Below are 72,089 nucleotides of genomic sequence, written 5' to 3' on the forward strand. Positions count from 1 at the left end.
TTTTGACACGCGCTACTGCTAAATTTCTGTGTATAAGGTTTTCCCTAGTAGTGGCAGGTTTAGTTGTCGCAAGCTTACTCAAAACAAAAGGTGAATCAAGTGCACAGCTAGATGGCAGTTCCTTACCTCCCCTCGTAGTTGAGGGATAAATTTTTGTTTTCTCGTCTTTCATGTTCTTAATAATGATAAGCAGATATAAATCCCAAGTGACTCAAAGAATAGAGATATGCTCGCCGGCAACGGCACCAGAAAATAGTCTTGATAACCCACAAGTATAGGGGATCACAACAGTTTTCGAGGGTAGAGTATTCAACCCAAATTTATTCATTTGAGACAAAGGGAGCCAAAGAAGATTCTCAAGTATTAGCAACTGAGTTGTCAATTCAACCACACCTGTATAACTTAACATCTGCAGCAAAGTATTTAGTAGCAAAGTAATATGATAGTAGTGGTAACGGTGGTAAAAGTAATATTTTTGGTTTTATAGTGATTGTAACAGTAACAACGAAAAAGTAAATAAGAGAAGAACAATATATGAAAAGCTCGTAGGCATTGCATTGGTGATGGAGAATTATGTCGGATGCGATCAATCATGCAACAGTTATAACATAGGGTGACACAGAACTAGCTCCAGTTCATCAATGTAATGTAGGCATGTATTCCAAATATAGTCATACGTGCTTATGGAAAAGAACTTGCATGACATCTTTTGTCCTACCCTCCCGTCACCCTATGTAGGACAAAAGATGTCATGCATGTTTTTTCCATAAGCACGTATGACTATATTCAGAATACATGCCTACATTACATTGATGAACTGGATCTAGTTCTGTGTCACCCTATGTTATAACTATTGCATGATTGATCGCATCTGACATAATTCTCCATCACCGATGCAATGCGTACGAGCTTTTCATATATTGTTCTTCGCTTATTTACTTTTCCATTGCTACTGTTACAATCACTATAAAACGAAAAACATTACTTTTGCCACCTTTACCTCTACTATCATATTACTTTGCTACTAAATACTTTGCTGCAGACATTAAGTTTCCAAGTGTGGTTAAATTGACAACTCAGCTGCTAACACTTGAGAATATTCTTTGGCTCCCCTTGTGTCGAATCAATAAATTTGGGTTGAATACTCTACCCTCGAAAACTATTGCGATCCCCTATACTTGTGGGATATCAAGATTATTTTCTGGCGCCGTTGCCGGGGAGCATAGCTCTATTCTTTGAGTCACTTGGAATTTATATCTGCTGATCATTATGAAGAACTTGGAAGATCAAAGATCCAAGATTTTTCCCTCAACTACGAGGGGAGGTAAGGAACTGCCATCTACCTTTGTACTTGATTCACCTTCTATTTTGAGTAAACTTGCGACACCTACACATCCCATTGATTCTAATAGGTCGCATATTATTGATGATGCCACTTCTGCTTTGCATGATACTTATGATGAAACTACTTCTATGCTTGATAATACTGTGCCACTAGGTGAATTTCTTGATGAACAACTTTCTAGGGCTAGAGAGAATGAAATTATTGAATCTGATAATATTGATGAAAGTGATGATGAAGATTCTCCCCCTAGATATGAATTTCCCGTTGTGCCTGAGGGTTATGTTATGGATGAAGAAACTGCTAGAAACATTTTAGCTTGCAATGATAGATCTGATCTTACGAAATTATTAGTTAAGCTTAAAGAAAAGTATTTGAATGCTAGAATGAACTATGACCCTGCTTTTGCTACTTCACCTATCTTTATTACTGATAAGGATTATGATTTCTCTGTCGATCCTGAGTTAATTACTTTGGTTGAATCTGATCCTTTTTATGGCTATGAATCTAAAACTGTTGTGGCACATCTTACTAAATTAAATGGTATAGCTACCCTGTTTACTCATGATGAGAAAACTCGCTATTACTTTATCCTTAAGTTGTTTCCGTTCTCATTAAAGGGTGATGCCAAAACTTGGTTTAATTATGTTGATCCTGGTTGTGTGCATAGTCCCCAGGATATGATTTATTACTTCTCTGCTAAATATTTCCCCGCTCATAAGAAACAAGTTGCCTTAAGGGAAATATATAATTTTGTGCAAATTGAAGAAGAGAGTCTCCCACAAGCTTGGGGGAGGCTTCTCTAATTACTTAATGCTTTGCCAGATTATCCTCTCAAGAAAAATGAAATACTTGATATCTTCTATAATGGGTTAACCGATGCTTCTAGAGACTACCTGGATAGTTGGGTTGGTTGTGTTTTCAAGGAAAGAACTGTTGATCAAGCTGAGTTGCTATTGAATAATATGTTGACAAATGAAAATAATTCGACACTTCCTGAACCAACTCCTAAGCCAACTCCGAAGAAAAGGGGTATTCTATTTCTCAGTCCTGAAGATATGCGAAAGGCAAAGAAATCTATGAAAGAAAAAGGTATTAAAGCTGAAGATGTTAAGAATTTACCACCTATTGAACAAATTCATGGTCTTGATAACCCGACACAGGTAGTAAAGGTAAATTCTCTCTATAGGTTTGATGAAGGTGTTATTCCTTGTTATAAGCCTGCTAGCCAATGCTTAGATGATTTTGATAATTTTATTGTTAAACAAGAATACTTCATTGCTTATGTTGGTAGACAATTGAAACGCAATGCTGATATGCTTGAACAGTTGAGTGATTATATATGTAGAGTTAAAGGTGAACTTAAACTTATTAGTAAACATGCTTCTATGGTTACCACTCGAGTAGAACGAGTACTTAAAGCTCAGAATGATTTGCTCAATGAATTAAATAATAAGACGAATGATAATGATGTTAGAGTTATGACTAGTGGTGGTAAAATGACTCAGGAACCTTTGAATCCTGAGGGCCATCCTATGAGAATTGAGCAAGATTCTCAGAGAACTAATGTAGATGCACCTAGTCCTTCTAAAAGGAATAAAAAGAAAAATGATAGGACTTTGCATGCTTCTAGTGAACCTGTTGTTGACACACCTGAGAATCGCAATGATATTTCTATTTCTGATGCTGGAACACAATCTGGTAATGAACATGAACCTAGTGATAATGTTAATGATGATGTTCATGTTGATGCTCAACCTAGCGATGATAATGATGTAGAGATTGGACCTGCTGTTGATCTGGATAAGCCACAATCAAAGGATCAATGTTATGATAAGAGAGACTTTGTTGCTAGGAAGGACGGTAAGGAAAGAGAACCACGGGTTCAGAAACCCATGCCTTTTCCTCCTAAACTATCCAAGAAAAAGGATGATGAGGATTTTGAGCGCTTTGCTGAAATGATTAGACCTATCTTTTTGCGTATGCGTTTGACTGATATGCTTAAAACGAACCCTTATGCTAAAATACATGAAGGATATTGTTACTAATAAAAGAAAGATACCGGAAGCTGAAATTTCCACCATGCATGCTAATTACACTTTCAAGGGTGGAACACCAAAAGAAACTAGGAGATCCATGAGTACCAACTATACCATGCTCCATTAAAAGAAACTATGTTAAAACTGCTTTATGTGATCTTGGAGCCAGTGTTAGTGTTACGCCTCTCTCTATATCGTAGACTTGATTTGAATATGTTGACACCTACTGAAATATCTTTGCAAATGGCTGATAAATAACCTGCTATACCTATCGGTATTTGTGAGGATGTGCCTGTTGTGGTTGCAAATGTTACTATTTTAATGGACTTTGTTATTCTTGATATTCCCGAGGACGACAGTATGTCGATGATTCTTGGTAGAACCTTCTTGAATACTGCAGGGACTGTTATTGATTGCAACAAAGGCAATGTCACTTTTCATGTTAATGGTAATGAGTATACGGTACACTTTCCGAGGAAACAACCTCAAGTCCACAGTATCAATTCTATTGGAAAAATTTCAACGATTACTATTGGAGTTTTTGAATTTCCTCTTCCTACTATCAAGAAGAAATATGATATTCTTAGTGTTAGGGACATGCATATCCCCGTTGAGGTAACCTAGTGTTATTCGAAAATTCTCCGGTTTCATGTTATTCAAAAAGAGTTTGTTAACAAGACTTGATCAACCTTGTTAGTGGATTTCTTTTGATCAGCATGAGATGGATGAAGTTAGAAAGCACAACTCTCTGTACCCTCTTCTTACTTTCTGTTATTTATAGTAAATAAAGCAAAAATAGTATTTTCTATCTATTTTCTGAATTATCTATGCAATAAAAAATACCCTGAAAATAAAAGTTCTCCAAATGCCCTGAAAATGAAATATGATTTTTTCTAGAATGTTTTAGGATTTTAGGCACTAAGAACACAGCAGGCGGAGCAGCCACGTGCCCATGTGGGTGGAGGGCACGCCCACCCCCTGGGCGCACCCTAGCCTCATGGAACCCACATGGGCCCCCTCCACTTATCCTTGCACCCACACACTTCATCTTGCTCTAGAAAAAATCACTAGCCAGCTCAAACCCGAGTTCTAGCTCATCTTGCTACCATTTTCGATCTTCTTGCTCAAAGCTCCATTCACAAAACTACTTTGGGGATTGTTCTTTGGTATGTGACTCCTCCAATGGTCCAATTAGTTTTTGTTCTAGTGCTTTATTTATTGCAAATTTTTGCTGGTTAGGTGACCCTGTTCTTGAGCTTGCATGTCAAATTTATGAGGTCAAAATTAGTTTTAATGCATGATATAACTTCTAGGCACTTGTAGGAGTAGTTGCTATCAATCTGGTTGAGTTTGTTTCACTTTTATTTTAAGTTACTAAAAATTTCAGAAATTTTCAGAAAAATATGAAGAGATTTTTGAGGGGATCATCAAGCCGAAGCTTGAAGAATAAGCAAAGTGAAGAGAACAAGAAGCCCAAGTATAATCTCCCTCGTACTATGGAGGTTCGGCCATGTGAATGGCCTTTTGATGAGTTCTTGATTGAAGCCGGGATTCATGAAGATTTTTATCATTTGGCTGAGAATGCAGGCCTCACCGCCTTCCTCCACGACAAGCGTGAACAGTATCTCTTACTCACCAATATCTTTTGCAAAATTTTCATTTCCATGCTAGGAGATCACCACATTCGGTGGAATTTTATTTATATGATGGCATAAGGAGATGTCACTTTATGATTTTCTTTGGGTCTGTTTGATAGCCTTTGAGGGCAGCATAGAGGAACCACATCGTAATGATGTGGAGGGATTTATTGATATGATTGTTGTAGGGGAAACGAGGAAAGTTTCCGATGCGAGAATCACTATCATACATTTTCCTGTTCTACGTTACTTCGCAATATTTGCTAGTAGATGCTTAATTGGTCGCGGGAACTTTGGAAATCTTAGTGCTCCTGATATTGTTATTTTGCGCCATGCCTTGTTTCATGATACTACTTTCAGTTTAGGTGCTATTGTTGCTAAACGGTTTAATCTGAACCGTACTAAGGGCCCCGTCCTCGGAGGCATCTTTGCCTCGTGCCTTGCTGCACACTTTAACATACCTATCAGGCATTATGAGAAAGAGGAAAAGTTGTTGCATCCTATTGTTCTAGGTTATAAGAGTATGGTAGCACATGAGCTTATTGTTAAGGATAAGAATATGACACTCAAAAATAAATTGATATTTAACAAAAATTATTGTGAGTTTATTACCTTGCCTGCTCCCCCCTTGTTCAATATATTTTCAGGCATGTAGCTTGTTCTGCCAGAGGCCATCACTAGTAGAAAACAGGGCTTTGGTCCAGGCCGGGTCAGGCCATTAGTCCCTGTTCAGTCCAGAACTGGGACCAATGCCCTCATTGGTCTTGGTTCGTGAGCCCAGGTGGCCGGTCGGGCCACGTGGGCCATTGGTCCCGGTTCATCTGGACCTTTTGGTCTCGGTTGGTGGGATGAACCGGGACCAATGGGCCTCGCTCCTGGCCCACAACCATTGGTCCCGGTTCGTGCCTCAAACCGGGACTAAAGATTAGACCTTTAGTCCCGGTTTGAGGCACGAACCGGGACTAATGGGGTTGAGACCTTTAGTCCCGGTTCTTGCCACGAACCGATACTAAAGGTCCCATTTTCAAACTCTACCCCCCCCCCCCCCCCCGCCTGGTGGATCGCCTTTTCAGTTTTTAAAAAATAAAAGAAAATGATGGAAATGTCAAAAAAATAAAAGAAAATAAGTTTCCCATGTGATATGTGGTCTAGTTGTTGGGAAAATTTGCAAATGTGAATTTTGACTTTATTTGCAAAATCTCTCTGAAATTTGTAAAAATGGGCATAACTTTTGCATACTAACTCGGATGAAAAAGTTTTTTATATGAAAAATCATCTACTCGAAAAGTTACATCCGAATTTAACCGTGGGAACCCCGTTAAATATTTTCAAAATCCTCAAAAACCAAATAGAAAAAAAGTTACGGGGCTTTTAAGATCTAGAGTGAAAAAAATCGAAAAAAAATTCAAACTGTGGGCAAACTGTGGTCAAACAATGGTCAAACTAATTATTCTAGAATATTAGTATTACTAAATAATTATTTCTGTTATTTCAATATTGGTCAAATCTGGTCAAACTGTGGTCAAACAATGGTCAAACTAATTATTCAAGAAATATTAGTGTTACTAAATAATTATTGTTTTTGAAAACAATAGTTTCAAAATAAAACTATGAAATGTGTCACTTCATGCTCAAGCAAAATTCCTGAAGGTTAATAGGATTGACATCTTAGTATTGTCAGGAAAACAACAAGTGCAGACTTGGAGCGAGGGAGAATAGAACCCGGAAGTTAAGCGTGCTTAGGCTGGGGGAGTGGGAGGATGGGTGACCGTTCGGGAAGTTAGATGATTTGGAATGATAAGTGGTGATTAGAGGATAAATTGAGAAGTGATGAGGGGTGGTCATTATAGACTAGAGGTTAAAATAATTCAGAAATTTGAAAATCAAAAAAAAATTCAAAAAAAAATCAAGAAAAATCATAAAATTTCCTTTAGTCCCGGTTGGTGTTACCAACCGGGACTAAAGGTGGAGCTCCACGTGGCCGCGCCCTTTAGTCCCGGTTCTGGATTGAACCGGGACTAAAGGGATAGGCATTAGTACCGACACTTTAGTTCCGGTTCCAGAACCGGGACTAAAGGCCCTTATGAACCGGGACTGAAGGCCCTTTTTCTACCAGTGCATTCATGCCTACCGGAGCCAGATGTCAGCTGTAGAGCCGGAGCCACCATCTGATCCTCACCATTAGTCTGTTTATCAGTGGAATCCAGAGGAGATCGCCAACCAGTGGCAGCCTGAGGATCCTCCTCGGTACACCGGAGAGAGCAGTTTGGATCCTTGGACATAGACCAACTTAGGCCAAAAGCCTAAGCTTGGGGAGTACGCATTTCTCACCGACATTACATTCATGTTCACACACTCATGCCAGTTGTCGGTGCTCATACTTTTTCATTGTATCATCCATGCTAGTTTATTTTCATTTTCTCGCTTTCTTCTTGTGTGTTTGCAAAACCTTAAGAAAAACCAAAAAAATTAGTTGTAGCTTTTAGTTAGTTTACTTTCCATGCCTGTAGGAGTAGTAATTAAAAAGAAAACCCAAAAAGATTTCACGTTCTTCTTTTGCTTGTTGGGATCTTTCTCGTGTAAATAGTTTTCTTTTATTTGTTTTATTTGGGGGTCGAGAGGAGAAGACCATAATGAAAATGTTGTGTGGCTCTCTTGTGCATTATTGTTGATCTAACAAAGAGCCCATATTGCCTTGTCTTCTCCCTTGAATTGAATGCTTGCAGATTCCAGCTTAGTCCAATGCACGTGCACTATTATTATTATCCACACGGTTCGGTCGTGCAAGTGAAAGGCAATAATGACGATATATGATGAACTGATTGAGATGTGAAAAGCTGGTATGAACTCGACCTCTCTTGTTTTTGTAAATATGGTTAGTTCATCGTTCCTGATTCAGCCTATTATGAATGAAACATGTTTGCAATGACAATTACATATTATAGTTTCTTATACCATGCTTAATTAGCTAGGAGTTTATAATGGTTTACCTTGCGTGCCAACATGCTATTAAAATGGTTGTGATGTGGTATGATGGGGTGGTACCCTCCTTTGAACGATTCGAGTGGCGCGACTTGGCACATGTTCACGCATGTAGTTGAAACAAAATCAACATAGCATCTACGATATTTATGTTCATGGTGAATTATATCCTACTCATGCTTGCACTCGGTGTTGATTAATTTTAATGCATGTTCATGACTGTTGTCGCTCTCTAGCTGGTCGCTTCCCAGTCTCTTTCTATCCTTCACTTGTACTAAGCGGGAATACTTCAGTTGCATCCAATTCCATAAGCTCCAAAGTTATTCCATATGAGTCCACCATACCATCCTATATATGGTACCTACCTGACATTCCAAGTAAATTTGTATGTGCCAAACTCTAGACCTTCAAATAAACATTCTGTTTTGTATGCTCAAATAGCTCATGTATCAACTAGGGTTGTCTGTATCCTCCATGCTAGGCGGGTTATTCTCAAAAAGAGTGGACTCCGCTCCTCACTTACCAGAAAATCTGGTCACCGGGATGCCCAGTCCCATGTTCAAATGAAATCAAAATAATTGCAAACAAAACTCCCCTAGGATTGTTGTTAGTTGGAGGCACCCGTTGTTTCGGGCAAGCCATGGATTGATGCTTGTTGGTGGTGGGGGAGTATAAACTTTACCATTCTGTTAGGGAACCACCTATAATGTGTGTATCATGGAAGATATCGAGATCTCTCGATTGTTATGTTGACAATGAAAGTATAACACTCAAAATAATATTCATCTCTATTTCAAAACCGAGCTCTGGCACCTCTACAAATCCCTGCTTCCCTCTCCAAAGGGCTTATCCATTTAATTTTATGTTGAGTCATCATCCTCTTATTAAAAAGCACCAGTTGGAGAGCACCGCTGTCATTTGCATGTATTATCATTAGTTTACATTGAATATGACTTGCCTGTATCTCTTTTACCATCAATTACAATGTCTAGTCAGTCCTTGATCTTTAAAGGTGCTCTGCATTTAAGTTTTATGGTCCCAGAAAGGGCTAGCAAGATACCATCTTGTTATATCATACTATGATTGTTTTGAGAAAGTGTTGTCATCTGAGATTTACTATTATTGCTCGCTAGTTGATTATGCCATTGATATGAGTAAACATGAGACCTAAGTGTTATTGTGAACATGGTTAGTTCATAATCTTTGCTGAAAACTTGAATGCCGGCTTTACATATTTACAACAATAAGAGCAAACAGAGTTTGTAAAAGTTTTTCTTTATCACTTTGAGTTTCTCAACTGAATTGCTTGAGGACAAGCAAAGGTTTAATCTTGGGGGAGTTGATACGTCTCCAACGTACCTACTTTTCTAAACACTTTTGCCCTTGTTTTCGACTCTAACTTGCATGATTTGAATGGAACTAACCCGGACTGACGCTGTTTTCAGCAGAATTGCCATGGTGTTAATTTTGTGCAGAAATAGAAGTTCTCGGAATGATATGAAAATCAACGGAGATTATTTTTGGCATATATAAAAAACTGGTGAAAGATCGACGTCAGGGGGACCACACCCTGTCCATTATGGGTGGGGGCGTGCCTACCCCCCTGGGCGCGCCCCCTACCTCGTGGGCCCCCTGACGCTCCACCGACCTCAACTCCAACTCCATATATTCAATTTCTGGGATAAAAAAATCAGAGAGGAGGATTCAGCGCGTTTTACGATACGGAGCCGCCACCAAGCCCTAAACTCTCTCGGGAGGGCTGATCTGGAGTCCATTCAGGGCTCCGGAGAGAGGAAGCCATCACCATCGTCATCATCAACCTTCCTCCATCTCCAATTTAATGATGCTCACCGCCGTGCGTGAGTAATTTCATCGTAGGCTTGCTGGACGGTGATGGGTTGGATGAGATTTATCATGTAATCGAGTTAGTTTTGTCAGGGTTTGATCCCTAGTATCCACAATGTTCTGAGATTGATGTTGCTATGACTTTGCTATGCTTAATGCTCGTCACTAGGGCCCGAGTGCCATGATTTCAGATCTGAACCTATTATGTTTTCATGAATATAAGTGAGTTCTTGATCCTATCTTGCAAGTCTATAGTCACCTATTATGTTTTATGATCCGTTAACCCCAAAGTGACAATAATCGGGATACTTACCGGTGATGACCATAGTTTGAGGAGTTCATGTATTCACTATGTATTAATGCTTTGGTCCGGTACTCTATTAAAGGAGGCCTTAATATCCCTTAGTTTCCAATAGGACCCCGCTGCCACAGGAGGATAGGATAAAAGATGTTATGCAAGTTCTTTTCCATAAGCACTTATGACTATATTCAGAATACATGGCTACATTACATTGATGAACTAGAGCTAGTTCTGTGTCACCCTACGTTATAACTGTTGCATGATTGATCGCATCCGACATAATTCTCCATCACCGATCCAATGCCTACGAGCTTTTCATATATTGTTCTTCGCTTATTTAATTTTCCGTTGCTACTGTTGAAATCACTATAAAACCAAAAATATTACTTTTTCCACCGTTACCACTACTATCATATTACTTTGCTACAAAATACTTTGCTGCAAATATTAAGTTTCCAGGTGTGGTTGAATTGACAACTCAGCTGCTAATACTTGAGAATATTCTTTGGCTCCCCTTGTGTCGAATCAATAAATTTGGGTTGAATACTCTACTATCAAAAACTGTTGCGATCCCCTATACTTGTGCATTATCAGTCGATGCAATTGGAAAGCATCGGGGCAACCAAGACTGCACAACGTCGCGACACCACCTGTGTCATGGGTTACATTCGAATAGTCACACTGGGCCAAGACGACGCCACGACACCTGTGCGCCATCGGCGTAGTTGAAGGGCATCACCAAGCATAGAACTCCAAAGAGCACACCCAAAACATCACACAAGGGGCACAAAGGGTGCTCGAACTGCAGCGGCGAGACAAGACTAAACCATGGCACTACACCGTCGACGAAATCGAAAAGCACCGGGCAACCAAGATTGCACAACGCCGCGACATCACTTGTGTCATGAGGTACATTCGAACGGTCACGCCAGGCGTAGATGACGCCACAACACCTATCTCCCACCGGCGTAGTCGAAGGACATCTCCAAGCATAGAACTCCACATAGCACACCCAAAACATCACAAGAACGGGGGATGAAGACAGCGCCATCAAGATGGAAACGACGGGAAGCGCCGCCGTTGTGTGCTTGCCGACCATGGATTCTCCCCAAACCCGGTCACAACCTCCCCCCAATAGGACGCAGAGCAACCGCCCAAAGCACCGGACAACACTGGAATGGACGGCCCCAGATCCAGGTGAATTCAACCAGTAGCGACACCGGTAGGCACCCTAGACACGAGGCCACCAGTGAGGACCACTGGCGATAACTTGGTATGCTCGAATGTTAGGACTGGGAGTTTGCTGGTGGTAGGGGGGCTAGTTTGGCTCTCTTTATTTTCATTTGGTCCTTTGTTAGTGGTATCCTATAGCCCGAGAACGTTGTGGTTTTTGTTAATAAATACCGGAGGGGTGTGAAGCCCTTCTTTTATTAAAAAAGGACCACTGGCGCGGTGCCCTTGCAGGTAAAGTGACGATTCTTTATTCCAACAGTTATCCCCTTGCTCGAGAGCTAACCCTTCTCGGCCTCCAAGTCACTCGCCCTAGGTGCCGCCTACGGCCAGGATCACCTCGATGCCCGACGCCCGAATCTCGCAATCCTCCACCAGATGAAAGTCGCCGCCACCACTAGACCGTTGATGCTGCGTTGATCCTCTGTCCCAGAGGTGCCACCATCTCCGAGCCACAGCGGATCTTGTGCTGATGGGGCTGGCCGACTTCGTGGCCCTAGCGACCTTGCCAGGCGCTGCCGGTGACCAAACCCCCAATCTCTACGAGCTAGCTAGATGTCCTAGATGCCTCGCCATGTGCCCTGAGTGGCTGAGCGGCCCTAGCGACCTTGTCAGCCACCATTGGAGCCGCAGGCAGATGGGGACGAGGACATCTCATACAGCGGAGGTGTTCCAGGAACGATGCGGAGTTCCAACAAATGGAAGAAGCAGCGACACTCCCCGACAACCTCCTTCGTGGAATCCTCAAGCGCCTCGACCCGCACAAGGCGATGACCCTTCCCTCACTGGCTCTTACTCCTACACCTTGACGTCAGCCACTTCCCTGGCGCTACACCGGTTGAGATCATGGGCATATTCACGGCTGCAACACATCAAAGTATCCTCCTCCGGACGGGTGCAAATGTGACTGCAAGATTGCTATTGAGGCCTCCCCTGGTTTTGCATGCCGGTCCTGAAGGGAGCATATATACTCATTGCTTCTCGTTCCATATTTGTTCATTACGTTTATTTGCTAAGTTGATGCTCATGATTGACTAATTGTTATTCGGATTTCAGAATCATTTGCATCTCTTTGTTATCAATTTTTGCTGCAACCGTTCGGCCTGCATCTCAGTATTTCCTCAGGTTTATTCTTCTTTCTCAATTCTACGGGTTCCCATTGGTTAGTATTTGGTGGTTAACATATGGAATTACATGATGCTTATAATCAATGGATTCATGCCTTGCATGGTTGGAATCTGAATGTGCTTAGCCGGATTGATCATTTGTGTACATACTAGATTGGTCAAACCACACACGGGCATTTATATAGTCGTGAAGCATGTTGCTTTCTTCAAGTGATTACATTAAGAATAGGGAAATAATAATGTATACTACTAAGTGATTCAGAGTTAAGTGACTGGTTCTTAAAGAGAGAGGAGGCATGCTGGCCATATTCTGAGACTGATACAAGGTGGGTAGGTGTAGTTAGGATTATAATATTAATCTGTTTATACATAAAAAATAGATTATAATGTTAATCTGTTGTTGGTGCCCTTTATATAGAAGTGGAACATGTTAATTTGCTTCTGCTGCTACACAAAGAAAAGTGTAGTGGAGTAGCTACTGCTCCGCTCTAGAAACAGAGCACACAGCCAAATAGAATTGCAGTATATAGAGACAGACAGTGAAATAAATGATGGCCGAGACAAAATCCATGTATTGAATAAACTTACCAACTTACCACTGAAAGGATATGGAATAGATCACTGAAATAAACACTGGTACTCGTCGGTGCTATACAAACGGTTTTAACCCCTTTCCGCGATGGCGTTCAGAACCATCACCCAGTGAGTGTGGGCGATAGGGGGGGTCCTTCCCACATGACCGAGAAACCGTTGGGGATATGCCCTCTTGGCACACACGCTCGGCAAAATGAGGTCGTGTGTGACCGGCGAGCGACCAAATACGGTTATACATACAGTAGTGCTAAAAAATACAATTATACAGGAAAAATCGTTTTCGGTCGTAAGTACATCCCACACAGTCAGTCCCCGCTAAACGTTTCCGTTCGTATATACATCCCCCACAGTCACTCCAAGGAAATCGTTTACGCAAGGTGGCATAACGCAAACAGTTTTCAATAGAATGTCGTGTGTGATTGTTCATTGATCTAACACGGTTTATTCCTAGAAACCGTGTGTGTTGCCTGAGATCATCGCCCATGGTGTTTTCTCAGTAACCGTTTGCAATAGGAAAACTCAATTAGCGGGCTAATTTCCCTATTATTAATAATCCATTTACTAATCTAATTGACATTCATATTAAGAACATAATATATTCCATTTCCATATTAAGGAAGCAAGATTTCATAATTTAAATACATCGGAGTACAACATGATATAGCTTTAGCACTCAGCTACCCCATTAGCACAACTGCACCAGCAGTAAGTTTCATATGCAACATCTAGAAGCTTTCGAAATTAGCATCATAGACGATACATAGAGAGATGCATCTCATTTGGAAAACTGCTGAAGAGAAAGGCGAATATTGAGCCTTCATTCATGTTGAAGGTCTTTGCAACTTTAGGCCAGTGCCTGTGGATGACTGACCGTCAATCCTTCGACCTCTTCAGGAACACTTCAATATTGAACCGTCTGTGTTGTATGAAAACTTTCCTCGCCTCCTGACCACAGAGGTGGTTTGAGAGGTAATCATCAGTGAACCCTGAAACCAAGGATGTGCATAAATATCTTCTCTATATTGGAAATGGATCAAAGGAATAAAAAAGGCAAGGTATAATAGTTAGTGCCATCTTGTAAACCTCAGTGCTTCCCATTGTTTCCCTGTAACACATATAAGGTAGATAATCATTAGGTTAAGTAAGGGTTCGCATGCTATCAGTAAAATATGTTGAAGATAAAAAAGCACATTGTAGATTCATCAGGTTAATTCAAGCCACATGGAAAACCCATTTATCCAAACCAAGCAAGATTAAGAACTAGGAAATATAGCACTTGTATGTCTTTCTCATGTATTAAATGCAGCCAAATTTGATTTATTCCTCACATGGTATACAATAACAGAATGCAGCCACAACAATTGAACATCGCATTGCATAATTGAACCAAGCAGTTAACTAAATACCACAACAAATGAACCAAACGTTAACTGAGCACCACATTGCACAATATAACATACACCTAATAGAAGATCAGACAGTTAACCAAAACAAGCATGCTTAGCAACTTGGAAATATAGCAATCGTATTTGTTTCTCATGTATTTAGTACAGCCAAATTCGATTTATTTCTCACATGGTATACAAAAACAGAATGCAGCCACAACAATTGAACATCGCATTGCAGAACTGAACCAAGCAGTTAACTAAACACCACAACAAATGAACCAAACATTAACTGAGGACCACATTACACAATATAACATACTCCTAATAGAAGATCAGATAGTTAAACAAACCAAGCATGCTTAACGACTTGAAAATATTGCACCTTGAAGAATTGAACATCATATTTACATAATTGAACCAAGCCGTTAACTGAACACCACATTGCACGACATATAGAACATATACACTATAGTAGAAGATTGCATGTTAAAAGTAGATAGCACAATTCACTAGAATTTGTTCAGGAAAGGTAGTAGCTAGCAACCTGAACATGCATGGGTCCTTATAGTGAGCTAACAAGACAAGCTACTCCTCATTATTGGAGATATCGATGATGATTGGCTCCTTGGACATGGAAGAGGGCGAGGCCTCCGCATCGTGGGTGCCCTCGTTGTAGTGGTGAGTTGCTTGAGCTGCTCTGGGCACCAACCTGCTAGCTCTCGAGATGAGGTAAGCACGTACATGCTGAGAAAACACCTCGTAGTCTTTGTCGAAATCACCGACGGTGGCCTCGAGAAAACGCCATGAACTGTCATTTAAAGCAGCCAACCGCATCGTGGTGTCGGCGCGTGAGGCGTCAACGGTGGCCTCGATGGCGAGGTGCTCCTCCAAGATCTGCGGGTCAAGACGAATTGCAGCCATCGCAACCTCATCTGCGCATGTGGCCGTGATTTGCTTCTCCACTGCCAAATGCTCCTTGAGATCCTGGCTATATTGCGTGCACCATGGCTTAGGCCGACACTTATTTGGTGGAGGGGTTGGTGATTTGGGTGGAAGGTATCGCGCTCGCGTCGGCGAAAGGGGCATGTGGGATGTGGAAGGAGGAGGAGGATGGGGCTCGGGTGTGGATAACATGCTTGGATAGGCGAGGCTGAGCATCATGAAGGAGCGTCGCCGGCGAGGAGGCGGCGCTGCAAGCGAGGAGTGAAGGTTTCAACTTGGAAAGGAAGGAGGAAATAGGGGAAATGTGGCTTTTGGTAAGGGGGATGGGGCGGGGAGGTAGGTATTTCCGCGGAAGCCGAAAATTTGGAATCGCAGCGAAAAAACTGGCGCACAAAGTGTCATCAGACACAGTCTCTTATTCAAAGCGGGCTGTGGACTGTAGCCATCGCACCTTCTCGCATAAGCCATATGCATACTATACTCTGACGGTGCTCCAAGATATTTTGTGCTGCATCTCACATGGTTGGTTATAACAAACTGTGTGGGATCTACTTGATTTTTCGTCTTGATTTGAATTACATAATGGGGTCAGAGTGGCCGTGTACAGTGTTTGAATTGCTAGACCTTTTATCTGTAGTGAACATGCAACTATATGTGTGTCCTAAAAGAATTGGAACTATTCAGGGTTTGTTTGGACATTTTTATGCATTATGTGAGTTTTCAATGCATATATGTGCATAATTCAAATTTGAACTAGATGCACATGCTCCAGTGCATATAAATTGGTTGAAAAAACAAATCTTTGTCCTTGGGTGCATGCTTTGGTCCCACGGAAGAAATGGGAATGAATGTCAAACACCCTACCACCATCACTCGGACGCAAACATTGAGATACCTGGTTTTTAAATTCTAGTAAGTCCAAAACTCGTCTAAAATTCATGAAACTTGGCATGCTATCATGGAGCGGCATCAACATGTTGTGGTAAATTTTTTGTCCCATTTGGGGCAGGTTTGGGTATATGCTTCTCACAAACCAAAGCTTCTCACAACAAGCATGATGGTTTCGGTAGGGAATGTCCCACCTTTGGGGACAAAATGATATCCATTGCCTCTTATTGCTTTCGAATTTTTTCTCGTGTCAACATAGCACAACAGGAGCATTGTGTCAATTTTTGGCATTTTTCAGGGTTCCTTTGGACATTTTTATGCATTAATTGAGTTTTCAATGCATTTATGTGCACAATTCAAATTTGAACTACATACACATGCTCTATTGCATATAAATTGGTAGAAAAATCAAATATGTGTCCTTGGGTGCATGCTTAGGTCCCATGCAAGAAATGAGAATGAATGTCAAACACCTTGCCACGGTCACTCGGCCGCAAATATTGAGATACCTGGTTTTTTAATTCTAGTAAATCCAAAGCTCGTCCTAAATTCATGAAACTTGGCATGATATCATGGAGCGGCATCAACATGTCACGGTAATTTTTTGTCCTATTTGGGGCAGGTTTGGGGATATGCTTCTCACAAATCAGAGCTTCTCACAACAAGCCGGATGGTTTTGGTAGGGAACGTCCCATCTTTGGGGACGAAATGATATCCATTGCCCCTTATTGCTTTCAATTTTTTTCTCGTGTCAACATAGAAAAAAGGAGTGTTGTGTCAATTTTTGAGATTTTTCGAGGTTCGTTTGGACATTTGTATGCATCAATTGAGTTTTCAATGCATTTATGTGCATAATTCAAATTTAAACTACATGCACATGGTCTCATGCATATAAATTGGTTGAAAAATCAAATTTGTGTCCTCGGGTGCATGCTTAGGTCCCATGCAAGAAATGGTAATGAATGTCAAACACCCTGCCACGGTCACTCAGCCGCAAACATTGAGATACCTGGATTTTAAATTCTTGTAAATCCAAAGCTCGTCCAAAATTCATGAAACTTGGCATGCTATCATGGAGCGGCATAGAAAAGCCGTGGTAAATTTTTTGTCCCATTTGGGGTAGGTCTGGGGATGTGCTTCTCACAAACCAGAGCTTCTCACAACAAGCCGATGGTTTCGGCAGGGAACATCCCACCTTTGGGGACGAAACGATATATATTGACTCTTATTGCTTTCAATTTTTTCTCGTGTCAACATAGAACAACAGGAGTGTTGTGTCAATTTTTGGGATTTTTCGGGGTTCATTTGGACATTTTTATGCATTAATTGAGTTTTTAATGCATTTATGTGCATAATTCAAATTTGAACTACATGCACATGCTCTAATGCATACAAATTGGTTGAAAAATCAAATATGTGTCCATGGGTGCATGCTTAGGTCCCATGCAAGAAATGGGAATGAATGTCAAACAACCTGGCACGGTCACTCAGCCGCAAACATTGAGATACCTGGATTTTAAATTCTAGTGAATCCAAAGCTCGTTCGAAATTCATGAAACTTGGCATGCTATCATGGAGCGGCATCAAAATGTCATGGTAAATTTTTGTCCCATGTGGGGTAGGTTTGGGGATATGCTTCTCACAAACCAGAGATTCTCACAATAAGCCGGATGGTTTTGGCAGGGAACGTCCCACCTTTGGGGACGAAACGATATCTATTGACTCTTATTGCTTTCAATTTTTTTCTCGTGTCAACATAGAACAACAGGAGTGTTGTGTCAATTTTTGGGATTTTTCGGGGTTCATTTGGACATTTTTATGCATTAATTGAGTTTTCAATGCATTTATGTGCATAATTCAAATTTGAACTACATGCACATGCTCTAATGCATATAAATTGGTTGAAAAAACAAACCTGTGTCCATGGGTGCATGCTTAGGTCCCGTGCAAAAAATGGGAATGAATGTCAAACACCCTGCCACGGTCACTCGGCCGCAAACATTGAGATACCTGGTTTTTAAATTTTAGTAAATCCAAAGCTCATCCGAAATTCATGAAACTTGGCATGCTATCATGGAGCGGCATCAACGTGCCGTGGTAAATTTTTTGTCCCATTTGGGGCAGGTTTGGGGATATGCTTCTCACAAACCAGAGCTTTTTACAACAAGCATGATCGTTTCAGTAGGGAACGTCCCACCTTTGGGGACGAAACGATATCCATTGCCTCTTATTTCTTTCAAAAAAATTCTCGTGTCAACATACAACAACAGGAGTGTTGTGTTAATTTTTGGGATTTTTTGGTGTTCATTTGGATATTTTTATGCATTAATTGAGTTTTCAATGCATTTATGTGCATAATTCAAATTTGAACTACATGCACATGCTCTAATGCATATAAATTGGTTGAAAATTCAAATCTGTGTCCTTGGATGAATGCTTAGGTCCCATGCAAGAAATTGGAATGAATTTCTAACACCAGGGCACCGTTGATTGCCGGCAAAACGTTGAGATACTTTGTTTTTAAATTCTAGTAAATCTAAAACTCGTTTAAAATTCATGAAACTTGGCATGCTTTCATGGAATGGCACCCAATATGTTGTGGTATTTTCATGTCCATTTTGAGAGAAGGCACACTCGAATAACAGCCAACAAAGGCATTTTGAAAAAATAGCCGCCACTTTAATATCTCAAACGGTTGTCTAATTCAAATCGTGTGCATTCTATTAACCATTCACGTGACGCCAATTGTCTTCGTTTTAATGGCTATAGGAGGTGACTTGCAGACAGCTGCTTGACCTTGGTAGAACAGGAGGCGTGCGAGTGGAGTCTGGTGCGTAGGCTGACCCAGAGGCGTGCAAGCTGTCCTCCAATGCACAGGCTCACCAGGAAGCGTGCAAGCTGTACGCTAAGCAGGCTCACTGGGAAGCGAGCCCTTTGACTTCAATGGCCGCCCGCTTTCCTCTCAATTAATGGCACTTGAGCCGCTGTTTAATACGGGCGGCCTTACTGTTCGCCTCCCATTCCCCTCCCTCCCGCGGACCTCCACCAACGCCATGGCGCAGAATGATCATCTGCCACTAGTCTTCAAGTTTGGAGAAGTCGACTCCGAGCCGGAGGAGATAGAAAATAAGGAGGAATGGGGCCTCATGGACATGGCCTAGAACGAGATGGTCACAGTGCTTGCTACCCCCGCTCCCGTCCCAGCTCCCATCCCCGCGCCCGTGCCAGCGACCATCCCCGTAGCATTGACGGGCTAGTCGCCGAGCACTATCGCATAGCTGGAAGCCGCAGGCGTCAGCGAGGTATCCGTGGACCCGCGCGAGCTCGTGTACATGCCAGTGCCAGTGGCCGTGCGTGCCCCAACCAACGTGGCGCCGACCCCGTGCGTTTGGCTGCACCCTCCGCACCTGTGCCCCTGCCCGTGCGCACCCCTCCACCCATCGTGGTGCCGGTCCTCGTGCGTTTGGCTACACCCACCGCGCCCGTGCCCGTGCCCCCCTTAGCGGCATGGGACACTGTCGTCAACCGCTACCTCTCAGTGGCGCCAGTTGCCGTCCTCCCGTGCCCTGCCCATCGATCGCGTGACGACATGATGTTCGATTTAAAAGTGAAGAACATTTTGCGCTGCCTTGAGGACTTCAACAATGGCGTCCCGGAGGACGATAACGACAACGACGGCGCGGCACGCCGCCACCACCACCGACGGAAATAGTTCTTTTGGGGGTTTCATAGTGTATATCGAATTCTTGATCATATGAATATAAATTCACGGTGTGACTGAATGAAAGATATGGTTTGAACGAACTTTCCTTTTTCTCTCTTAATATATAGACTTATCAAATGATTTTTCTTTTGAAAAAACATCAATGGTTTTTAAATACAAAACACTCATCGCAAATGTTTTAGTTAGAACACCCGTACGTAAACCGACAACTTCCCTAGGCAGCCAAGGAAAAATGTGCCGAGCAGGATTTTTCATCCCTTCAACGCAAATGGTAGTTTTGCATGACCCGTGTGCAACCACGTAGAAAAAATTGGGTAAGATTTGCATCTGTCATTTTGGGTATGTTGCCATTTGTCAAACTGGAAAGACTAACATTTGTTTACCTAGTAACATTGCCATTTGTCAACCTTGTAACACTGCGATTCGTCAAAATATGCAGCTAAAAATCACTAGCACTATCTAATTTTTGCATCTAAAATCACTAGCACTGTTCATATGGACACCACTAGCAGGCGTGAGTTGATGGACGCATATGAAAATGTACCATAGATTACATACAACAAGTCATTAACCCACAATGACAACGAGGATACATGTTGGATTATATATCATTTCCAACAAAAGATTCTAGTAAAGTAAAGTTTTTCTCACACAACAAATAACAAAGTGATGAAATGAACTTTAGCTCAACCACTCATCGGCGTTGGAAACGCTTGCTTTGAACCAGAAGTGATTCTTTGGGAAGGGCCAGCTACTGTCAATCTCGAGACCAACGCAGGAATGATCATCCAGGCTGAAGCGGGCTATGTCAGGACCCATAGTAAGATGGTAGGGAAGCATGGCAATGACCGAGGTATAGATCTAGTTGCTTCTCATAAATGGTAGTAACGTTGTGTCAACAGCAGCTGGATCACCTTTCACCATCATTAGATTTTTTTTTGTCCAAGGAAGAGCGAGTTTCCTCCAAGACTTTCAATACTGAACCAGGGAGAACGTGTTGGTGCTAGTACACTAGTATCCATCCCGAATACCCTACAACGGATATTGGAATAAGTCCGGAGAGTGCGACCATGCGAGACAACACCTGCTTCCTTAGTAACATCAGCAATGCCCTCTATACAGACAAGAAGAGGTGATCCATCGGAATAAGTTTCCAGGTGATCATTAGCATCGTCATCTCACCCTTGGTTATAAAATATTTCAAGTATAGGTGGTGGAATGTACACAGGACCTTGTAAACACAAGAAGGTTAATTAATTAGTAATGGAAAACTAGCTAACCCACATGCACATGGATGAAACAATTATAATTACGATGGAAGACAAACGTACCGAAAGCATGATGATTATATGCAAAAACAGTGCCACAAGTGGTGGAAGCAAACACAAGACCCTCGTATTGAATTGCATCACAGTACTCATCCATGTATAGAAATTGATTTTTCAGCAATATCCATCGAGGCGTGGAAGTAAGGAAGGCAACAAGCTTGTCGAAGATAGCAACAACTTCACAGTTCGTGTAATCCCAAGAGCGGTTGGGAACTCGACAAGTTACTACCTTCCGTAGATGACAATAACCATGATCGTATTTGAACTCACGTAGATCATCTGTGTGCTTAACCTCTGGGCAGTCTGAGATTTTAGGAAGTGGAACCCGGTGACGACTGTACACATTCACAAGTTCCCACTTGCAGTTGTACCCAATATACACAACCCAATCTTCATTTGCGCCTGCCCAAGCCTTGCCCTCAAGCGATGGCATCTTAACATCACACATATCATTATCAAGTGGCATCAACTTGCACAAGGCGAGGCTTCCGTCGTCCCCGCGCTAGTCAGCAAGGTCACAGCGAACAAGATAGGGGAGATCAAACCACTCCTGGACCCTTGGGTTGCTTGTAATGATGTTATTAGTTTAGTCGAGAATGCTCTTGAACGAACCTGCCATGCTAGCCGAGGTGATGACGTCACACCAATCATTGAGTTCCTCCACCATGTCATCTTTCAGATTTGGGCAAGAATAACAGGGTTGTTTCCCTCCTATTCCCTCCATGGGGAAGATGATCGAACAATGGAAGAAGGAAGGGTGAAGCCAAATGGAGGGAGGTAGAGCGTCCGACAACTGTTCCAAATCGAGAGGGAAGGCGAAGAAGCAATGGATGGTTGCCACGGTACAAGAAGAGGCTAGTGGGGAGCGAACGGTTGCCACAGAGGTCACACACTGACGACAAGGCCAAGTGAACCGAGTGCCGTATATCGCACACACATTGATTTGGCTGACCGTTTCTTTTGTGTTGCCTAATCACAAACAGTTCATTCGAGTGAACCGTATGTTGTACATCGCACACACCTTAATCTGGCTGACCATTTCTGTTCTCTTGTCTCAATGCAAACAGTTCATCCGAGTGAACCGCATGCCGTATATCACACACACCTTGATCTGGCTGACCGCTTCTTTTGTGTTGCCTAATCACAAACAGTTCATCCGAGTGAACCATATGTTGTATATCGCACAGACCTCCATCTGGCTGCCCGTTTCTTTTGTGTTGCCTCATCACAATTAGTTAACTGAACTAAATGGTATGACCTGCATCGCACACGCAACTAAAATCTGAACCATGGTTGATGCATCCGTCATCGCAAACGTTTTGCACCTTTTTTGACGGTTTTTTACACTGCCGTTTGTGATTATTGCATCACACACAGTTTCGTCGAAGGGTCTCTGATCATAGTGTCGCATTAGCAGCATCCTGCAGTAGTGAAAGGGCTCCCTGCAGCCCATCTCCCAAATGCAACGGGCTATGCATGCCCAAGATTTGATGTATGACTGGCTTTTTTGTGTCGACTGAGTTCTTTTGTGTTGTTATTACAATCATCAACAGAGATTTAAAAAAACATAGTGCATTGGTAAGACTAAGTTCAAATTATCATATTTAGTGGGCCATAATTTTTTATTCCAAAAGAAGATGTTACACAAAAATACATGATTGATTTGATAAATTTAGATGTTACCAAAGGTCATGCATGTCGCTCCAGCATGAATTCAACCGGTATTTCTTTGTTTGAACTGATGTATAATGAATGTAACCGATTTGCCCCCCTCGGATCTACCCTTGTTTCAGTTTATTTTTTCTAAAAATTGGTTCTACTTCCGATTGCTCAGTATTTTCAGTTTGGATGATATGATAAAAGCCCCTATTTCAGTTTATTTTTTTCTGCAAAATTATTGTTACTAGCCAAGGATTGAACCAAGAAATTTCATGTTGTTGACTACATATACATGAACATGGTTGCTTCAACTTGGTTACATTAATTCTTGGGCATGATGCTGGAGTAATTCTTGAAGTTTCATATATTCTGCTATTTCTTCAGTTATGAATTAGCTTAATTTCATACACATGAATAGATATGCTTGCTGCACCTAGGGAAATAGGATTAGGAGGTGTGTTCAGTGGAGTGGATTTAATTGGTTTTGACATCTCTGTAATATACCATATCCATCGACTTTGCAGTCGTTGTCTCCGTCGACTTCGTCACAAGGCCATCTGCGATCACCTTTGCCAACTTTGGAGGAAGACCATCAACTATTGCCTAGACCTAATTTGCCACAGATACTTTCGGAGCATCTGATGGGTCTTGTCTATTTGTCAATATGTCAGTTTACTGTAGCCAATATAGTTGTTGCCGACAGTAGACTACATTTGACTAACAAGCAAAACATGCCCTCCTACATATATGGATTCTGTTTGTACTTAACAGCAGAAGACAAGCAACAGATGCCCTCCTACCCCATTGTATGAATATGTCTGTTTAAAAACAAGCTAGCATGTGTGTTCATTCCTATATTTTATGTTATGTATATTAGTTGATTTTATTTCCAGCAATTTAGAAAAAGAGTTTATTGATGCTGCTGCTGGAGGTAATTAGCCACTCACTGAATGCTTCCACTGTTGATGTTGCTTCTTTAGATAAAGACCTAGCCAAATGGGGATATGCAATTTGGATGTGGGAGTCCTCAATTTATTTTTTGTAGTAACCTGAAATTGTTTAGCAAATATTTATGGGCAGCCAACACACTTCCTCTGATAAATAATCTACAATCAGAAAATTAAGAGTATGTTATTCCTCTAATACATGTCCTGTTATCCACGTAGCAGATCCGTCATGTTTCTGCAATGTCACATCCATGCTCAAGGTAGAATGCAGATAGAGGATTGGACTTTCAGTATACCACATAAGTAGAGATGTGTCATGCTACTCAATCATGGTTTGGAGAGGTTAAACTTCATAGTTAGGCTTTTCGGTATGCTCAGAGATAATAAAACTTGATGAGGCCTCTTACAACACACTGCTGATATGACAGATCGAGGGAAAGAATTAAAGAAGATATTGCTAAAATGAAAACGATTTTAATTGATATTTCCTTTACAAAAATCCACTCTTGAGCTTTGCGCCAATCAATTTCTTCCTTTGTGTATTACTTAACCATCATTTCCCACTGATGCAGATGTAATTTTGCTTCAGGGTTGGGCATAGCAGTTCTTCGGAGCCACTAGGCATCGATTGATAGGGAAGAAAGTGTTTCTATTCATCCCTTTGATTTTCTTATGCTTGGGAAGTTCCTACATGTATTAGTAGCTAATGCTTCTGTCCCGGGCTTTAGGACTCATCTTGCTGCAGATAGGTGTTCACATGCTTCATGCTTTTAAGTATCTATTTTCATGGGATAATTCAGTCCCTATATTTCTTGAGAGGATAGGACTAACTCAAAAATATTATATGGCCCACAACATGAAGTAGCATGCAGTAATTATAAGTTTTGTTGTTTGCTAAACTCCGGTTCTGATTCGAAACATACGTACATTATTTTTTGAGTTCGCCTTACTTGGTCAAATTATAAACGGGTGCATTTCTAAGATACATGTTCAAGCTGAATAGTTTAACGTATTAAGTTTAAGAAATGAGAAAATTGTATTATATTTCACCTCGGCTTGAACTTGGGGGGTTGTTAAAATGTAGGCTTTATGGTTTTTACTCTACGTATGCAACTATAGCCATCTTCACTTGCTTTTGTTGTGCTATATAAGCAGAGTTTTCGCTGAAGACCTCTATTTTCTTTCCATCGATTAAGATGCTAAATGAATAGGGTGCTCGAAAGTTTGTTGTGTTCGACGTCGGGAAACTCGGTTGTATACCGTACATTCATGCTCTAGAGATACATACGATATCTTGACGGAGATCATTCTGCACTACCGTCAATATGGTATGCATTTCTTCCTCGCTGCTTCCCGCAAATGATGTGCTTCAGACTTCTGAACATGAAATGGCAATACTTAGAATCCAATTCTTGCTTTGTTTTAACACCTCTGGATGTTACCTGAGCTGATTGTGCATATGAAGAACCCCAGTGGTAAACAAAACTTTTGTTCATTGACTACATTGCCTGGTTTTGATAATGCGCAGGACCCGTACAGCGGCGGCTGCTTCCCTCCGTTCCTCTGCTTTGGCACAGCCAAACTCCTTACTCTTCCTCGTCAATTTCATTGCCTTAAAGGCAGCAATCTGATTCCTTTCTTCGATAAATGGAGCCGTGTGACAGCGCAGGTAGTCGCATAGTTTCATTCCCTGGATGGCTAATGCTTAACACTGGTCAGATACCATAAGTTACGGTAGTGCTCGCTCGGCAAATTCTATCGGTTCAGCAACGTCCTTAGTAGGAGCGGAAGGGATGTAGCGAGGAGCGGAAACCTACCGTTACGGAACCGTGGAAAAAGCCAAAACCTAGGGTATTCCCTTATCTGATCTGAACTTCAATAACAACCATTGCCTTATGTACCATTGGCTGGGAAAGGAAGGTGTCGTTTGTCGCAAGTAGATCTAGCTGATTGACTCGTTCATAGTCGAAAACTAATGCATCGAACCCTTTGCCGATCAAAAGATTAGGAATCGTCCTCCTTTTACCGGATACCCTTGCCAAAGAAGGGTTGTAAATATCTCGTACGTATGTTTCCTAGGATCTGCTACATGAAAATGAAAAAGTATTGTCTTGAGTTCTTTCACGATAGGCCCTTGCAAGAAAATGCTTTGAAGATGAGGGTTCGGTGGGGATGACATTATCGCCACACGCTATTGGATTTCTCTCGGGCTTTGCCTTTGCCGAAACTGATCCGTTGACATCCTTTGTTGTACAACTTATAATCTTGGAAAACGGAGGATATTACCTTTGATTTTGTTAGAGGAGGTAGGAAATCGAGCATTGGGAGCTAGCCGTTATAGGGTTTCGGAAAAAGGGTTGATAACTCCCTTTGCTTTGTCAATTAAGAAAAATAGAATGTGCTTACTTTCGTGATATTCCCTTTTCTTTGATCATTTTGGTTTTGAACTGCGCTTTGCCCGTACTAGGTCTTGAAACTTTGCTTCAACCTCTCTGTAGGAATGAAGGTTCTTCTCATGCAATTTATCGTATGATAATGAATCGAGCTTTGAAACATGGTTGTTTTAGGGAGTTATTTCTTTCTTAAAGGAAGGCTCTCTGCTCCATTGGGTGACGATTCAATGGTTCAATTCATCCTATTCCTAGGTCGATCCATTAACTTGGGTTATGTTTACAAGTTGGTTAGGTCAAATGGTGGCATAGCTGTATTGGGCGCGATAAGGTGAACGAGTCCCTTTTTGCTTTTCGATACTTTCTTGAAGGAATAGCATCTGAGTACAATAGTGTAGAGTTCCCTGCTCTAAACATTGCAAAGAGTCTAAAAGAGGTGAAAGAGCTATAAAGAACTAAGGAAGAAGCCATTTGTAGCACTAAGAGGAAGATGTCTCACAACCAGCCTACGGATGATACATGCCGATAGAGGAATGAAGCATGCATAAACTCGTCAGTCAATAGTGAATTTGGTTGCATCGAAGGAGGATAAATTCAATAATGAGGGCCGCCCGCAGATGATAGCAATTCGTCTTCACTAAGAGCTAACGACTAGAAATCTAACAAATAGGGCGCTTTATCAATTTAATTAGTAAGTTATCCTGGTCTAGAGGGTGTTCTTCCTCCCCACCCTAGAGGCTAAACCAGTTAGAAAAGCGTCCCCCAGGAGTTTCGCATTAGTATATGACGTTCCTGGTACTAGTAGTCCATAGAACTAAGATTTGCATGCATGGTGGGTAACAACATTGTATATATCTTTTGCAGTCTGTAAATACATGTCCCAAAGTTGTAGATTATGCTTCTTAAGGGATGGGTGTCCAAGTCCTCAGTAAGTGGTTCGGTCCTTCAAATGCCTATCTATTGTAGTAGTCCCCAAAGGCGGAGCTTTATTAGTTGTAGGTGGACGGACCTCAAGTCCTTTCCTTTCTCTAACGCTAATACCGTGGCTTGTCAGGATTGCTGTCAAAGATGAAGGCCATATTGTAGTCATAAGATTTCCTGTCGTGTCAATATTCTGGATCGTGTACAAATTCTCATATGTGTTGTCATTCTAGTACGGCTAATCTGTGAAAAGCTAACCATCGTACTGTCAAAATGGGATAGGTTCGATCTATGGTCATGGAAGGCCTCCTAAAAAGATCTACTAAATTCATCGAGTTTTTTCAAAGAATCAAAGCGCCCAGTTATTAAGAAAATCCCTTGTCGGCTTTCCGTGAAATATTTGTTTGGCCGAGTACTTCTATAGTTGTTCCTATTTCAACTAGGTAGGCCTTCAGTATTCATGCTTCCTTCTATCAAGAGCATTGTGGCAGTACGAAATCCTTCCTCAGCCTTCCACTCCTAAATCTTAGAATCCTAATGCCGTAGGTGCTATGTCGGAAATCCATTTTTGTATCCTCTGCCCCATGGAAAATCAAAGAAGAAGAAAGCCCTGGTATTCTCTAGTTGAATTCGGGAAGATTCAGATACCAAAATCAGGAACCATGGAAAGCAGATACCTGATTCCATATATATATAAAAGGGATATAAGTGCTGGATCTGAACTATTGAAATTAGTGAATTGGCAGAAAAGCAGGAATGAAAGTTGGGACAGAAAGGGGAGAGGAGAGACCGGACGAGGAAACCAAGAACCACTTTTAGGATTCTAGGAAACAAGCAATACTTTCCCATCTTGAACTGAACAGAGCACAGAGACTAGAATCGGAACTAGAATTCCCTTCTCTGAATTCAAAAGCCCACCTGGACTTGGTTTGAGAAGTAGCTTGTTCAATTTGTCCTCAGCAGAAGCGAAACCTATTGCCAAGAGATCAAAATTCCAATCAGAAAATAAGTACTTTCAATCAAGAAATGACATTGTGTAGAAGTGAAGTGAACTAGAGGATTCTAGTCAGAAAAGTTGTCGGATACTGAAATCTCTTCTCTGAAAGCTAAAGCTTTACAGATTATAGGAAAGCAAGCACCACGAAGGGCAGTAACCATACTATAGGTTATCTTGTGTCTGGGCAAGCAAGGTTAAGTAGTGGCATCCTATTACCTTAAATGGAAAGCAAAGTAGGTTATTCAGCCATCCCTTGCGAATAATCAGAAGTCCCAGTTTCCCTAACTAATCTCGCCAATTTATCACTTGACCGACCTAGAGACTAATCTATCGTTGGCTCATGCAAAGAGTGAGAAAAGGCAGCAAAAGGAGTGGCTTGCAGTGAGGAATGAAAGCTGGTGTTTTACCAACATCAAGCAAGAGAAACCCAATGGAACCTTTTCATAGGACCATAGAAAACATGTTGCTTCCTGTATAGAGATGAATGCTTCTTTAATGAAGTTGATCGTCTATCTCAAGTGGTGGTGATAGATTCCACGAATAGCCTGAACCTAAGAAATGTAGATCTGCAAACAGGAACTTCCTGTTGTCTCGAATCAGGTCTGCTATTTCTATTCATAACTCTCTGGGTGGAATCGACCAAAATAGCCCTTGACGGCAATAAGAGGATCCTAACCACTACACGGTTCGAAATATCAATAGAATGATACCTCAATTGAACCTGCTAATTCAGTTATTGGAAAGATATCACTATCAGCCTCATAGCAATCTTTAGGAAAATGCAGACACAATAGTTTTTTCGAAACTTGTTCAAACACCGCAAGCAACTACCAGTATCGATCTTCTAAAGAAATGACCTTCATTGTCGAAGTGATAGACAAACAATTATATAGCGGACTTGGACTAGAGACACATTTCTCCATATATGAAATTCAATTCACCCGACATCAAAGAGAAGCTCAAGCTCGGGATCAAAGATCGGCTACAGATCGGGCTGGCATTCATCATAGTCGGCGGCTTACTTTTGACTGAAACATTTACTTTGCACTACATCCGTAAGAATCTAATGGAAAATGACCGCAACGCAATCAATTTCTCCCTTCCTCGTGCGCGCGTATCGTATATAGTTCAATGAGAAACCATGCTTTCTGATATTCACGAATTGGATTCGAACTAATGTCCCCCGACTCCTCTACCGAATAAGGATCGTGATTCACATTTCCTCGTTCTCTTTCTAGCTGCCCATATGGGTGGCTGCTATCATCCCCTTTTGATAGCTTCTTATCCGCATCCGCGAGCATAAGCGGAATAGCCTGAACACTCATAGCGATTACCTCAACCCTTGTCTTTCCTTTGGCTCCGCTCGGTGGGGGGAACCCAATGTACCAATTCTTTCACTCGACCCTGCTCCTTCTTCTTTCTCATTTGCCTCTTTCCCTCTCTCCTGCTCCCCCCCCCGACTGTCACTCTATGGCAAAGCTAAAGCTTTCCTGGCGCTTGGTGAATAATCTTTCTATAGGGACAAATAAAAGCCCAGTTTTGACCTTGCTGCATATAACATCTAGCATTTCATGTGTCTGAATGTAACAGCCAATAATCTGGTTTGCAAACCTATCTTTGCCCTCCTCGACTGCGGGAGCCCTCCATCGTTGCAGTACAATAGACGTTAATTTCAAGCGTAGCTTACTGGACATACGGTCAAGAACTTCTTGCAGCCTTCGAAAGAAGACTTTAGACATGACGCCAACACCTACGATAGGAATGCCGAATAGTATATCGTCTGCGTAGCGAGCGAAATAGACGTACTTGGTAGAATCCCCATTCTCCTCTTGGGCCATAGCATCGAATTGCAAGTCGAGTTGATGCAGGAATGATTGAATCAAAACAGGCGAGATCGGTGATCCTTGTGGAAGGCCGACTTCACTGTTTGAGTAGTCATTCCCTTTCTTAGAAAGTCTCGGTGTCTTGAGAAAGCAATTGATGAGGTCAATGAGAGGAGCGTTATCTGTACCTAAGAGCTTAGACAAATGTTCAAGTAGTAACCGATGGTCTATGCTATCGAAACACTTGACCACGTCCACCTGAACCATAGAATCCATAGACGGCCATTGAGTTAATGCATGGAAGAAGGGCCGAGAACCTTGCGGAAGCCCTGCGCAGATGGGGAAATTCGTGGATCTAATGAGTCATTGAGTAGCTCTGCCAACGCGGTTAGTATAAGTCGATCGGCTGCCGCCGGTTGAGTGATAGGCCTACCTAAATGCTCCCGGCCTTTTCTTTGGTCTAAAGGACCTAAACTACTCACTTGCCAAACTGCCTATTCATATGCCCTTTCCTAAACCACTTTGCTAGTTCTATACACCTGCCAGGATGCTTCTATTGCTTGTTACGTATTTGATACTGCTCACTATAATGGAATAGCTTTGTACTCAGTACATGATTGCTTTATAGCACCTGTAGCTTATGCAAACAAATTCCCTCAGAGTGGCAGCTTTTCAATGTCTAGCTAATCCACTGCATCTTATAAATTGTATAGTTATTCAGAACCTCTTCCTTCGAGCTCCTATGGAAGACCTTGGCCGCACGCGCCTTAGGCGATTTCTATTTTCTTTAGTTTAGAATTAGTCTTTAATTTAGGCCGCAGGTTTCTACAAATTAGGTTAGGCCAAGATATTTGAACTTGTGCAAACCAACCAGTTCTCCCATTTTTTCCCTGTGGATCGACACCCGAAGTACTACACGATAGGTCATGCTTTGCCTTTTGCAGATGCTAGTACAGTCCTATTTCAATCAAAAAGTAGAGTCCTATTTTCAAGTACAGACCACCGCTTTCTTTTTCTTTGGACTGAAGACCCGCCTGAGTTGATAGTGCTTACTTCCCACCCGAGACTGACTTGCTTACCTCTGCACCAAATTAAATAGTAGAATTTAGAACACTCCATTCTTCTATAGATAGCCTAGAATCGGAACTAGAATATGTGCCCGACTTACCTATTTCCAAGACAGTTACTCAACTTCCATCGCCGCTTGACACTCTCGTAGTAGATCATATCATAAGAGAAGTATTCTTTAAAGAAATTCGTATAGAAAGATGGACTAGCTCGAGACCTTGGCTTCAAACAATCGATTGAATCTGGATTCCTTTGCTTATCCTTCCTAGCTATAGTCTCTCTTGTGCCTTCGGCAGTAAAAGTGAAAGATTTCTGTATCAGCAGTTTGTTTCCCCATTTGCTCAAAGAACGCATAAAACCTGTTCCCTCACCGTATCAAAAGATCAAGCAGAAGAGTCCTCTTCTTCAAGAAGAGTTTTTCATTTCACTCTTCCGCAGCAATGCCCGGGCAATAAAACAATATGAGCAAAACAATATCATAGCAAACGGTATGTGCTGGTTGGATAGAGCAATCCGTAGTTGACGTTCGAGCCAATCTTCTCTCTAGTAGACTTTTGATTCAGTCGTCCGTTTGTTTTGTTTTGAATTGACATAGAGAAAGATTTCTCGCGTTCCCTTAATTCAGGAATAGGTGGCGAAGGCTACTTGTTCCTTGTATATATATATAAAGGAAAGGGGTTATTTTTCCTTTACGACAATAAGAGTTGATTCCCTTGCTTGTAGTTTTGGATCAATTCTGTGTATTTCACATATTTAAGAGTGGTTAGGAGAGAGAATCAATGTTTATGGGAAGAGGGAAAGAAAGATCAGGGGAAGAAGCGGGGTAGAGGAATTGGTCAACTCATCAGGCTCATGACCTGAAGACTGCAGGTTCAAATCCTGTCCCCGCCTAATCATAGTCAAAATCTGAGTTTGATCCTGGCTCAAAAGGAACTCTAGCTGTGTGGAAAGAAAAGAGGCTCCTGGCTAAAGTTGTCTCGCCCTGCTTCAAAACTACAGGGCGCACACTACGGCTTTGACCTAATGGCCTCCGTTTGCTGGAATCAGAATAGTTGAGAACAAAGTGGCAAACGGGTGCATAACGCGTGGGAATCTGCCGAACAATTCGGGCCAAATCCTGAAGAAAGCTCAAAAGCGTTGTTTGATGAGCCTATGTAGTATTAGGTAGTGGGTCAGGTAAAGGCTGACCAAGCCAATGATGCTTAGCTGGTCTTTTCAGATGATCAGCCACACTGGAACTGAGACACGGCCCGGACTCCCACGGGAGGCAGCAGTGTGGAATCATGGACAATGGGCAAAAGCCCGATCCAGCAATATCGCGTGAGTGAAGAAGGGCAATGCCGCTTGAAAAGCTCTTTTGTCGAGTGTGCGATCATGACAGGACTCGAGGAAGAAGCCCCGGCTAACTGCATGCCAGCAGCCGCGGTAAGACGGGGGGGCAAGTGTTCTCCAGAATGACTGGGTCTAAAGGGCACGTAGGCGGTGAATCGGGTTGAAAGTGATAGTTGCCAAAAAGTGGTGGAATGCTCTCGAAACCAATTCACTTGAGTGAGACAGAGGAGAGTGGAATTTCGTGTGTAGGGGTGAAATCCATAGATCTACAAAGGAACGCCAAAAGGGAAAGCAGCTCTCTGGGTCCCTACCGATGCTAGGGTGCGAAATCATGGGGAGCGAATAGGATTAGATACCCTAGTAGTCCATGCCGTAAATGATGTGTGTTCGCCCTTGGTCTATTAGGATCAGGGGCCCAGCTATCGCGTGAAACACTCCGCCTGGGGAGTACGGTCGCAAGACCGAAACTCAAAGGAATTGACGGGGGCCTGCACAAGCGGTGGAGCATGTGGTTTAATTTGATACAACACGCAAAACCTTACCAGCCCTTGACATATGAACAACAAAACCTGTCCTTAACAGGATGGTACTGACTTTCATACAGGTGCTGCATGGCTGTCGTCAGCTCGTGTCGTGAGATGTTTGGTCAAGTCCTATAACGAGCGAAACCCTCGTTTTGTGTTGCTGAGACATGCGCCTAAGGAGAAATTGCCACCGAGTGACGTGCCAGCGCTACTACTTGATTGAGTGCCAGCACGTAGCTGTGCTTTCAGCAAGAATTTCACCATTGGGAGCCGGTGCCTTTCGAAGCACTTTCACGTGTGAACCGAAGTCGTCTTGCCCAAGACCCACGGAGACCTACCTATAGTGACGTCAAAGTACCAGTGAGCATGGAGGTTTGGTTGAAATTGGTTACGACGACGTCGAGTTGGCGGCGGAGGAAGACTCGGCATGAAGGCCAGAAAATGGTGTGGAACGTAGTGGTAATAGTACGCGCCCCGCTCCGAAACAAAGAAAAAGGTGCGTGCCGCACTCACGAGGGACTGCCAGTGAGATACTGGAGGAAGGTGGGGATGACGTCAAGTCCGCATGGCCCTTATGGGCTGGGCCACACACGTGCTACAATGGGAATGACAATGGGAAGCAAGGCTGTATGGCGGAGCGAATCCGGAAAGATTGCCTCAGTTCGGACTGTGCTCTGCAACTCGGGAACATGAAGTTGAAATTGCTAGTGATCGCGGATCAGCATGCCGCGGTGAATATGTACTCGGGCCCTGTACACACCCCCGTCACACCCTGGGAATTGGTTTCACCCAAAGCATCAGACCAATGATCACCCATGACTTTTGTGTACCACTAGTGCCACAAAGGCCTTTGGTGTTCTTATTGGCGCATACCACGGTGGGGTCTTAGACTGGGGTGAAGTCCTTACAAGGTAGTTGTAGGGGAACTTGTGGCTAGATTGAATCCTTCACGATGGAAATGCCCTCGCCTACTTGAATAAACTAAGGACCCCAACGGTATAAACATGTAGATTTTATACTTTTCCATTTTGCTTCTTGTTTATCAATCACCAATCAAGACAAACCGAGCACTACGGTGAGACATGAAAACACCCGATCCCATTCCGACCTTGATATATATGTGGAATCGTCTTGCGCCATATGTACTGAAATTGTTCGGGAGACATGGTCAAAGCCCAGAGAAAGAGCAAGAAAACGGATGAGCTAACGTGCAACGGCTTTCACGCTAGTTGCTCAAAAAATCGTATAAAAATCAAGCAAGAAAACTAAAGAAAGCATTAGCGCATTGGACTCGAAATCCAAATTGTGCTAGCTGACAAAGAAAAAACAGAATATAACAGAGAAATATTGGTTCTGACTGGTTGGTAAAAGGACTCTAAATACTTTGAGTGGTTCGATTCCACAACAGAACAAAGAATGAAATGAATGAATCAAAGCCATGACCATGCCTCCAATAGGAAGATCGAGGAACCGGTGTTGGCGCTCCTGGTACATGGGATCCATACCGCGATGGGGAGATTAGATATTATTCTTTCATAAGTCCATCCAATGGAGATAGGTTGAGGAGAAAGAAAGGAGAAAACTAAAGAGAAAGACTGACAGTAGATTGATAGTATCCGAATGAAATAAAAAACGTAGCTATTTCATCAAATCCCAATTGTGTGGGTGTGAAGTGGAAAAATCCCGTTCTGGCTGGCAGCGGGCACCGGACTGAAAATCCTCTTTTGCCGGGCCTTTTGGACTCGAAATCCAAATGGAGAGAGTGGTTCGAATCCACCTCAGAATGATCAATGAAAAAGGCGTCGAGCGGGTGCAAGCTCGAGGAGCTAGGAAGGATGGAAGAAAGCTTGACCGTTTTTTCACTGAACTACTCGAACTTTTTGTTTGAAAAAGCAGAAATAGCTCAGTTCGAGAGAGGGTTGAGCTTCATCGGTTAGTGTGCACCAAAGGATGAGGTGTCTTTCCCGTCCTACAAATTGAAACCATTCTAGCTTGATACTGCGATATCGTCAAATCATCCAACGGAGCATGGAAACCATTTCAGTGGCGGCAATGGCCTCCAGTAATTTTCTATGGAACCATACCACTATGGTCATCTATATGATTAGACCGTGCCGCTTCACTAGACTTTCCTGAACCATCCATTTGATCCCCACGGTCGTGACACCACTTTCTAAACAAAAGTTTCCAAAATCCAATGCGGAACCAAGCAGTAAGAGAAATTCATCATGGTAATTATTAGTCGAAAACCAAAGTGGAACGGAGAGTCAGTTACAATGAAAAAATTGTTGAGGAATCATGTTGAAAGAACAACATTCTTTGTCATAAATATCGTATATAGAGATTTTTCATGTATCGACGCTTTTGATTCAATTATGAAAGTACGCTGTACTGGACTTGCACCCCTAGTTACGCAGAAGTGCAAGCACAGAAGCGGATGACCGGACCTTACCAACATACTCAAAAAAGTATTCTATACTGGGGTCTGTGCTCTTGACAAGCAGTGTTTCCAGTCTAGCTGTGTCAAATCGGGTGTGAAGTGTCCTTCTAGGTTCTGGCTGGTAGAGCAGAGGACTGAAAATCCTCTTTAGTTTCACGCATGGGACTCTAAATCCCAATTGCGCTAGCTCTGTGGTTCGATTCCACAACAGAACGAACAATGAATGAATGTGGGCGGTCAACCAGGTAAGCCTGTGCCCAGGAAAGAAAGGACTAGGGAGGGATTGAGAGAAGCTTTCACAGTGGAAAATGCAAAAAAGCATATCGTTCTTAGAAATTGTGGAATTTTACTCAGTTAGAGCTATGGTTTAGCATCAAGAGGGAAGTTTTGTAAAAGCAACAGGAAGAATTGCTCAGATACCCGTGAGCGTATATAACTTGGGTCGTGTTATAAATGCTCTGGCTAAACCTATTGATGGGAGAGGCGAAATTGTAGCTTCCGAATCTCGCTTAATTGAATCTCCTGCTCCAAGTAGAATTTCCAGGCGTTCCGTATACGAACCTCTTCAAACAGGGCTTATTGCTATCGATTCGATGATCCCTATAGGGCGCGGTCAGCGAGAGTTCATTATTGGGGACAGACAGACTGGCAAAACAGCAGTAGCCACAGATACAATTCTCAAGAAAAAAGGGCAAGATGTAAGAAGAACGAGAGCGAGCCTTCACGAAATAAAATGCAAGTGAAAGAGAATTGTCAAAATTTCCTAAAAGCGGTGGTTCTTTTCTTTATGGATCGGGTAGATCCATATGTTCTGAGGGGGAGACGAGGTGTAGCGCAGTCTGGTCAGCGCATCTGTTTTGGGTACAGAGGGCCATAGGTTCGAATCCTGTCACCTTGATGTGGTATTCACACAATGGGGCCGAAGTGCAAAGCCCCGTAGCCTATCCGCGGTCGGGAAGGCAGGCGAAAAGCGCGCACAAAAGAAAAAGAAAGCTAAAAAGCTTATTTTGCAATCCATTATCTTTGGTATTCTTCTATATTTAGATCATATTATATAGCTATTTCACAGGTTTTATTTACATACCTCAGTCATGTTATTTGTCTAGCCTTCAATCAGAATAGCCTCTCCACCGGTTCCGAAGATTCTTTTGGCATCAATGTGCTTTTGGAATCTTCCTATGAAACAAATAACATTCTGGAACAGTTTAGGACAGAACAGGCCTCAGTAGAAAGTGAGCTTTTTCGCGTATAGCCACCTCGAAGCCCAATTAGCGCACGGGCAGGTCCCTCAACTCAACCCTGACGAGTACGCAAACCTGTTCAGGGAGCATTTAGATGGTGCAGTTAGTATTGACCACTACCGCCAAGTCCATAATTCGAAAATTGATGAAGTCCACATAATGGAGCTCAAAAGCCGATTACCAAATCTACTTTTTAGCATCTTGAAACCACACATAATAAATGTTATGAATGAATCACCTTACAATAACATACGATAAATAGCTTTCTATTTTGTCGAACAACAAGTCGAACCCAATGAACAATTCCATTCAAAGGAATGTTCTAGAGTTTTTTCCACTATATTCGCGATATTAAAAAAATGGAAGAAATTCTTCACGATTTCTAGAGTTCCGGGATTACTTCACTGATATCGATTTTCGCCTAAGCACGGCCTCTAGGTTAGTTCAAAGTGTAATACAACAAACTATCGATACACCGAAAACGAGTCAAGATGGATACATAAAATGGAGACATCGTGGATTACCCAAATTGGGACGACGATAGGACATTTCACTTTCTTTCGCAATATTTCTGATCATGACTCAACCACTAGGAAAGGGGATTGCTTACTCTCAGCCACGTTTTCGCTTATGCTTAGTCAAGTGAGGATTCCATTCGAAGTAACGTAACAGGAGCACCATCTTCAAAACTTCTCGGGATCCGGAGTTTTTCGATAAAAGGTCCCATCCTTCAATATCATGATTGGGTCAACCAGGCCAGATCATAAGTGAAATAGTTTGATCGGGTCGACCAGGTCAGGCCCGATCATGAGTGAATAGAAAATCGAAAACGTACATAGCTGTTCCAGCGGAAATACTTTGTTTAATTCTACCACTTCTACTAGGAGTAGCCTTTTTAGTGCTAGCTGAACGTAAAGTAATGGCTTTTGTGCAACGTCGAAAGGGTCCTGATGTAGTGGGATCGTTCGGATTGTTACAACCTCTAGCAGATGGTTTGAAATTGATTCTAAAAGAACCTATTTCACCAAGTAGTGCTAATTTCTCCCTTTTTAGAATGGCTCCAGTGGCTACATTTATGTTAAGTCTGGTCGCTTGGGCCGTTGTACCTTTTGATTATGGTATGGTATTGTCAGATCCGAACATAGGGCTACTTTATTTGTTTGCCATATCTTCGCTAGGTGTTTATGGAATAATTATAGCAGGTTGGTCTAGTAAGACGGGGGGCGGCCGTTCGGTCGCCTATGATATACGGACCAATTGGTCAAAAATGGGTTTGTGCCGCAGGTGTTGAACGATCTACTCTACACAGGTGTGGGCTTACAGGGCTAGGGCTCATAAACCCTTTCTTTCATTCATCAAGGGGTCGGTCACTTTTCCGGGCCGGGATCGAGAAGTGGAAGTCATAAAAAAGAGATGTTTCTCTTCGCACCTCATATCAAGAGGAAAGGTAGCTTGTCAAGCTGGTCTCACTATTGGAAATTCTAGCTTTCTTTTTTTTTTTTCACCGGCTCTTCTTCTTTGTCAACGCTACTAAGGACCTGACGGTTCGCCTACTTGATGGATGAAAGAACATGAGAAAGGGTTCTAAAATAAAAGGCTAGAAAGTCTACTACAGTACAGTCAAAGTCAGCGGCTGAGTTTGCCTAGCCTCGCCTACTCATTTTTGTAGGCGAGCGAGTTAGCGAAGAGGCTTAGGGATAAGAGAGTGTCGGTGCGTACGTAGCCTTCATTCTACTACGCTACACAAAGTCACTTAGCTCGACGTTAATTAAGAGAGTAAAGGAGGAATACCCTACATAGAAGAACCACAGTTCGCTTACAAAGGTATAACCTTTAGCTCCCCGGGGCTAAGCTGCTTCGCACCACTGATAGTTAATTAAGATTCCATTTCAAAGGCGCTACTTTGTTTCGCAAGCCTTTGTCATTGTCAGTCAACTAAGGTTGGCCCTCGGCCCCCTGCGAATCCGTAAATCAGAGAGCATGCCGCAAAAAAAAGGATGGTCCCCTATGCATTTCATTCTTTCCGGAACGCAAAGAATTAAAGTACCTGACCCCCCATCATGGTGAACCTCTCCTTGTGATCGGGATGAGGTAGATGCCTCCCAGCCGGGGGGGCGGATCGAATCGGAGTTTCCTTAGGTAGCCACCGACCTACAGTTCTCCTTAAACTTCTGTGCTTGGTGGAAAAGAAGCGAACAAAGGTACGCTCGCTTGCTGTCTTGTTCTCTGCCGCGGACTGGGATCGCTCGCCAGCTAGGCCCTCTAGAAAAAAGTTGGAGCAACATTGTATGAGAACATATTACCCATCTTCGGGGACAAGGGGCGGAACGACCTCTCGATCTACTTACTGCAGCCCAGGACGGGCGTCGTCGTCTAGGCGTGACTTCTTGTTTTGATCTCCCCTACGCCTAGGACGTTGTCTGGGCCAAGAGCCATAGTTAGTTGCTGTTTCCATTTGGTTCTTCTTTCTCGTTGTTGATACCGGCAAGACCCAGCCAGATGATGATGTCTGCTGGTTGGTAGTGAGAGGACTCTTAGTACCCGCAAAAAAAGGGCGCTGGTGAAAAAAAACAATCATTTGATTTAGTTTCTTGCTCTCCCTTAGCAGCGGGAAAGGACTCTATCTATCTACCTAGCTTTGCTAGACTTCCCCAACGCAATTCAAAAACGGAAATTCCACGAATCCCTGAGGTGGATAAGTCCGACGACTCAGCAGTAGTGCGGAATTGAGTTTCTGGTCCAGTGGATCTGATCTATAGTTAGGGGGCAATACATACCAAAAGGTTCGAAGAAGGAAGGCGCAGTATATAACCAACCCACCGATAGCCGGTCTAACTACTGAGAGAGAAAAGTGCTTTTCTTTCCCTAAGAGTCCTCGAGTACACACAACTATTGCAAATCCTTTGCGAGATCAGGATTTTTGATTCATAATTTAGAATCAATCCATGTTAGGTCAACATCGAGACAGAGCATCTCAGTTGGATCTGTCCAGGAAGTGAAACAGACATTCCTAGGTTGAGGTTACCATTGGATTGACCCTCAGTCAGGCCTCCAATTCCAAGGAGTTGATTCAGCAAGTTCCCCGCGCTACCCCGCGGGAATTCTAATCGGATCAATCGGTGGTTCCGTAATGAGTACTCGAATACACATTGAGGGGGCCTTGCCTCCTCCTTCCCGCCCACACCTTCATTCTTTTCACTCCAATCTGTCTCCATTAGCAACAAGAGCAGCTCTATCTATTGGCCCTTGATGACTAAGCCTAGCTATACATCTTAGGTTGCAAAGCAGCAAGCTCCCTTCTAATGCCTTATTGCTTGGAGCCTTCTCGCTTAGTAAGCGGCCTTTGACCCTTCCTCCTTACTCTGTTTGGTATTCACTCGCGGGTTTGTTCCAGGTTCTTTCGTTCTTGATTGGCTCTTTCTATTGTCATTTGTAGATCGTGCGTCCTGCGCATTGATCTGGCAGCGAGACCCGCCCTGGTTGTAAAGAGATGCGATCCGTCCTTCCTTTCATTCGTTGCTTTGTCTTCTGTTTGTTTTTAAACTCGACCTTCTATCGGGACTGTGGTGACAAACCTTACTCCCCTCGGTCAAGTGGTTGACCCGTCTGTCCAATAAGTTTACTAAGTGAATGGGAATCCTATAGTTTGACCAGCCTGGGAAGAGTAGTCAGAGGAAATTCGCTAGTATGTAGCTATTTATATCGGCTTTCTTTCCTAACTAACAGGAAAAGAGAGACATGCGACTTCGACTTTCGTTCTATCCATGTTTAGCAGTCCCTTTCCATCTTTGTACTATTGATGGCAGTACCGCTCAACTACGAGATTCTTGAAAGTCTATGTATCAATAATGTTCCCAATAGTAGCATCGAGCCTTGAAATGGCAAGCCATGCTTCAAGCTAAGTCAGTATGGATCTAATTGATTGCTAAACTGAAGGAACGATCTCTGTCGAAGATTCTCATTCTGAAGCAGGTGCCTAGCTCTGGAAGGATGGACGGGATCATACCTATTTGAATTGAAGAACATTCTGTAACACTTGTTTTTGAGTGGGGAAGGAAAATAAGCACACAAGCGAACAACCATCTAACCGTCAGTCTGAACTCCCAGGATCAGTCCATCAGTAAGAAAAAGCTTCCGTTTCCGTCATTCAGCAGTGGAATGGAATAGTTCGATGGTATTGATCGTCCAACCATTGATTGGAATGTCTATCGTGATAAACCGTGTAATTCTATAAGCTAAGCAGATGAGGCAACAAAGAACCTAACCGTCCTCTCTGATTGACTTCATCAGAAGATTCCTATGGTCTGGTTTACCTTTCTTCTTTCCTTGCAACCTTGGATCGATATGGTTCATTCCTGGGCTATGCTCTTTCAACGGTTGACAGAAGAGGGGGACGGGCAAGGATGATCAGACTGCTTGGTTCGGTTCGTCAGAGGTATTAAAAAAACCTTCTTTTTGGTCTTTTCTTTCTTGCCGCCACTTTAACAGGTGCCGCTGCAATGAGAGCTTAAGTTGCGGAGTTTTTTCTGGATTCTTTTTTTTGGTGCGCTCTTCCTTTTTTTGGATAGAAAGAAGGGTTCAGTGGGAGGGCAAGGGGTAGTTAAGTTTTAGGTTGGCTCTTGTTTTTTACAGACTTTCTTTTCGGTGTAATTTAATAAAGAAGTAGCAATTGTTCATTTCATTTCATTTTTTTGCATTGGTAGTTCTTTTTCATTTGAAAGGGCAAAGGGGGGAAGGGAAAGGATTGACCCTCAGGGATCATATTACTCAAGAAGACTTGGGGAAAATAGCAGGATTGGAAAATTTCGAAGAGACTGAGGAAGACAAATCCATTGTCGAATCCTGCAGAGTGATAACATCAAGTAGTGGGGGCTGGCTTCCACCCCTGAGAGAGCTTGATTTACCAGAAATCCCGCCGAGTCCTAGTGGGCCTAGATTCCGCGATAAGTTCCGAGAAATGGAGGAAATGATGCATTCAAAGTTCGCAGAATTGCAAGAAAGAAGAAATCCTTGAATGAAAACCCAAACAAGACCAGATGTTCCCTATTGTTATCAGGAACAAGACTAAATGTTTGGCCTTAATGAGATGGACCTTGATTCCTCTTCGTCCAGGAAAAGATGCAGCTCCTCTTTGTTCTACTACCTTCATCCTCGGGTGAAGCCGGTTGGCTCACCAAACAAGATATATATTGTGAAATCATTGGTAACCATGCCTAACGGTCGGTCATCTAAGCTATCAGCCAAGGCAAGTGAGAGTTGTTCAAGAGTTGGGGGCATATATTTAGCTCGAGCAGCATCCGCTCCCGATATGTGAGTTAAGCTTTAAAAAAATAAGAAGAGCTACGAGTGGAACAACTTCTTCTATTCCTTGTTGCCCTCCAGCTCCTTCTGTCCATCAATCCACTTCTTTGCCCTTTTTTACTATTATGCGTGCCATGCCCCATGTTCGTATCTTAACAGGGCAACCTTCTCTTGCAAATAATCCCTTCGTCGCTAACACCGGTAATGCCCCATCCCTTTAGTCTTACCTTCGAGGAATTTCTCTCGCGTCCCTATAGTGATAAGAGCGCATTCTCTAACAGCTTTGAAGCCGAGGCAGCCATCCTCTTGCCAATCCTAAACAAAATAAAGAAAAGCCCTACCTGCCTTCATTGGTTGAGTAAGGGGCATTTACCTATCAGTCGTAGTCCTAAGGCTCAATCGCAGCACTAAGCCCAATTACAGCTTGACTCTGTAAATTAGAACTGTAACATCCCAAATTTTCTATTTGGAATGTTATACATTAGATCATCATTACATATCATGATTTATTGCATTTTAGTTGATCCTAGAAATTCTACGCAACTCAAGGACCTACGGAGAGAGTTGGGGATTTCGTCATTTTCATATTGGACTTCTTCTCGAATTTTGAAAAGAGGATCGTTTGATTTTAATTATTTTTCTCTGAAATATTTCTTTCATAAAAAAATAAAAGAGAGAGGATAAAATGACTTCCTCAAAATAAAAAAATATCAGAGATTTAATATTAAAATCAAATAAGATTTTTTATTTGAAGTTTTATCGCTATTTTATTTGAATTAGGAAAAATATGCAATTTTCAAAATTTCATTTTAGGCCCAAATAAATGTTCACCTTGTCCGGCTTATTTTTAGAGGACGGGGAAAATTTATTACAGGATTTATGGAGTCCGTTTAGTATTTATTTTCTTTATTTTTCTACACGTCAAAATTATTAAAAAAAAGAAAGTCAAACCGACTTAGGGCCGTTTTCGGCCATGACTCTTCAGTCCGACCCTTTAAAAGCCGCACCCCCCCCCCCACACACAGCCGTAGCCCACCAGCCCCGCCCTAAACCCTAACCCTAAGCCACTGCGGCCACCACCGCCGCGCCGCCTCGCCGGAGCTGCCGCCGCCGACCCACCGCCTCTCGCCGGACTTGCCGGAGGTAGCGCCGCCGCCGCCGGTTTTCTTTGGAAACTGTATGGTTTTTTTAGATCCATGTTATTTTATTTTATTTAGATCGATTTTATTTTTTCCGTTTAGTTATTTAGCGGACATTCATCCATACGTTCGTTTTTACGAACGGTGTTCACCGTTTAGCCACAAGCAGTGAACCTTCGTTCGTTAGCCTCTTCGTCAGTTTTTCTTTTTCTCGGATTTTCCGCGATTATTTTCGATCACGATTTCTGATCCGATTTTCGTTCTAGTATAACTTTTCACTCGTTTATCAGAATCAGGCGATTCAAGCGCCTAGAGTTTCGTCTCGAAGCCCTCTTTCCATTTAACTAATTTAAAAAAGTTTTTGGTACTGTAAAATTTGACCTTAGTACAGATTAGTAAACGATGCTTGTTTCTCTCGCCGTTTGAGTTTTGTTGCTTCGTTTGATTTGATTTTTTTGAAAACTATAGTTCTTAAGTTGAACTTTCTGGTTAGATATCTTATTTTGAGTTTTACCCATGCTTTTGCTTGATTTCTTATTGTATGCCTTTTTGATTGCGATAGAGTACCCGGAGTGCGAAGCGTGCTACATCGAGTCTCTAGGTTTCACGGATCATCAGCAAGGCAAGTAACACTTTGATCATACCTCTTACTATCTAGTTTTCATTGCATTAGATCAACCCTCAAACGTTACATGGTTAGGATCTGAATTAAATTGTTGGGTTTGGGAAGTAGATGAGGAAGTACCTATTTACCTGTTTATTATCAAACCCTGGGAGTTACTTCTACGTTGCTTATATTGCCATGCTATGCTCGTAGACGTTTGAGTGTATTCATGACAGATGTGAGATTGCTAATTAATGGTTACTTAAGCTGGCAACTTTAATACACATCTGGGTGGATTGAGGCACCTGGGGAACCCAGTGATTGCCTGTATTTTGGAAATCCCGGGGTACCGTGTGATTCTCCTATGGACCGCCACCCAGGCTCATAGGGATAATAAGATTATTCATACTGGAAACTTCTGTGTGCAGCCACATGCCATTATGGGCTCTGGCATAGTTGAGTAAGTTGTGGGAAACCTTTCCATGACGGGCTAGCAGATGTAGGGGATTGTAGGTGTACCGGCCTATCTATCGGTTAAGAGGACCTCTTCGGAAAGATTGTGTCTCGGTCATCCGTTTATCAAACACCATGTAGTGCGAGAACTCCAACAGAGGAGGTCGAGTCTTGTGGGGAAAAGTGCACAAACCTCTACAGAGTGTAAAAACTAATCACGGTTAGCCGTGTCCCTGGTTATGGACATCTTGAGTATCTAGTTCTTGGATTATCATGTGGATCTCATCACTCTTAATATAATTTGATTGGGTTTAATGATGATTATTTTTAATTGGGATTGAGTTGGGTGAATCTTCTCAATGTTTAACAATCACCATGATAGTTAAATGAAATTGATTCCTTTGAAGTAGGGAAAAATTGGCTTTTTGCAAAACCTTTAACCTTACAGCCTCCACCAAACCATATATGCCTGTAGTGGAGAGGAATCAATTTCAAGTTCAAGTTCAAGTTCCAGCAAGGACATTCACACCAGTCACTGAGCCCATGGAGTTTTCTTTCGATGCACCAACCTGGAGTCTAGGAAAGAGTATGGCAGCTCACATCACAATGTGACGCATTGGAGAAGTTTACACAAGGATCTCAAGGATACTATCTACCAGGAAGGATAGATCCACTGCCGCTTTCATCCAGGAGTTAAACCAGCATATTCGCCGCCAGGAGAACCAGATGTGCACAGGCATGATAGATCTGAAGAAGGCAATGACAAGGATCACGGAGCTGGAGGAAGACCTCAAGGCTACTCGTGAAGATTAGGAGGAGGAAATCGTTGTACTAGTGGAGAGGAATGATGATCTGGAAAGGAAGCTAGGAGTATTCATGGGAGACCCCGCGCCAGGAGGAGAAGACGAAGAACCCAAGGAGATTCGTCCAGAGGACTACATCATCATCAACGACACCGACTCGGACCCCGACGGTAGCGATGATGACTATGTTGATGAAGATGGAGCAGATGTCATGGAGTCTTCGACCGATCAATATTTCTAGTTGACCACCAAAACAGTAGTAGTAGTCTACCATGTAAATAGTATAGTCCAAGCACTATGTAACAATAGTTCTAGACTGATTGTATGCCCTTGCTTGATTGATTGAGTGATATGACTGTGTTTGTATCATGTGCATACGGGTAGTGTTTTCTCACTAGACCTCATTCTATTCTATTCTCTTCTGTCCAAACCTTCAGATGCCTCCAAGACATGACCCCGTATTTACCTTTCCACCGGTGCTCACTCAGTTGATCCAGCAGAAAAATACCCTGATGTAGTTGTTAGTTTAGAACCAAGGCAACAACAATAACAACAACAACAACAACAACAACAACAAAAACCCACCACCACCGCCCCCAGTTGACAGTTTAGTCCGTTTTCTGAGGTTGCAGCCGCCGGTGTTTTCCATTAGCACCGAGCCGATAGTTGCAGATGATTGGCTCTGTAGGATTGGAAGGGAGTTAACCAATGTAGGATGCACAGATGCTGAGAAGGTGCGTTTTGCCGCACACTAATTGGATGGAACAGCAACCTCATGGTGGGAGAATTACACTAGCACATATCCTATAGCCACTGTCACATGGGATCAGTTCCAGCAAGCTTTCCGTACTGCCCATGTATCAGCAGGAGCTATGGCCATGAAGAAGCGCGAGTTTCGCAACTTACGCCAAGGAGGATGCACTGTTGGCCAGTATGTGGATGACTTTAGTAAGTTAGCACGTTATGCTCTAGATGATGTTGCTACATATGCAGCTAAGAAGGAGAAGTTTCTGAAAGGACTGAATGATGAGCTGAGCATGCAGTTAATGGTAGCAAATTTCAATAACTACCAGGAGTTGGTGGATAGAGCTCTCATGCTTGAAGGGAAGAAGCAGCAGATTGACAGCCGCAAGAGGAAGTATGCACAAGGGAAGTATAATTTGGAGCTCAGCAGAGACCCTGTTTCACCCCGAACTCGGCAGGGCTTGTGCATAACCATGGAGGCCACACTCATAATGGAGGAAGTTCTCATAACCATAGTGTCCCCAAGAATAGCAATGGTAATGGAGGAAGTAGCGGACAGAACCGTTCCAACCCGGCAACACCTGCCAAGAAGGCTCTAAGCCACATTACTTGCTACAAGTGTCAAAAGACTGTACATTACACCAATGAATGTCCTAAAGCTAAGAATGGAAATGACAATGGAAGCTCTGGGAAGAAGCGCAACCCTTTCAACAGGGGACAAGTGAACCACGTGAACATAGAGGAGATTGAAGCCCAGCCAGATGTAGTAATTGGTAAGTTTTTGGTTAAATCATTTACTACAGTCGTTCTTTTTGATACTTGTGCATCTCATTCATACATATCAAGGGGATTTGTGGATAAGTATAACCTGCCCACTAGAATACTTAAGACACCCATGTTAGTAACCTCACCCGGAGCAGAGTATATGGCAAGCCAGGGATGTTTTCAGATGCCATTGGCCATAGGTAGGCATGTTTTCCCCTCTGATCTGATAATTCTGGAATTGCAAGGTTTGGATGTGATTCTGGGTATGGATTGGCTATCGATGTATGGAGGAATCATCGATTGCGCCAGTAAGATGATTTTACTCACCACCCCAGAGGGAAAAAGGATCAAGCATGTATCCCGGCATGTGCCGAATAGGACTCAGGTAAATTCCTTATCAGGAGTTGTACAAGAGGAAGTACCAGTAGTAAAGGATTTTACGGATGTATTTCCAGAAGAGTTGCCAGGCATGCCACCGGATAGAGACATAAGTTGAAATTAAAGAAAGAACACACTTTATCACATCTGGAATTTGAAGAATGCCACAACCTCTAGAGAGCTTTTGTGAACATCATACCAAAGATCCTTACATATATATAGTGATTTTTATTACATGCACTTGAACCACATATTTGCATATATGTAGAATTTAAATTTGGGACTTGGATAGTATACATGTACAACATCGATGATGGACTTACGCGAAAAATGTACTTCAAAGTTTAATTACAGGCCACATCGTGCTATTGTGCGATTTTATTGAACAAATAGGCCGGGATGGTCACTCCAGATTTTCCTTTTGTATAAGTCGCCATATTTTGCTTACATATTTTTTTGCGGAGGATTTTTCTTAGATATAAGAGGAACTTTAAATGGTTTGGTCATTGTCATCATGATTTTTGCAGCAGTCCATATTAAAAATACAAATTAAAATAATTTGAATAACGGACGAGCATTGGACTTGTAAGTCTACTGATAGTCATAGGCATGCATTTTTCGAAGACCAGCTCAAATAAGAGAAATTATTCAGTCTAGTTTTCATCTGGTACTTTGTGAAGGAAGAATTACTAAAACACATAATATTTATTTCCTCATTTGAAATTAAAAATGAACTCATACCTCATTGACCATGGATCCTCACCGTGTGTATTCATCCTTAGTCATGAGGCAGTGCAAGCAACAACTTTGTGTCCGCCATCACCATGCATGCTGAAAGTGGATTAGAAAAATTATTGAGTTATTGGAAACAGGCGGATTTGTAGCACATATGGCTGCATCTCAATTTGGTTAGCATGGTCCAATGCAATACTGCCAATTACGCGTTGGTTGTCATTAAGTACGTACAGTTGCACACATGCACTTTGAGTCTTGACTCGTCTAGGCATGACAGCCACCACAGGTGACTGGCAATTGTCGGAACTTATATCACTGGTTGACTTCTTGTACACAACCCACATGAATATAAACTAAAAAGAGAGAATGTGAACAAATTTAATAATTTATATCTAAAGGGTGTGAAATTTACTAATGGAGAAGACAAAGACACCAGAAAAATAAACAACTGATTCAAAGTGCTGGATAACAATTGATCCGACAAAATGCATGATAACATGATATATGCTTCACATGATATAGGATTCATGTGTTGTCGAAGAGACGAAGACAACCAGATTGATTTGCTAATCCAGCAACATCGTTAGCTATACTAATTGAAATGATCTGGCACAATGAAACATTAGATTGGTTCCAGTAACTGGCTGAGTGACGAACCCTCACAAAAATGCAAGAGAAATTACACCTGCAAGGGAAATCGTGCACACCACTTAGTTTTAAGTTCAAACACAGTCCAGAATGTAAGTACTAAATTCTAAGGGATGAAGCCAGCATCTCAAGATGCCACACCTTCTCATCCTTCGGTGCAAGCTCTAGTCCTACAAAAGCCACAAAAACAAAATAAATGGTTTGAACTCGAATGCGCAAGAGACAACACGTACCAGTTCTATCTGAATGACCTGTGGTCACTGATCCAAGAAAAAAGCAACATTTACTTTCAATTTAAGGTACATAATCTATCTGTGCTTGGTCACTCACGATATTGTACGGCTGCGATCGAGAGATTGGACTTCTCTACGGGGATGAGTTGGGCAGATCTGATCGAGGGAGTTCTCTAAAGTTGCTATATGTTTTGTTAACCAAGGTCTCATTTTCTCATGTGTAGTATTCTTTGTGTGTTGCTGTGTACATAACACTAACCTAGAGAAATCTCTAAACCTGTTACGTTTAGTTGGCCAAGGATTCATTTTTTTCACGTTATTAATTTTTTTTGCGGATATGTAGATCAATACTAATTGAAGGAAATTTCTAATGTTACTATGTTTCGTTGGCCAACACTGTCTCCTTCAATACTAACCGAGGGAAATCTGGGACGATAATATATTTTGTTGGCCAAGGACTGTTTTCTTTCACATGTAGCATTATTTTTTTCGGTTGAGTATATAATACTCTTTCATTGATCCAAGCCATTATAATTCGGTGCCACATGATCGATGGTCTATGACGCTACAAATGTGACTAAAATCACTATACCCACGTGTATATAATATATGGGTATGTATAAACACATGTATTATTTATCATACCACATATGAATAGTAGTCAACTGAAAGGAGGAACTACCTAAAATAATTCTTAAAGCAAATCAAACAACATGGTTCACATTGTATATCTATTATCATCCTTGAGATCACAAATCTGAGTTAGTGGCATGATACGAACACATAAATTTTATTACATTTGCTGAGAACCATAATCTCTCGTCAAAACACATTACTAACTAAATCGATATCTGCAAATGATAATATATGAAGCAACATGACATTATTATTTAGACAGCCTAAAAAGTAACGATTCTAAAACACAAATAAGCCATTAAAGCTTTTTTTGTTGGGACTTTAGAGATGATGCAAACACCACTATGCATACTGACCGGTGAGTAAAAGCAGAATTGAGATACTTACATGTATGAATGTGAAATGCAAGACAACATTCTTGCCTTGAACGCCACAATCTAGCTCTTTTAATTACCACCAGGGTTGCTTGCATCAATATGGAAAAAGCAAAAAAAAAGAACTGAAGGTTCCATGAGAAGCATCGAATTATACGGAGATCTACCAAAAAACAAATGGATCAAATCTGTTAAGTCATAGTGCAACACACCAATGATTCAATTTTCCTCATGACAGACAGATTGCCTATGTCTGAGACACCAATTCATATGTTATGGGGGATGGGTCAGCAGATAGATAGAAAAAGATCGATTTAGCAGCCTAGTCATTATCTTGCCCTCAGCCTTCCATTGCCATCATTGTTTGTATTACCTTATTCTCATTGGTCTCCATGCAGCCATTGTTGCCGCCATAGCAAGTACGAATTGCTTCCTCCTCATCAACCAAACTTTTCTCTCCTGGCGGCTCCCTTTCTAGTTGCAGTTTTCTCCTCGAGCTGGTGCTGTAATCGTGGCTATACTCCATTGTTTTCTCATCTCGAATCTGTGGTGATGCTTCCCAATAGTATATCTCCCTCTCTGTTTCTGCATTTTCAGTTCATGGGAAAATTGGATAAAGTGATATAAAACATTGACAAAACCTTTGCGAAAAGGAAACATTGACAACATAGATAACGTAACAGCAGAAAGGTAAGACAATATAAGTTTCTGCGAAAAAATTCTGCATGTTTGAGTTCTGTCACTTTTCCAATCATGAACAACACTGTCTCACATTGCATATGCAAAGCCACATAATTGACTTCTTGCTTTCTTATAGGCTTTGGTTACTCCTTGCCTTCTCCTACCATGTCTGTAAGGTAACCCCTGGTATTAATTCATAATAGGGGACATATTTGTATTGGGATGGCTGGGCAAGATATAAGGGTTGTGGTTACAACTCAAACCGATTTTAGATGTATTACAAACTCGTTTTATTCATAACAGTTTTTGCGTGCATCTACACTTACATAATCTGGGACTGCAAAGATAAACACTTTTTGTGCGACGAATCCGTGAAGTATCTATTCGAAACCGTAGATTTCAAGACTCCAAAGAGAATTACATGGACTGAAAGTTGTTGTGAACATAGTAGGCAATATATCAAACATTAGGTTTGAGGACGTATCGCAATCACCTAGTTCAAACCTACATGATTAATAGCATTGAGTGTATCTGTTTTTTAAGAAGAAAAAAGTTCTTGCTTCTTCTGGAGATACATACATATGAGCGTACATCACGGATGTTGAGACCAAACCAAGTAGGAGCAGAATATGAATCTACCTCTGGCCAATAGTTGCCCTCACGACGCTGCACCTTCTGTAAGCAAACTTCCAAAGGGAAATAAGGTATGTGAAAGAACATGGAGAATGTGAAAGAGAAACATGCTCCCAGCCAACCACAACCACGATCTGGAAACCTTGACAATAAATCCTTCTTCTCAAGCAACAATCAACTATGGTACTTCTTTGCTTCAGACCCTGCAGACAGTAAAATAATATCATTGAGATATTATTAAACTTGTATTCTATTCGAGCTAGAAAGTTTACTTTGTGTGACTCGGAGCAATTTTGCTACAGACCAGAATAAATTCAAACTCTATAAATTCCCAGCAAGCCAATCAAGGCGTTAATTCCATGCTACCATTAAGCCATTGATCTTGCTCCAAGCTACAGGTGCACCAAGTCCCCATCGTACTTCTTCAAAACTTCTCTCATGGCTCATGGGGATTAACAGAAAAGATTCAAACCCAATAAATTCCCAAGCAAGCAAATCAATGCGTTAATTCCTTGCTAGCGTTAAGCCATCTTCCTCCTAGCTGCAGCTGCAGTGAGTCCCCATTGTACCACTTCAAAACTTCTTCTCTCATGGGGTTCAACCAAACCGCTCCTTGTAGGAAATTGGGCAAGAATGTGATTAGTAGGGGAAACCTCAAAACAAAGGGGCAACGCTTGGCAGTTGGAGAGCGGCCAAGCTAGGCAATATCTGATAACTCATCCGTGGAGAGATGCAGACGATGGCTTCGATCATCAAATTGATGGCCATTAGAAAGAGGCAAATGTATACCTTTTTTCCCCTTCTCTTTTCCTACATAACCGAGGAGATCTTGTCGCTGCTAATAGAGGGAGGGGCTTTGGAAACGTACGTTCGGTGCAGAGCGACGTAAGCAGTGCAAACTATTTTTTTGACAGAACGTATGCAATGCAAACTTTATTAATCGGATGGGGGGAAATTAGATCGGATGGACAAATATTCTCTTATCTTTAGCGTTTAACGTGGAGCTTAAGTCGGGCCCATTATCTGATTATGAATAAAGTGGAATTTGTATGGAGTCTTTTTTCGTGTGAATTTGTATGGAGTCTCTAATCAGATCTACACCGTAATAACTTGGTCCCACCAGATGAACGGCTCCAAATTTCTGATTAACGTGGTAATTACTTGGGAGTCTGTAATTAGTATAGGTGTAGATAGATATATAGATCAAGAAGCAGATTAAGGAGTTACTAGATAAGGGATATATTTGCCCAAGCTCGTCACCTTGGGGATCACAAGTACTTCTAGTGGAAAAGAAGGATGGATCGTTAAGTATGGTTGTTGATTATCGTGGATTGAATGAAGTAACGATCAAGAATAAGTACCCACTATGGATGATCAATGATTTGTTTGACTAGTTGCAAGGAGCTAAAGTGTTTTCCAAGATCGATTTGCGATCAGGGTACCACCAGTTGAAGATTCGAGAGCAAGACATACCTAAGATAGCTTTTACCACAAGGTATGGGCTATATGAGTATACCGTTATGTCATTTGTCCTGACTAATGCACCTTCCTATTTTATGAACATGATGAACAAAGTGTTTATGGAGTTTTTGGATAAGTTCGTCTTAGTGTTCATTGATGATATTCTGGTTTACTCGAAGAACGAAGAAGAACATAAAGAAAATTTGCGTTTGGTACTTGGCAAGCTCAGGGAACATTAGTTATACGCCAAGTTCAGCAAGTGTGAGTTTTGTTTGAAGGAAGTTGGATTTCTTGGATATGTTATATCCGGAGAAGGAATAGCAGTAGACCCCACCAAAGTTGTCACCGTGACAAATTAGGAATCAACCACGACAGTTGGAGAGATCCGGAGTTTTCTTGGACTCGCAGGATACTACCGGAGGTTCATTGAGAATTTCTCAAAGATTGCGAAGCCCATGACTGAGTTGTTAAAGAAGGACACCAAGTTCAATTGGACTGAGGAATGTGAGGCCAGTTTTCAGGAGTTGAAGACACGCTTGGTCACATCACCGTTGTTGATCCTACCAGATCAACACAAAGATTATGAAGTGTATTGCGACGCTTCTCGGCGGGGAAGAGTTGTTTGATATGCCTCACGATAGCTTAAACCCCATGAGTTAAACTATGTTACGCATGATTTGGAGTTAGCAGCCATAGTGCATGTGTTGGAGTTAGCAGCAGTAGATGGTTAGAACTCATTAAGGATTATGATATGAGATTACATTATCACCCAGGAAAGTCTAACGTAGTAGCTGATGTGTTGAGCCGCAAGAGTCATGTAAATACCCTCATGACCGGAGAATTACCCAAGGAGTTAATAGAAGACCTTCGTGAACTATGTTTGGAGATAGTTCCGAAAGGTTATGTAGCAGCATTGGAGATTCAGTCTACCTTGATGGATAAGATCAGAGAAGCTTAGAGGATTAACAAGGAGATTGCCGAAATAAAGGAAACGATGAGCAAAGGAAAAGCCAAGGGATTTCGTGAAGATGAGCACGATACTTTATGGTTTAGGACCATGTATATGTACCAAATGATCGGGAGATCAGGAAGTTGATTCTGCAAGAGGCCCATGATTCGCCATATTCGATTCACCCAGGAAATACCAAGATGTATCTGGATTTGAAGGACAGTTTCTGGTGGACCGGTATGAAGAAGGATATTGCGGAGTATGTAGCAGTTTGTGATGTATGTCAGAGAGTGAAGGCAGAACATCAGAAGCCAGCAGGATTGCTATAGCCATTACCTATAACCGAATGGAAGTGGGATAAACTAGGCATGGATTTTATCACGGGATTGCCCAGGACTCGTTCAGTCTATGACTCGATATGGGTTGTAGTCGATCGATTGACGAAAGTAGCTCATTTCATCCCAGTAAAGACCACTTACACCAGTGCTAAGTTGGCAAAGATCTATATGACCAGGATCGTATGTCTGCATGGAGTTCCGAGGACCATTGTATCAGATAGAGGAACCCAGTTTACTTCAAAGTTTTGGAATCAGTTGCATGAAACTTTGGGAACCAGACTAGAGTTTAGTACAGCTTTTCACCCGCAAACAGATGGACATACTGAAACAGTAAATCAGATTCTAGAGGACATGTTGAGAGCTTGTGTGCTAGACTATGGATCTAGTTGGGATGATAAGTTGCCTTATGCAGAGTTCTCTTATAACAACAGTTATCAAGCCAATTTGAAGATGGCCCCTTTCGAAGCACTGTACGGAAGGAGGTGCAGAACACCGTTGTTGTGGGCCGAAGTTGGAGACTGACAGTTGTTTGGACCAGATTTGATTAAAGAGTCTGAAGAGAAGGTTAAGCAGATTCGCGATAGACTCAAGGTAGCCCAATCCAGGCAGAAAAGTTATGCGGATTCGAAATGCAAGGAGACAATCTACGAAGTCGGAGACAGAGTGTATCTTCGAGTATCACCACTCCGAGAAGTGAAGCGTTTTGGAGTTAAGGGAAAGTTAGCACCACATTTTGTGGGACCATACAGAGTTTTGGAACGTATGGGAGAAGTTCCTTACAAGTTGGAATTACCCGAAGGATTATCCGGAGTTCACGATGTGTTCCACATTTCTTAGTTGAAGAAGTGCCACACGGAGATGGCTGAAATTCCTCTGAGAGATACAGTGCCGCTAGAAGCGATACGGTTGGATAGTGATTTGACATATGAGGAGAAACCAGTCAAGATACTCGAGTTTGCCAGCCGAGTTACGCGCAACAAGGTTATCAAGTTTTGCAAGGTTCAGTGGAGTCACCATACCGAGGATGAAGCCACTTGGGAACAAGAGGAAGACTTATGGAAGGATCACTCTCACCCATTTTCTAGCCAACCTGAATCTCGAGGGCGAGATTCATCTTAAGGGGGTAGGTTTGTACCATCCCAAATTTTCAATTTGGAGTGTTATACATTAGATCATGATTTCATATCATGTTTTATTGCATTTTGGTTGATCCTAGAAATTCTACGCAACTCAAGGACCTACGAAGAGAGTTTGGGATTTCGTCATTTTCATATTTGAGTTCTTCTCGAATTTTGAAAAGAGGATCGTTTGATTTTAATTATTTTTCTCTAAAATATTTCTTTTATAAACAAAATAAAAGAGAGAGGATAAAATGACTTCCTCAAAATAAACAAATATCAGAGATTTAATATTAAAATCAAATAAGATTTTTTATTCGGAGTTTTATCGCTATTTTATTTGAATTAGGAAAAATATGTGTTTTTCAAAGTTGCATTTCAGGCACAAATAAATGTTCACCTTGTACGGCTTATTTTTATAGGATGGGGAAAAATTATTCTGGAATTTTTGGAGTCCTTTTAGTATTTCTTTTATTTCTTTTTCTGCATGTCGAGATTATTTAAAAAAAAGTCAAACCGACTTAGGGCCGTTTTCGGCCAGGACTCTTCGGGCCGGCCCATTAAAAGCCGCACCCCCCCCCCCCCCCCCCGCAGCCTACCAGCCCCGTCCCAAACCCTAACCCTAAGCCGCTGCCGCCACGCCGCCACCCGACACTGCAACACCGCCTCGCCGGAGCCGCCGCCGTCGACCCACCGCTCCTTGCCGTACTTGCCGGAGGTAGCGCCGCCGCCGTCGGTTTTCTTCAAAAAACCGTACCATTTTTTAGATCCGCGTTTTTTATTTTATTTAGATCGGTTTTAATTTTTTGGTTTAGTTATTTAGCGGACGTTCGTACATATGTTCGTTTTTACGAACGGTGTTCACCACAGTTTTTCTTTTTCTCGGATTTTCCGCGATTATTTTCGATCGAGATTTCTGATCCGATTTTTGTTCTAGTATAACTTTTCACTCATTTATCGGAATCAGGCAATTCAAGCGCCTAGAGTTTCGTCTCGAAACCTATTTCCTTTTAACCAACTTAAAGTAGTTTTTGCTACTGTAAAAGTTGACCTTAGTACAGATTAGTAAACAAAGCTTGTTTCTCTCGTCGTTTGAGTGTTGTTTCTTCGTTTGATTTGATTCTTTTTGCAAATCGGAGTTCTTAAGTTGAATTTTCTGGTTAGATCTCTTATTTGAGTTTTACCCGTGCTTTTGCCTGATGGCTTATTGTATGCTTGTTTGATTGCGATAGACTACCCGGAGTGCGAAGCGTGCTACATCGAGTCTCTAGGTTTCGCGGATCATCAGCAAGGCAAGTAACACTTTGATCATACCTCTTACTACCCAGTTTTCATTGCATTAGATCAACCCTCAAAACATTGCACGGTTAGGATCTGAATTAAGTTGTGGGGTTTGGGAAGTAGATGAGGTAGTACCTATTTACCTGTTTATTATCAAACCCTGGGAGTTACTTCTATGTTGCTTATATTGCCATGCTATGCTCGTAGACGTGGATTGGGTTTGAGTGTATTCATGACAGATGTGATATTTCTAATTAATGGTTACTTGAGGTGGCAACTTTAATACACATCTCGGTGGATTGAGGCACCTGTGGAACCTAGTGATTTCCTGTATTTTGGAAATCCCGGGGTACCGTGTGATTCTCCTATGGACCGCCACCCAGGCTCAAAGGGATCATAAGATTATTCATACTGGAAACTTCCGTGTGCAGCCACATGCCATTATGGGCTCTAGCATAGTTGAGTAAGTTGTGGGAAACCTTTTCATGATGGGCTAGCAGATGTAGGGGATTGTAGGTGTACTGGCCTATCTATCGGTTAAGGGGACCTCGTCGGAAAGACTGTGTCTCGGTCATCCGTTTCGCAAACACCATGTAGTGCGAGAACTCCAACGGAGGATATCATGTCTTGTGGGGAAAAGTGCACAAACCTCTGCAGAGTGTACAAACTAATTATGGTTAGCTGTGTCCCCAGTTATGGACATCTTGAGTATCTAGTTCTTGGATTATCATGTGGATCTCATCACTCTTAATATAATTTGATTGGGTTTAATGATGATTATTTTTAATTGGGGTTGAGTTGGGTGAACCTTCTCAATGCTTAACAATCACCATGATAGTTAAATGAAATTTATTCCTTTGAAGTAGGGAAAAATTGGTTGTTCACAAAACCTTTAACCTTACAGCCTCCACCAAACCATATATGCATGTAGTGATAGCATTATTCTGTTCAGTACTCTCTTGTGTTACATTGCCAGCATATTCTATGTGCTGACCCGTTTTTCGGGCTGCAACGTATCATGTTGCAGACTTTTCAGACGATGAGTAAGGAGCCTTAGGTCATGGTCTTTCACTCAATGATGCCGTTGGAGTTGATGGACTCACTTTATCTTCCAAGCCTTCCGCTGTTATCGTATTAGATGACCTTAAGCCATATTTATTGTAATAAGTTCTCTTTTGAGACATTCGATGTAATAAGTGTGTGATTGTCACTCTGTTATAAATCCTTCAAGTACTGTGTGTGTTAGCATTACCGATACAGGGATGACACTTATACACAGAGATCAGACTGTTTGAGGTCTGGTCGCTACAAGACCTCATTCTCCTAGTCCTATTCCTGATTGTTATTTCGGATTCTGTGGCTGGGTGGTATCTTCTTACTATTGATTGAACCTCTTCGAGCAAACATTGTCACTTCCTTTATTTGAAAAAGGGGTCTAGAACTACAGTGATCTGATACCTTCTTCCCTTGGTCTGGGTAGGTAGGTTATGTAGGCTACAACTGTTCATAGATTGTTCGATCGCAAAAGGCCAAATAATTGATTACTAGTATGCCGGATATTGCCAGTAGGCCCTTCCCCCTATGTTTGACTCATCATAGATGGGTTCACACCTGTTGATTCCGGTCAAAGAAAAATGCTTTTTCATGGCATCCATCCCATGACACCAATCTACGCCAAGATAAAGAATGTTGGGTTGCCAGGAACAAACCCTGTGATTCAAGGTCTTGCCTAGAATTGCCCTAAGAAAATGCACCCCATTAATTGATCCCTATTAACAGTAGTATAAGTACATCCTCGACTATAGAACGAGTAGAGTCGAGTTCTCGTACTAACCTAAGAGCATATATGCCGAAATATTTCCACATTCAAGCAGCTAATCAGTAAACGACTTCTCCGTAACAGTTTGAAGATTGGCTCGCAACGCAAGTAGTGGCAAGAAAGGAGAGCAAGACTTCCTTTTCTAAAAGAAGAAAGAACTAGACTTCTATAAGAAGATTTTTATAATCATAGATCGTGGAATATTCATCTATCTTATTAGGTAACTACTTTAGCTGCTCTCGAAACTGAGCCATCGTGTATAGAACTAGCGCTTAAGGAAGAGTAGGATCTGTTAGCAAGTCATATTCAATCACCCGGTCTTCTCCTTCCTAGCTTTTATATTTTATGATTCTCTCCTGGATTTTCATACACTTAGCCATGTACGTATCTTGGCTAAACTCGAACCTATAGTTGATCCATCCATACTCAGTAAAGAATCAAAAAGGTACTTGAAGACGACTTTGAATGGGAGGAGGTTTTATTTTTATCCTCCCTAACCTTATTTTCATGTCTTCTTCGTTCGCAGTCCCTACGGTCCATTGTAGGATGATTTTCCTAAGGCATTGAATTCGTTGGCAAGGTGATCAGGGTCCTCTCCCTGGTCCTATCAAACTAGTGACTTCTCTCCTGGGATTGAATATGTTTTGCCTTTCCCCGATGGTTCCGCATTCCTATGTGGGTAGGATTTGCTAGGGATGAGCGGCTTATTGAGCCTATGCGAAGCGCGAAGCATAAGAGAAGAGTGTAGCGAAGCGAGTGTAATACTTGTAGTGAATATAAGTAGTGTCAAAGCCTACATTATCTTAGCTCTGCCGATGTTTTCGGGATGAAGACGGTGATACGATACCACTCGCCAGTGATGATAAGATTCACTCATAGCATAGGTGGAAGATCCCTCTGCCGATGTTTTCGGGATGAAGACGGTGATACGATACCACTCGCCAGTGATGATAAGATTCACTCATAGCATAGGTGGAAGATCCATCCTATTTTCTTTATAGATTTATTTTTTCAAAGAAAATACGCCTAAAAATCATTCAGGGAACCTACTCTTGGTGTCCTTTACCACATTCACTTTCCATATTCGCTTTCTTTAGTTTAGACGCTATCGTACCTCAGGGAAAATCCAAATTTCTATTAACGATTCCCACCTAACTCTGGAATGACTCTCCCCTCTCTCCCTTAACATATTGAATGCCTATTATCCGTCGACCACACCTTAATAGCTCAGACTTCCCAGCCTTGCTGGATGATGCAGAAGGGCCAACATCATAGGATCAATTGAATAACCAACTCTCCCGCCCCGATGCCTCTACAGCTCGAAAGCCTTTGGATCCCCTATAGGACTGTCATGAGCCCCTACAAGGAGTCAAAATAAAGCCGAAACCAGATACATGAAGTGTTGACCAGGATCAATTGAGTGCGAGCCCTTTTAGCTTGAGCTGATTCTCCTTATTTTAGAGCTCTGGCGAAGGTAAATTGAGCTATGGCCTATGGGGAAGGAAAAGGCTCTAACGAAGATCCAGGGATTACAGGAAGGTTTAGGCCTTGTGAGCAGCTCCAAACGGTCAGAAAAGACAATGGTACCGCCCTTACTTCGGCTTGAGGAGTCATTTTCTCGCTATCATATTCATCTGGATTAGCCTTTTAGTAGCCTAGTTTGTTGTTTGAGTTTCAGGAAAGGAAGAGGTGCTTTCTAAAACAACCGTTACCGCTATGTTTTTTTCCAATAAGATCCTTTAGAGCATCATGCCCCACTGTCCGAATAAAGTGTGTGCCTAAGGTGTCATGTGTTTAAGAATATACGTATAACAGAAATACTTTCCCAATCCGTATAAGAGGAAAGAAGGGTCCCACAAAACAGTAGAAGAATAACCCGTAGAAGAAGTTTAATCGCTTCCAGAGATCGGAGCCAGACAAAGATAAGACTCCAAGGCGGCACAATCGGGATGATCCAAACGGGTCAAAAATGAGTCAAAACTTGTAAAACCCTGGTTTTGGCCTTGTTACTAAGGAGAAATTGACATACTTAGCAAACAGAGATAGAATTATTTCAAAAAGAGATCAGGAAAGGGCCATTTCCCAACCAAATAAAACAGGAAAGTTCAAACAATTCGGCTCTGCTTCTATTTTAATAGAGGTCTTAATCAAATTTGACTTTCATAGGAATGTTTTGGGTGATTTTTTATGATTTGGACGACTTTTATTTCCATAATGGCATTGGTTGATAATTTAGAGAGGATGATAGGTAACTTCTTCGGCCTTAGAGTTCATCTAACGGTTCTGATATTTATATGTACAAAATTAAATGTTAGGTATGTCTATTTTTCGTGAGAATTTCTAGCTTATTTCTCTTTTTGTGATATAATGGCAATGATGGGTAATTATTTCCCAGATAATATAATGTAATGGCTACAAAAATTATACCTATTAAATCAATGGTCGGATATTTCTAATTATTGTGGTAATTTCTATCATAATTATCTATTTTCTGGTTAGCCCGTCATTTACTTTTTATATATAAATAAATTTAAATAATTAAAGTTTTGACGGTGGTTTTGCGGTATGTATATTATCAATCTGTGTGAAGTATGTATGATTAGATCAGTCCATCACCATCTGTATGAAAGTTCCGACGTTAGTGTTGTCTAGTAGTCATGGATGGTCAGTGTTTGTGTGCGACCCGAGGTGCAGATGAAGATCTCATTTGACCCACTACTCCCCATCACCGACTCACATAAGGAGGACTAAGTGTTTCCTCCTCAGTGAACTCGTTGCAACAGACGGGCACATTTACTAGTAAACGAAAAAAGGTAAATCACGCATGCACTTTGGTGTGGCACTATCTCTGAGAACTAGAGCCTTCTTGTCCAAGTCTATGCTATACATGTCTCAGTAGGAAAGTCCTACCCGAGGATCCTACCTAGTCTCACATGGCATATACGACGTGGCGGCGGTTATTGACAGCAAGGTCGTGTGCATTGGTCTCCAGCACAGTGGGATGCATGGTGCGGTCACCCATGGCGGTGATGGTTCTGGTGTGCCTAGATCAGGGCGCCGTTAGCTACGGGTTGTCGAGGCGCCGCCGACGGGGCTTCCTCGCTTCTTCTAGGATCTTTGCTACTTCAGATGATGGTGCTTCGTCTAGGTGACATGTGTTTGCCTCGCCTTGACCTAGTGTCTCGCCGCCTTCGAGTCTGCTACAAGGTGGTTCTTTGGCCCGGTGCCTGCGTAGATCTAGGTGGTGGCCGCCGAGGCGGATGGTTGGTTGTGGCTAGGATTCCATGGCCCTCGTTCACTCAAAGGTGGTGTTTTCATCATCGGGTGGTCCTCCCTTGTTTTGGCCTCTTGGCTGAAGGACGGGGGGAGGGGGGGCGCAGACAGGGGTTGTAGTGTGTCCTCTCTGTCAGATGTATCCATGTCGGGTGGCGGTGTGAGTGCCATGTGCAAGGTGGTGGGTTCTTTTTTATGTCAAGGCGACGACCTCTGTTGGCGGTCCGCCAATTCGGCTTTCAGTAGGCGTCTCGCTTTTCTGGTCATGTGGGCGGCACAGGATGTGGCATTGGGTCACCCTAGTTTTAGTGGTGCCTTGGCAGCAACGGTTCCAGATCATGCTCTGGAGGTTCTGTTTGGTGGTGGCATGTCTTCCTTCTTGTTGGGTAGGCGATAGAGAGTCCTCAGTTTGGCGAGGTTGAGAGGCTCCAGGCTAAAGATTTAATTTATGCTTTGGCACTAGCGATGGCTATGCCTGCGGCTGTCGCGTACCTCTAGGGGGTGTCGTTGAGGTCCGTCTCGCCGAGTTAGGTCTCTGGGTAAAAACCCTTGACCGGTTCCTCGGTCTTGATGACATTGATAGTTGTGCCATCTCCCTATTAAGGGTGTCATTGTGGATCCCATGTTACCTCTGGTGCACCGCACCGTCATTGGCGGGCATTTTTAGATCCTGACTTAGAGCTCCCTTGGCTCTGGCGTGGGCAGATTCACTTTCCTCATATTCTTTTACGCGGGTCCTTGTTGTGCCACTTGCGGTCCTTGTTTTCCGCACGAAGTCTCGGTCTTCATGATCCGAAGTGGGAGGACATGAGGTCCTCTCCAACGGGAACTTGGTGTGAGCGGTGAAACATAGTCCTACGGTTTCCCTTGGCGGTGAGTCTTCGTCCTTGTTGGTAGCTTAGGTTGCTTTGTGGTATGGTGTGGACTCTCATGTATTCTCCTTTGCTCTACTTTATAAGTGGATCTCCTCATCACACTGTATCAGTTCAGCTGTCTTACTTTATATATAAAGCAGTATGGAAGCCTTTTTTAGTAATCGTCAATCCCAATCCAATGGAAGTCCAAGATTAAGCTAAAGAAGAACGAGCTGAAAAGAACCTTAAGGGGGCTAGCTGCTACTCGAAACATTTCACTTGTAGGGAAAATGATATTTTTGGGGCTAGGCCTAGTTGCTAGTCAAGCCACTTCTACCGTAGTGATCCCAAAACAGGGTTAAGTTACACTTCAACGAGGTGATTAAACCTATTAATAATACAAACTTTTGTGATGGTCGTATCATTTTTGAAAAAAATATTAAAATTTCACTGATTCATTTAAAAGATAAGTGTCGGCGGGAAATGACACCTATAGGGTCACAGGGATCCCTTCTACAGTTGGCGGGCGTGGGATTGTGCAAATAGCGGGTCTGGCGGTCAGCACACAAATCGTTTACCCAGGTTCGGGCCGCGGAGACGCGTAAAACCCTAGTCCTTCTTTGATTTATATTTGAGTGTTCTTGTGTTCTTGAACTAGCTGCGGTGGCTCTCTAGTCCAAAAGATTTGAATCCCCCTCCAGTACGCCTCGGGCCTCCTCTTATAGACAAAAAGGGGTCGCCATAGTGGCACACAGGAGGTGGAAAGATGTACAAGGGCTGAGTCTATCCCCTAGCATCGTCGGACAAACACATTTAATGCGCTGCTGACGTGCCCCTCTCGCTTTATTGGGGACGGCAAAGAAGCTCGTCCCAGCCGTCGTTGCCTCGCCTGGCTCCGACGCGCATCCAAGCCGACGAGGCGTTGTAGCGCCACGTTGGTTGGCTGCTGGGCTGACACGATGGTGAAGCCTTCATGAAGATCTGCATGCCATAACGCAGGTGCTTGCTGAGTTGGTGTAGAGGCCGTGCGTTGCCATGCAGAGGCCTGCCCAGCTGATCGAGCTGGTAGCTGTATGGGAGCGGCAGTGGAGTCTTGGCAGACGCGGGCCTGGCTGCGTCCTCGCAGGCGTCCTCGGCAAGGGTCTTGCCGAGGGCCCGACAAGGGTCTCGCTGCGGCACCGCGGTCGTCCCCGGCAAGGATCTTGCTGGGGGTCTCGTGGATTTCCTTGGCAAGGATCTCGCCAAGGATCGCCGTCTTCTGGTTCCCATCTGATCTTGTGTATCTATGATCTCTACAAAGATCTGCACGCCACCACGGAGATGCCTCCCGAGCTTTGGTTCCAATATGGTTGATGGTGTTGGAACCCCTTGGGACCAAGGGTGGCGCGCTCTGCTGGCGTCAGGCAAGTTACCCCGGCAAGGATCTTGCTGAGGCTGCGGAAGTCACCCTGGCAAGGGTCTTGCCGTGGGAGTCCACCTCACCCTCTTGCTCTCTTTGCGTCCCTGGTCTTGGCATTGCTTTGGTCGTCTTGTGCACTGGCTTCCATCCTTTGCCATGCTTAGTGTGGCCGTGGGCGCGGCTCTGACTGCCCATGCACAAATAAAGGAGTGCAAAAGGAGAGCCCCTACTTTTGTACACCGACAATAAGTGATATGATAAAAAACTGGTAATGTATAATGGAAAGAGCAGACATTGCACGCATCATAGAAATCCAAGTAGTCTGGTTCAATCTAACTACACTGGATTTGTGGTTGAAATAGTAAAACTAACTAAATATGCCACTTGTCTTTATCTTCCCCTTCCCCATCCGTCTCCTCACTTTCAGCAAACTAGGTTGTACTTGGAGCTTTGCAACAGCTAGGAATGGAAGTTACTAAGGTGAAAAACTGGTTGAGCTCGGGCGTAAATGAACTCATTAACTTTGGATATAAGAGAACACATCAAAGTTGCCGGTTTAACAACACCAATTTCTTCTAATACCCTTGACCCCTTCACCTACCACAAGTCGTAAATCTTTACCTAATAATAAAGCGGCTATTGCCTGTGGCGTACGTCATGAAAATGTTGGAAATATGAGCAATTTACCAAATGATTTTATTAACAGAAATACTAGATAAAGCATGACTAATATAGAAGAGATAAAACAAGTCATGCATTCTAACAGAGAGAAGGTAAATAGCTTCTGCATATATGAAGTAGAACCTAACATGTGTAGGACAAGGACTAGAACAAGGAACTGCGGCAGAACCTTAAACAGGAAAGACAAGAACACGTACGGGACAGCAGCAGCAAAAGCGCTGGACTTGGGGTCGGTGTCCTCACCTGCCATGTCGTCGAGGAGGTCGTGGACGTCGGGGAAGAATTCGTCGTCGGGGAAGTAGTCGTCGGCGACCGGATCGTCCGTGATGAAGCAGCCAGTAGTCACGCTGAGCGCTCCCCAAAAACCTTATCACCCTTCTCCCGTACAGGACTCAAAAGGTGCGGTTTCGGAGGCCTACTGTCCCGACCTGCGGTGCACGCCGCAAGCCGGGATGGGGAAGATCGTAGCAGCAGCGCAGTGCGTAGGAACTTTGTGGCGAGAGGAAGGGGATCTTCTGGTGTGTCACTCTGGGGAGGAACGACCTCTCTTATATAGGCACAGGAGAAGGACGCGAAGAGGCTGCGGCGGGAGGTGAAGCAACGAAGGGAGACGAAGCGAACAGGCAGCGGCCGAAGAGCCGCGCCGTTCGAATTCAGTGTCCACTATAGAAAAATGTTTCAACTCCCACGTGACCTTTCGTATACCCGTCGTGCGTGGAAAAAATTTATACATCGGCTCGGATCATTCCCGCAACCCGCGGCGCATCGTGACGAGGCGTGGCGTGGCGAGGCGGGCGGCGGATGAGGAGCGCGCGTGGATGTCCCTCTTGTTCTCATGCTCATACATGTGGGGAAAGAACCTCCCTTATAAAGAGGTCCAACTCCCTCTAAACTAGCAATGAGGGACTAAACTTTTGTTCCACCTCTTGCCTTGCACAAATGGGCTGCGTGGGCCTCTAGGATTTATTAGGAATTTCTGAAACTGCTATTGGGCTAGGCCCAAAATAGACAAAATTCCAGCAATCCCCCACGAGATCCCAGAGGAACAAAAAAATTTGCCTTTGGTTCCAAAACACTGTTTTATATACCGGTACTGCAGTGGAGATTGTTAAGCTGAACTTCCACCTAGAACTCTATGCTACACTAGTAAGAAACTTGAACAGTGGACTAGGCCTTGAACTGCAAGTTTTCTGCGAATCTAGCTTCACATAAAGCCTTGACCGATACGTGGCTACCGTGGGTCTTCCCTGCGGGTGGAGCTTATGCGTCATACTCCGTGACCTTTCATGAGTTTACTAGAGAGAACCCTACTCTCATAGATTGCGACGTTCGACAATCAGACTCATATAGGTGTGTTCTTCAAAAGATATTCTGCAGCATAACATCTCTGCTTAAATAAGCCACTTAGAACACATTAAGATATACATCAACCTGCCATGCAGATAAGGAGAGTATTGCATCTTCATGGAGTGGTATTGTGAATAGTAAGGATACTCTCCTCTCAGTTAACCAACACCTTGTCTTCCACATCTAATTCACGGGATCTCCGATCACAAAGAATAGGTTACCACTGTGAACAACTCATATTGTGGGTCTCATACCCATCTCCCTCGATGCATTATCTATCACATTACGTGATAGACCCTTTGTAAAAGGATCTGCCAGATTTTTAGACGTTTAGATATAATCCAACGCAATAACTCCGGAGTTTTTCATTTTCCTGACAGACTTTAACCTTCTCTGAACGTGTCTTGATTACTTCATGTTATCCTTTGAACTGCTCACTTTCGTGATCACAGTTTCATTGTCGCAGTTCATAAGGACACCCGGTATAGGTTTCTCAACAACCGGCAAGTCATTCAAGAGCCGGCGAAGCCAATCTGCTTCAACCGTAGCTGTATCTAGTGCTGTGAGTTCTGCTTCCATTGTTGACCTCATTAAGATGGTCTGCTTGCAAGACTTCCAAGAAACAGCGCCACCTCCAGGAGTGAATACATAACCGCTCGTGGCCTTTATCTCATCAGCATCTGAGATCCAGTTTGAGTCACTATACCCTTCAAGCACCTTTGGATGCCCGGTGTAGTGAATTCCATAATTTACAGTGCCTTTCAAATAACGCAAAACTCTTTCTAGAGCTTTCCAATGCACATCTCTTGGTTTTGAAACAATCCGACTCAGTTTGCTAACAGCAAAAGAGATGTCAGGTCTTGTAGCACTGGCTAAGTACATAAGCGAGCCAATAATCTAAGAATACTTCAATTGGTCTCTAACAATTCTTCGATTCTTTCGAAGCAACACACTAGCATCATATGTTGTTGGAGAGGGCTTGCAGTCACTATAGCCAAAGCGACTCAAGATCTTTTCCACATAGTGAGATTGAAGTAATGTAATCCCACCATCATCGTCTCTCAATAACTTGATGTTCAGAATGACATCAGCCACTCCTAAATCCTTGACCTCCTTAATAACATTCAGATTGGTTCCGAAAATCAGTATGTCATCAACATACAAGCACAGTATAACTTCCTCGCCCCCAACATGGCGATAGTACACACATTAGTCAGCTTCGTTCACAACAAAGCCTGCAGATGTTAAAGTTCTTTCAAACTTCTCATGCCACTGTTTGGGTGCTTGCTTATGTCCGTACAAAGACTTCAGCAACTTGCACACTTTCCCTTCCTGACCATCTAGTACAAACCCATCTGGTTGTTCCATCATTCCTCGTCCAACTCTCCATTTAGGAAAGCAGTCTTAACATCCATTTGATGAACGAGAAGACCATGCGAGGCAGCTAGTGAAAGTAGAACTTGAATAGTGGTTAGTCGAGCCAAAGGTGAGTAAGTATCAAAGAAGTCTTCACCTTCCTTTTGGGTATAACCCTTAGCCACGAGTCGAGCCTTGTACTTTTCAATAGTGCCATTAGGCCTAAGCTTCTTCTTGAATACCCATTTGCATCCTATAGGTTTCCACCCATAAGGACGATCAGTTATCTCCCATGTTTCATTTGCCAAGATGGAATCCATCTCGCTACGAATTGCTTCCTTCCAGTAGTCAGCATCTTCATATGCATAGGCCTCTGAAATAGAACTGGGAGTGTGATCTATGAGGTACACAATAAAATCATCACCAAAGGACTTTGCAGTCCTTTGTGTCTTGCTCCAAATAGGAACTTCATTGTTCTCCTCCACAGGACTTTCAAAGTGTTCCATCGAAATTGTGGGTTCGGTAATTGTAACTGGTTCCTGATTCGATGAACTAGGCATCTCCTGATTAGATGAGGTAGCCACACCCTTCATGGGAAAGATATCTTCAAAGAAAGTCGCATCATTCGACTCCATGATCGTACCGACATGCATGTCAGGTACCTCAGATTTTACAACCAAGAATCTATAGCCAATGCTATGAAAAGCATATCCCAGGAAAACACAATCCACAGTCTTTGGTCCAAGCTTCCGCTTCTTTGAAATTGGAGCATTGACTTTCGCCAAACAACCCCATGTTCGCAGATAAGAGAGTTTTAACCTTTTCTTCTCCCATTCCTCGAATGGAGTTATCTCTTTGTTCTTTGTGGGGACTCGGTTCAGGACATGACATGATGTCAATATCGCCTCCCCCACCATGCCTTGGAGAGACCCGATGTATCTAACATGGCGTTAACCAAATCAGTTAGAGTACGGTTCTTTCTTTCGGCCACCCCATTTGACTGAGGTGAGTAGGGAGGAGTCCTCTCATGGATTATACCATGTTCCGCACAAAAAGCATCAAACTCATTGGAAAAATACTCTCCACCACGGTCGGACCTAAGCCTCTTGATTTTTCGATCAAGTTGGTTTTCCACTTCAGCTTTATAGATCTTGAAAAAGTTCAAAGCCTCATCCTTAGATTTCAGAAGATACACACGGCAGTATCTAGTGGAGTCATCAATTAACGTCATGAAATATTTCTTTCCACCTTTTGTCAACACACCATTCATTTCACATAGATCTGAATGTATGAGCTCTAGTGGTGCAAGATTTCTATTTCCGCAGTCGTGTGAGACTTACGAGGTTGCTTAGCTTGCACACACACTTGACACTTAGATCCCTTGACGGTGGTGAAACTAGGGATTAAGTTCAACTTCGCTAGTCGCGACATGCAACCAAAGTTAACATGACAAAGACGTGAATGCCACACATTGGATTCACTATTGTTGCAAATATGATTAACAACTTTATTGCAAACGTCTGATAAGGATAAACGAAACAAGCCTCCTGACTCATAGCCTTTACCAACAAAGGTTCCATACTTGGATATTACAAATTTATTCGACTCAAAGACAAGCTTGTAGCCATCTCTACACAGAAGAGATCCGCTAACAAGATTTTTATTGACGGAGGGGACATAATGCACGTTCTTCAGCCGCACGATCTTCCCCGAAGTAAACTTCAGATCGACCGTGCCAACACCACGAACAGAAGCACTTGAACCGTTGCCCATCAGCACGGTTGAAGTCCCTGCGGTCTGATAAGACGAAAACATGGAAATATCACCGCATACATGCACATTAGCACCCGTGTCAATCAACCAGTCAGGAGAATGACATACTGAAAGAATAGTGGGAAATATACCATACCCAGCATCCTTCATGTCAGTGTCTCCAATGACAACATTAGCGGTCTTGCCGCCTTTCCCAGGATGACGCTTGTCATAGCGATTAGGGCAACTAGGAGCCCAATGATCAGGATCCCCACACACATGACAAGCACCTTTCTTCTTGCCATTCTTCTTCTTGAAGTTCGTGTGTTGCACAGCCTTGTTCTTCCCATCAAACTTTGCTTTCCATCAAACTTGCCCTTGTTCTTGAACTTGTGGGGCTGGAAGTTCTGCTTCTGTACCACATTGGCACTAGATCCTCCCTCAATACCTCGAGCACGTGTGTCCTTTGCTCTCGCCTTTTCTTCCACATCAAGAGTGCCAATGAGATCCGGGACGGAAAACTCCTGCCTCTTATGCTTCAGCAAGGTAGCAAAGTTCCTCCATGAAGGAGGAAGCTTAGTGATGATACCTCCGGCAACAAACTTGTCCGGTAGCATACAACTGAAGTGCTCAAGTTCTCTAGCAAATGACTGTATCTCATGAGCTTGCTCAACCACGGAGCGCTCTTCAGTCATCCTGTAATCATAGAATTGCTCCATGATGTACAGCTCAGTGCCAGCATCCGAGACCCCAAACATGGCCTCGAGTGCATCCCACATATCTTTTCCATTATCAATTGACGCATAAGCATCAACCATATTCTCAACAAGAACACTCAAGAGAGCAGCCTTAAACAGAGTATCCATTTTCGGAAAAGCTTATGCCTGTTGAGCATCAAGCTCTCCTTCAGGTTTGCCGAGAGTGGCGTCATAGCAACTCATGGTTTGAAACCATAAGACTGCTCTCACGCGCCACCTCTTATAGTGGATACCCTCAAACATAGGAGGTCTCATGGAAGCAACAAAACCACTTGGGGTAAATTGCCTATAATAAGATTTTTGGATTGTTGGAAATATGAGCAATTTACCAAATGATTTTATTAACAGAAATACTAGATAAAGCACGACTAATATAGAAGAGATAAAACAAGTCATGCGTTCTGATAGAGAGAAGGTAAATAGCTTCTGCATATATGAACCGTAGCCTATCATATCTAAAGCAGACAGTATAGCAAGTTGGATATATGAAGTAGAACCTAACATGTGTAGGACAAGGACTAGAACAAGGAACTGCGGCAGAACCTTAAACAGGAAAGACAAGAACACGTACGGGACAACAGCAGCAGAAGCGTTGGACTTGGGGTCGGTGTCCTTGCCTGCCATGTCGTCGAGGAGGTCGTGGACGTCGAGGAAGAAGACGTCGTCGGGGAAGTAGTCATCGGCGATCGGATCGTCCGTGATGAAGCAGCCAGTAGTCGTGCTGAGCGCTCCCCAAAAACCTTATCACCCTTCTCCCGTACAAGACTCAAAAGGTGCGGTTTCGGAGGCCTGCTGTCCCGACCTGCGGTGCACGCCGCAAGCCGGGATGGGGAAGATCATAGCAGCAGCACAGTGCTCAGGAACTTTGTGGGGAGAGGAACGGTATCTTCTGGTGTGTCACTCTGGAGAGGAGCGACCTCTCTTATATAGGCACAGGAGAAGGACGCTAAGAGGATGCGGCGGGAGGTGAAGCAACGAAGGTAGACGAAGCGAACAGGCAGCGGCCGAAGAGGCGCGCCGTTGGAATTCAGTGTCCACTATAGAAAAATGTTTCAACTCCCACGTGACCTTTCGTATACCCGTTGTGCGTGGCAAAAATTTAGAGATCGGCTCGACTCATTCCCGCAACCCGCGGCGCGTCGTGACGAGGCGTGGCGTGGCGAGGCGGGCGGCGGAGGAGGAGCGCGCATGGATGTCCCTCTTGTTCTCATGCTCATACATGTGGGGAAAGAACCTCCCTTATAAATAGGTCCAACTCCCTCTAAACTAGCATTGTGGGACTAAACTTTTGTTCCACCTCTTGCCTTGCACAAATGGGCCACTTGGGCCTCTAGGATTTATTAGGAATTTCTGAAACTGCTATTGGGCTAGGCCCAAAATAGACAAAATTCCAGCAATCCCCCACCAGATCCCAGAGGCACACAAAAATTTGCCTTTGGTTCCAAAACACTGTTTTATATACCGGTACTGCAGTGGAGATTGTTAAGCTGAACTTCCACCTAGAAATCTATGCTACACTAGTAAGAAACTTGAACAGTGGACTGGGCCTTGAACTGCAAGTTTTCTGCGAATCTAGCTTCACATAAAGCCTTGACCGATACGTGGCTACCGTGGGTCTTCCCCGCGGGTGGAGCTTATGCGTCATACTCCGTGACCTTTCATGAGTTTACTAGAGAGAACCCTACTCTCATAGATTGCGACGTTCGACAATCAGACTCATATAGGTGTGTTCTTCAAAAGATGTTCTGCAGGATAACATCTCTGCTTAAATAAGCCACTTAGAACACATTAAGATATACATCAACCTGCCATGCAGATTAGGAGAGTATTGCATCTTCATGGAGTGGTATTGTGAATAGTAAGGATACTCTCCTCTCAGTTGACCAACAGCTTGTCTTCCACATCTAATTCACGGGATCTCCGATCACAAAGAATAGGTTACCACTGTGAACAACTCATATTGTGGGTCTCATACCCATCTCCCTCGATGCATTATCTATCACATTACGTGATAGACCCTTAGTAAAAGGATCTGCCAGATTTTTAGACGTTTGGATATAATCCAATGCAATAACTCCGGAGTTTTTCATTTTCCTGACAGACTTTAACCTTCTCTGAACGTGTCTTGATGACTTCATGTTATCCTTTGAACTGCTCACTTTCGTGATCACAGTTTGATTGTCGCAGTTCATAAGGACACCCGGTACAGGTTTCTCAACAACCGGCAAGTCATTCAAGAGCCGGCGAAGCCAATCTGCTTCAACCGTAGCTGTATCTAGTGCTGTGAGTTCTGCTTCCATTGTTGACCTCGTTAAGATGGTCTGCTTGCAAGACTTCCAAGAAACAGCGCCACCTCCATGAGTGAATACATAACCGCTCGTGGCCTTTATCTCATCAGCATCTGAGATCCAGTTTGAGTCACTATACCCTTCAAGCACCTTTGGATGCCCGGTGTAGTGAATTCCATAATTTGCAGTGCCTTTCAAATAACGCAAAACTCTCTCTAGAGCTTTCCAATGCACATCTCCTGGTTTTGAAACAAACCGACTCAGTTTGCTAACAGCAAAAGAGATGTCAGGTCTTGTAGCACTGGCTAAGTACATAAGCGAGCCAATAATCTGAGAATACTTCAATTGGTCTCTAGCAATTCTTCGATTCTTTCGAAGCAACACACTAGCATCATATGGTGTTGGAGAGGGCTTGCAGTCACTATAGCCAAAGCGACTCAAGATCTTTTCCACATAGTGAGATTGAAGCAATGTAATCCCACCATCATCGTCTCTCAACAACTTGATGTTCAGAATGACATCAGCCACTCCTAAATCCTTCATCTCAAAACAACGAGATAGGAAATCCTTGACCTCCTT

General features: G+C 42.8%; 1 protein-coding gene and 2 non-coding genes across 3 annotated transcripts; all 3 read left to right on the forward strand.

Moving 5' to 3' along the window:
* The first annotated feature begins 31,989 nt into the window (after positions 1-31,989).
* Positions 31,990-32,063, forward strand: TRNAM-CAU (transfer RNA methionine (anticodon CAU)). Its single transcript has one exon. It is a non-coding gene; the product is annotated as a tRNA-Met (tRNA).
* A 4,228-nt stretch (positions 32,064-36,291) lies between these two features.
* On the forward strand, positions 36,292-36,366 carry TRNAP-UGG (transfer RNA proline (anticodon UGG)). Its single transcript has one exon. It is a non-coding gene; the product is annotated as a tRNA-Pro (tRNA).
* Positions 36,367-37,148: 782 nt separating this feature from the next.
* On the forward strand, positions 37,149-39,146 carry LOC123188897 (NADH-ubiquinone oxidoreductase chain 1-like). Its single transcript, XM_044601172.1, has one exon. The coding sequence runs from the start codon at positions 37,629-37,631 to the stop codon at positions 37,998-38,000; it is 372 nt and encodes a 123-aa protein (XP_044457107.1). The 5' UTR covers positions 37,149-37,628; the 3' UTR covers positions 38,001-39,146.
* The last annotated feature ends 32,943 nt before the right edge of the window (positions 39,147-72,089 follow it).

Source organism: Triticum aestivum, chromosome 1A (genome assembly GCF_018294505.1).
Source record: "Triticum aestivum cultivar Chinese Spring chromosome 1A, IWGSC CS RefSeq v2.1, whole genome shotgun sequence".
Taxonomy (NCBI): domain Eukaryota; kingdom Viridiplantae; phylum Streptophyta; class Magnoliopsida; order Poales; family Poaceae; genus Triticum; species Triticum aestivum.

Excerpts from the sequence above, each read along its gene's own strand:
- LOC123188897 (XM_044601172.1), top strand. The coding sequence starts at position 37,629 with ATGGCTTTTGTGCAACGTCGAAAGGGTCCTGATGTAGTGGGATCGTTC.